The sequence below is a fragment of the Nelumbo lutea genome, chromosome 5, assembly GCF_056320005.1.
Source record: "Nelumbo lutea isolate HS-2025 chromosome 5, American lotus-T2T, whole genome shotgun sequence".
In the NCBI taxonomy this organism is placed as follows: domain Eukaryota; kingdom Viridiplantae; phylum Streptophyta; class Magnoliopsida; order Proteales; family Nelumbonaceae; genus Nelumbo; species Nelumbo lutea.
The window spans coordinates 28,522,133-28,583,080 of NC_142688.1; the positions used below are offsets into that span (position 1 = coordinate 28,522,133).

The 60,948-nt window shown below is 36.0% G+C and overlaps 2 protein-coding genes, 1 long non-coding RNA gene and 4 pseudogenes across 5 annotated transcripts; 3 read left to right on the forward strand and 4 right to left on the reverse strand.

Moving 5' to 3' along the window:
• Window positions 1–16,238: 16,238 nt before the first annotated feature.
• LOC148851287 (chaperone protein dnaJ 11, chloroplastic pseudogene) lies at window positions 16,239–17,360 on the reverse strand (annotated as a pseudogene). The gene has a single exon (XR_016099643.1). The product of XR_016099643.1 is annotated as a chaperone protein dnaJ 11, chloroplastic pseudogene (transcript).
• Window positions 17,361–23,929: 6,569 nt separating this feature from the next.
• Window positions 23,930–24,846, reverse strand: LOC148851288 (phenylalanine ammonia-lyase-like; annotated as a pseudogene).
• Window positions 24,847–25,938: 1,092 nt separating this feature from the next.
• Window positions 25,939–27,778, reverse strand: LOC148851289 (phenylalanine ammonia-lyase pseudogene; annotated as a pseudogene).
• Window positions 27,779–40,061: 12,283 nt separating this feature from the next.
• SKS18 (SKU5 similar 18) lies at window positions 40,062–44,573 on the forward strand. Its single transcript, XM_088945096.1, has 8 exons — window positions 40,062–40,803; window positions 40,983–41,092; window positions 41,256–41,526; window positions 41,673–41,775; window positions 42,163–42,514; window positions 43,528–43,893; window positions 44,003–44,081; window positions 44,202–44,573. The coding sequence occupies exons 1-8, from the start codon at window positions 40,660–40,662 to the stop codon at window positions 44,415–44,417; spliced, it is 1,641 nt and encodes a 546-aa protein (XP_088801222.1). The 5' UTR covers window positions 40,062–40,659; the 3' UTR covers window positions 44,418–44,573.
• Window positions 44,574–45,457: 884 nt separating this feature from the next.
• On the reverse strand, window positions 45,458–46,923 carry LOC148851291 (uncharacterized). The gene has a single exon (XM_088945097.1). It carries the CDS (start codon window positions 46,707–46,709, stop codon window positions 45,753–45,755), a length of 957 nt encoding a protein of 318 aa, XP_088801223.1. The 5' UTR covers window positions 46,710–46,923; the 3' UTR covers window positions 45,458–45,752.
• A 6,522-nt stretch (window positions 46,924–53,445) lies between these two features.
• LOC148851292 (nuclear transport factor 2-like) lies at window positions 53,446–55,161 on the forward strand (annotated as a pseudogene). Its single transcript, XR_016099316.1, has 2 exons — window positions 53,446–54,818; window positions 54,942–55,161. The product of XR_016099316.1 is annotated as a nuclear transport factor 2-like (transcript).
• A 571-nt stretch (window positions 55,162–55,732) lies between these two features.
• On the forward strand, window positions 55,733–60,111 carry LOC148851293 (uncharacterized). Its single transcript, XR_016099317.1, has 2 exons — window positions 55,733–56,883; window positions 59,873–60,111. It is a non-coding gene; the product is annotated as an uncharacterized LOC148851293 (long non-coding RNA).
• Window positions 60,112–60,948: the final 837 nt, after the last annotated feature.

The window sequence follows — 60,948 nt, forward strand, 5'->3', positions numbered from 1 at the left end:
ATAATTCATGAATCTCATTGGTAATCTTGAATCACCAAGGTGACATGGCACATTGAAATTTGCAAAACCTGGCTTTTTTTGTGAGATGTCATATATGAGATGTCATATAGTTATCATTATAAATATATTATAATAATAAGCCAAATCACTTTAAATGCTTAATCAGCCTGTATCTCGATTTTTTTCTTTTTGTTTGTTTCAAAAAATAGATAAAATGAAACACTTGTGAATCAGGGCCCACTTGTGAAACAAAACGCAAGTGAAGTGCTATAGTGGGCACTATAATGTTTTACAAGCATTTCATTTCATCTATACTTTCTTTTGAAAAACACACAAGAAAAAATTAAGGCTTTGACTTATTATTATAATATACTTATAATGACAATTGTATGACATCTCAAAAAAGGTGTTAGCTTTTTCAAATTTCAATGTCCTACATCACCTTACTGATTCAAGATCACTAAGGTGATTCTAGAATTGCAAATTTCAACATTCAAGAAACAACTCTTTCCTGTATCGTGAATCAAATCATTGTACCCAAGGATTAAAATATCAATACAATAATTCTAGGAGTATTGTATCTATATCCATGGCCATGGTTACAAGATATGTTACTTATGACTAGACTAGATACATATCCCATGAATTATGTGTATCAGCATGATATACCTCCGTATAGTCGTATCACATCATATTGATGGATAGGGTCTGATACGCAGATACAAAAGTGTATCAATGCCTAGTTCAATGAAACTATGTATTGATCGCTTTTGGATTATTGTTGAATTTTAATAAATATTGAAATTTATAGTTATAAAAACTGAAATAGTTAATCTAAGATTTAATTTTCCCCAAAAATTTAATAAAAACTGAAAGTAATACAAATAATTTATTTTATCTACCTTAAATTATTTATATGTTTATTTTACATGTAAATTATATGTTAAAAGTAAAAATATATTTATTATTTGAAATGGTAGAGTTATTATTTATATAAAAATACTATGTAAATAAAATTTTCTAACAAAACTAATAAATTTTGAAATTTATAATAACAAAACTGAAAAAAATAATTTAAAATTTAATTTTCCCAAAAAAATAATAACAATTGAAAATTATAAAAAAAATATTTTATCTACCTTAATTGATATGTGTTTTATTCTTCAATTATATTAAATGAAAACATATTTTTATTATTTGAAAATTTTTTATTTATATAAAAATACTAAATAAGTAAATTTTCCCAAAAATTATTAAAATTTTAAAATTAGAAAAAATATTTATTGTATGTTGTTGTGTACATGTTTTAGAGCCCAGGTATTATTGTTCGTAACGTTTCCTCTTTATATAACCTATTAAAGTGTACATTTCTCATGTCTTTGTATCTTATTAATAGATAATTCAGCTTTTGAATTTAGTATTATTAATGTATTTATGTGATTTGTATGCATTTCCTAGTATATCCAAACATTCCAATATCTTTCATTCATATCCATGTGTTTTTAAAGTGTATCGGACACTTTGGTCCTTTGATCCTTGATTGTGGTAACAGTTTTTGAGAAACAACATGCTTTCTACTTTTTTTTCTTTTTTTTGATGTGGAAAACTTGTAAAATGGAACACTTGTGAAGCTCTCCAGTGTCAAACACCTAGCGCCGGTTCGGTATCGATGTCGTTGCTCCAAAAAGCAGTGACACATCAGTGCCACATAAAAAAAAAATGGTGCTCCAGGAAACGCCTGCTTGTTTGGAACCGTTTTTCCATAAAAAAATGGTGCTTCAAGTCATGCTTTGGAAATCGGGAAGGCATGACTTAGAACAATTCTGAATTTGGTGTGTCCTGGAGCTGCAGCTCGTTGCTGCCAACAAGGACATGATGTGGCACTAGATAATATGTACCAGTGCTGAAAACATTTCCTGGAGCATTGGTACCAAACAGAAAATATTACTGTTGCACCAGGAAACGGTGTTGTATCTGCAGTATCGATGCCAAACATATACTTATTTAGTCATCCCTGCCACTTTAAAGTGGTTCTTTGATCCAATGAAAATGTGAAATGTGAATTATTGGCTTTTAATCAGTAATGATAATATTAATATTAAACCCAACTACACTACTTTTAATAAAACAGAACAATATTTATTATTAATCTTTAGTATAAATAGCAATGTTTTTGGTGATGATTTTCTTTCCTACTTGCATTGGCATATTTGCTAATTTGTGTCAAAAAAAAAAAAAAAAAAGAAGAGAGTGGCCTACGAAACATGGCCTAGCATAATTAATGGAAAATCAATGTGAGACAAGATGAGAAACGAGTTCTTATATACTTCAAAAATGAGTTTTCAACATAATGACTATTCCTTGGGGTGAGTATTATTCGGTTAAAACCGAAGTACCGAATCAAAAATTTTGGTTTCGGTTTTTGAGAAATTCGGTTCGATTCATTCGTTTTTTTATAATTTTGGTTTTCAGATTTAAAAATTCGGTTAACCGAAAAAACCAAATTAGCTAAAATTCATTATATAATATATAATATGCTATATATCTATATATTAATATATTATATAAAATCTATTAAATGAAATTAAATTTTATAATATATTATAACAATATATATATTATAGGTTATAATATATAATATTATATATAATAATAACTAAGTTCAGTTTTTAACCGAAAACCAAACCAAAAATTTTGGTTCAGTTATTTCGGTTTTATTGAAAATTGGTTTCAGTTTCAGTTTTTATTTTAATATTTCGATTTTAAAAAATTCAGTTTATTTGATTTTATTTTTAAGCGAATAAATCGAATGCTCACCCCTAACTATTCCATAGATCAATGATTCATCCCCACAACCCTCAATTCTCTATGTTACATAGTGGAAAGAGGAAGGCCCAGAGTCCTTTCAGCTCAATGATTTGCTTGCACCTCCTTTTTTTCTCCTTTTTTATTTCATATTTATTTATTTTTAAATTAAAAATCACCTAACTACTTCAAGTCTTAATTATATCTAATAAAATCTTTCTCGTCTAATAGTAGTGAATGATTGTAACCTCTGCCCTCCATCAAATCCTTCTCTCTTATTTTGATCTCTTTATATTCCTCTTCCTTTCTAGTAAAGTAAGGATATAAATTGGATGAATTGGTAGAGTTAAAGATCAATCCAAATCCATTATCTTGACATTGACCTGCTCAAACCCCACAAAACCTAAACCTAACCAACTAATGATGGCTTGGGTGAGTTTGGTTGGGATTCAGTAGATTGTTCTAAAAGTATTTTCAATGAGGATGATCATTTCTATCCCAACCTGGCATTGAACATTTTTTTTTTTGGTAGTAGCATTAAACATTTTTCAATATAATGCATTCAAGGTTATAGGAAGTCCAACTAAGGACCTTGTAATGTTGGGCCTGGGCCTACATTTCTAGCTCACCTCACGGGTTAGAAGTCTCAAATACTTTTTCATGGTGTGAAGGGCTGGGTTGGGCTTTTGCCCAAATTTGAATGGACATGTCTGAACTCTGAAGGCCTTGAATCTGAATCACTGTAAAAATGTTAACTAGGGCCAACCTGCACCCCTAATATAAAATCCTTTTTCTATAGCCTCTCATCGAATTTCTATTCTTAAAATAAAATTCAATATAAAAATAAAAAATTGAAAACCATGGTTGTTTTTATAGCATAAATGCTAATTAATGACTAAATTTTCTTTTATAGTACCTTAAATCGTAACGAGAGAAAGAAACACTTTTGTTAAACATAAATCAAGAACATGCATAAAAGGTGCTAACTTTGACTAGTTATTAGTTACAGCATTGAACTAGCTAGTATTCAAGGTGGAAAGAGGCTCTATTATTGACTAAAAATATTATTTAAAGTAGTTGTTACCATGTTTTTCTTCTCGGAAGTTTCTTTATGAAGAAGAAGGTATTGCATTTGTTCTTTTAACTTACATTCAAAACAAAAAAAAAAAAAAAAAAAAAAAAACCAGAACCAAGCCTACTGAAAACGAAAATCAGATATCCTTACAGATATTGGTAATTAAAGAGAGGTGATCGATATTATACAACACGGCATGACTGGCCCGGCCCAGCCCAGCTCAGATTTTGACCGACCACCACCAGCTGAAGTTGACACGTACCATCTCTTTTGTGAAAATGTAACCGAATGCCAACCAAATTATTGGCCTTTCTCCTATGTAGCAGGAGTCAGGTCTATAATAATATTCCATCATAGTTGCAGTGCGAATTTTCTTTTGTTTCTTTAATTTTTTGGCTAAACATATATAGGACTACGTGGAGATGACACATGAAACAAGAATAGAAGGTCGCCATGTTCAGCTTAAAAGAAGGTTCTGTATGTTGAACCTTGAAATCAAAGAGTGATTTTTAATTCATCGTTAATTTATTTGAATTCAATAAATCCTTGGTAATCGATTGGGCAGATTTAGTTGAACAAATAAAGTGGAGCTAATTCAACCAAAGATTCAAAAGTTTGAATTCAAGATTTGTAAGAAAGCCAAATATAAAATATAATTAATCGACTAATTGCGGACCTCCTTCATCCTTGTTATAATAAACGTCGATCGTCCAAGCCATTCTAATGAAAATGTATGGAACCATCCATGATAGACGAGACCTTTCCAAGGAACACTGGAGATTCTAAAATCAAAGATTGACGAGTTTTTATACTCTACTGGAATCAAGGATTTCTTTTTGTCGTAGCTAGGTGAGTCTACATTGAGAGTTGAGATGGAGACATGGAGGTCCACCAAGCCCCAAAGTCAGCATTCATTCTCTAGAAACAATAATAGATCAACGTGATGTTATGAAGTGATTCCTTGGTGAATACGCCTAGTTTGTAGCCAACGAGTCTGTTGTCGCTCCTTAAATCGATAAACGACAGGTTGAACGTCAGTTGGTGGGGGAAAAAGAAATCCTTCAGCTTCTTGTTCTCTTTTAATGTGACAGAAAACCAGACTTTCGATTGTTGCTAGTAGGAAATTTATTATTATGGTTGGAATGAATTTCTTATGCTTTTCTACCAAAACAAAGCATGAGCCCAAACACTCAACTTCACGCACCAGTACATAGCTGAAACCTGACCCGGCCAGCCCTTTCTTAGCGCTGAATCAAAGTATGATGGTGCACCGGTTGGATCACCAAAAGCCACTCTCAATCAAAAATGAGTTGATACCCAACAATGATAGACATTGACATGCAGCGGAATTTATTAATTAAATGGGAACACATGGAGTTGGACCCTTCAACTAGTTCATCTGCTTCTGCTTCTGCTTGCTTGGTGTTTCAGGCCAATGGATTCCCATTGTGTCACTGTCGATGGCAACAGTCAGGGAATCTTTCTTTTTTTCTTGGTAATAAAGGGATAAAAAAATATTAAAAAAAGGCCAACACACAGAGGGGTGGGGGTAAGCCTAAACCCTTCCCCAAGCATGAGGAAAACACAAATAATCGAGATGCTGGTCCAATAAGACTGGTGAGGCAACATCAAAAGTATGACCCCGATTTGCCAACCATTCAGCATTCAGCAACAAAAGTTGGTTTATGCGCATGCACGTAAGTTACAGTTAAGAGAGTACTCTTGACAAACAAATGAGCTTTCTAGCTTCTAAGATACTCTTAATATTCCAAGGTGGGTCTTTAATTCCCTTCAAACAGTTAATTACTAATTTCAAACCTCCCTCAGTTATGCTACACTTCAGCTTGACCCTCCTTTCAACATGCTTACAAGTTGCAATGTTGCCCAAGCCTCCACAATGTTAATAGAGCACAAGCCAAACATTCTTGCACACAGTGAACAGAACCTTGCCTGTGTCATCTCTTGTTACCACTGCACAGCTACCACTCTCTCTCTCTCTCTCTCTCTCTCTCTTTTCTCTCTCTTGATACATCAAAGTTGATCTTGACCTCATCTCCATCAGGGGGTTTTCATTTGACAGAAATGAATCGAATCGATGAATAATCCTAATTGTCTGTTTCAAGAACACAAGGACTGATATGCATCAGGATGGTTTAGCCTTACTTTATTTGATATCTTTCCTTAACAATAAAAGCATGAAATATTTTATCTTGGGTGGACAGATTAGTTTCCAAATCTCATTGTGAACAAGGTCATTAATAATGTTGAAATTATCTTTTTCCTGAATATCTTTCCTTGGTAAAAAAATGTAACCTTCGATTCAGGGAACCAAATCATCTCATCTTCTCTCTCTCTTGGGTAGGAAACAGGATAGTTCTTATCTTCTTCCAAATTTCAACCGGTGCAACAGGCAGGGAGTCTAGTTCTATGGATCACCACCATCCAACACCTTTGTTGTTTGACAAATGATAATGAAATACCTTTCGAGCTTGACTAACGAGCCCTTAGTTGTTTGAATTGGTTATGGATGAATTAACCAAACACATTTAAGAGGAGGTCTTGATATGGCACTAACTAATCGAATGTGAATTTAATAATAAGTGGGATTATTAATAGATGTGAAAATTACTGTATACTTCAGGGCAGATATCAAGAGATTTTTCCATATGACATTTATGGTTAGCGTAAAATTAGAGCAGGATGGAGAAAATGGAGGAAGGAGTGTGTTTGATGTCCTATGTGACAAGAGGGCACCACTTATGAAACAGAAAATTTCAAGAATTATCATATATGAAGCAGAGTGTTGGGCAATCAAAAAATGCTAATGTTGATCAACTTCTTGGATGAGCAAGAAAGAGATGAAAGATAAGATCATAGATGAGGAAGGAAAGGTTTTCTAAGCGAGGAAGATTAGAATGATTCCTATACTGAGTGATTACCACTAGAATGGTTCCTTTAAACATTATTCGTGGCAAATTTTTGGGCCCCAAAGCCCAAACCATTAGAGTGATTCCTGTACCTCCCAATTTTGGGCCCCAGACCCTTTTGAGTGGTTACCACTTTACCAGAAAAGAAAAAAACACCCTATTGACTCAAGTTTCATAACATTAATTTTGAGCCTAATCAAAGAAAGCAATGCTTTCACCACCATTTAGAGGCATCGGAAAGTTCACCACCATTTAGAGGCATCGAAAAGTATAAAAATTTAACTTTTCTGTGTATGGTTTTATTGGGATGGGATGGGAAAGTATAAAAATTTAACTTCACGACAGAGGCACAAGCTTCAGGAACTTCACGAACAGAGGCACGGCTTCAGGAACTTCACGAACAAAGGCGACTCTCGCTAGGAGCTTCGCCGGCATTGAAGACTATTCGCCAGGAGCTTCACCAGTAACTTCATGAACAGAGGCGACTCTTGCCAGGAGATTCGTCAGGAACTTCATGAACAGAAGCGACTCTCGCCAAGAACTTCACGAACAGAGGTGACTCTCGTTGAGCCCGTCATAGTATGAAGAGGAAGAAGAGAGAAGACGGAGGGAAAGAAGAGGAGGGAGAAGAGAGAAGAGGAAGACGGAGTCACACTGAGAAAGGGAGACAGGGACAGAGATAGGGGACAGAGAGAAGAGGAAGACGAACCCAAGGACAGAGACGGGACTACCGTCTGTTTGTCGTCGCTGAGAAAGGGAGAGAGACGGAGTCACAATGTTTCGCTCCTCTGTTCATCGTAATGGTAAGTGGTAACAGTGATTTTTCAATTTTTTCACCGGAATCTGACATCCCACGTCTTTCCCAACCGATCCCTCTTTCTCTCAAATCAAATAAAAAAATATATATATTTTTTTAGAATATTCCCTTTTTTTTCATCCCTATCCCACGGACCAAACGGAGACCTGAAGGTTTGTCGTTTGTATTTGTATTTATTTACTAATAAAGAAAACGACGAATTAACTTAGAAACGGCATCCCTTCATCATCCTCTCCTAGTGCTTCGGATTATGAAAGAGCTCTGCAAATCAGCTAAATCTTTCGACCAATGAAACGAACGCAGACGCAGTGCATGTAATCAATACGTAATAAAGCTTTTGAAGAAGCCATTGGATTGGCCGCAAGTCTGAGAACCAAGTTTTCTCAGCAACCTCCTTGTCTCTTTCGAGTTGCGTGTACCAGACAAGTTTAATTCAAGATTTTAATTTAGAAATTTTTTATTGGACATTGGAAGAGTTAGTCAGGCTGAATTTGCCACGTAATGAGTATATTTGGAAGGGGTGTGACACTGTGATGTGTACATTACATCAACAACCGTAATCTACCCGTAATTCTAGGGAGATGCATGAGGGAATAAAATGGAAAAAAAGAAAGTCCAGTGGATGGATTATTGGATTGTCTATCGGACTAAGTAGAAGGTCTTTGACTATCTAAAAAATAAATAAGGTTGAAGCTAGAAGGTCTATAGAGGTTATGAAGATGAGTTCTTCCCATGAGAACTAGACAACAGGGCACAATGAGAACGTGACGTGGTTAATGTAAACTCTTTTGTCGTTTCTAAGCTGGTCTGATCTTATGAATGAGAAATTGGGACTAACTCTATGCTGATGAGCCACTTATCATTTACAGAGATTGGATGATCTGCACTTGGTATGTGTGTGTGGCATTTAGATTTGCTCCACGTAGAGTGCGTCTCACACCAATTTCAACATCTTTCGTCTGCAGGAATAGGGGTTTAGAATCACACCAATTTCAAAATGTTTGGTCTGCATGAATAGGGGTTTAGAATTAGAATGGGAGTGGGTTATTCTAATTCCAACTATTTGGTAGGGTGGAATTAGAATTTCATTCTCATTCTTGATGGAATAATATTTTCTTATTTGAGGGAATTGTCATTCCCCCTTCTTTCATTGGAAATGAAACCCCATTTTAATTCCTATTTTGGTTCTTATTTGAACCAAACAGACTAGAATAGACTATCCCAATTTTGATTCCAAAGGATTTAAAATTACACATTGAGAATATCTCTCGTACTTTTATGTTATTATTTATGGGAGATATTCATCTCAATACACGGCCAAGGTTTAAAGTATCGAAAAGGCAATTTTAAGAGATGTATCGAGATACGCTTTGGATACACGTGTATTGGAGAAAAATTAAGATATACATAGATATGCATGGAGACATTATGATGAGGGGTGATTTGGCTCAACCTACTAATGAGCAGACACGTGGACGCAACCAACTAACTAGACATTGACTTAGCGCTTTTTGTCACCTCAGGTCCCTCGGGCACCTCGGCCAAGACCGAGGTCCATGTAGCTTGTAATGCCCCAACCTGTCGAATTAACACATAGCCTACTTCTAGAAGTTGTCCAACTGTCCCTGAGCTCTCCTAGATCACGTCGCACGTCTGTAGGACTTATCCATATCCCACCCGAATCGGATGAACTCGATAAGCCTTTCCGACTATTACGAAGTTCACCTCCTGGTGAGGAACGGACTCCTAATAGCACGGGCCAAGGATCTCGGTGGTGTTTCGTGAGACCTACGCCAGCTCACCTATATAAGGGCATCTACTCCAGTAACACAATGTATGCACAATTATTTGCTCTCTAGCTCATTAGCATACAAGCATTGAGCTCACACTACGATACTGAGTTAAGCATCAGAGCGACCACACCGAGTAAGCCACCCCGAGTCCTCTGAGCATCCCTTCTCTTGCAATTTGACCGGCCAGCAAGGCAAGCCAACGTCCGAGTTGCCCTCTAGTAGGAACTTCCAGATTGCGCACCATCAATTATAAATACTTCAATAAATCATAAAAATGCATCAATAGCATTAAATATAAGGCCTCAATGAGGTGTAAATACATTACATTAGTGTATTTTAATGGTTTTATGAAGAAATACAGCGTATTCAATTATAATTTCATTAAAAACCCCTATGCTTAACTACAATTTATAAATTATAATTCTTAAGTTTTAAGCGACGGGAAAACCCAACTATCCTATCCAACCATAAAACATCCATTTGCACAATTTCTAAGTGCAAATATAATTAATAATTATTTCTTATTAAATAATTATTATTTATTTTTTATTTCCAAAAATTATAAAAATAAAAAATAAATAAACATTATATAATATATTCAAAATATAATTATTGAAGAAGAATTTTCAATTGTTCTATAAATATGATAGGTCATATAATCAATCCTTGTGATTAGATCATAAAATGTAATTAACTATTAATTATTTTTAATTCTAAAATTACAAAAATAAAAAAATAATAATTAAAGAAGAAATTTCAATTTCTCTATGGATATGATAATAATATTTTTTGTGTTTTTTTTTTTTTTGCATATCTAGCACTTTATTGTAAATGAGATTTGGAGTTTTAGAGTCATTTGAAGGTGAAAGAATGCTTGTTTCAAGGGAAAGAAGCTTTTTTCCCCCTTTTTTTCATGTTTTGCCCATATCTTTTTCGTACCATATTGACTGATACGTCCGATACACCTCTAATACAATCCAATATGGTAGAAAAAAATTGATGTCATTGATTTTCCACCATATTGTATTAGAATTTAAAAGATACAATATGATACACCCTGTATCGAATGTATTGTGTCGAAATTTGAAACCCTATGCATAGCAATAACATGCTGTGAGAGATATTGGTATGAGGAGCAAATCCAAATTTAAATGTGTATGTGTATGTGATGATGTGTGATCTACCAGTTCCCTGCAAGAAGGCGACTTGGATGCCGAGCTGTCTAGTTCGTCGGGTCGACCTACAAAGAAACAGTATTAGATTGCTTGGGTTGCTTTACTTGGGGTGGACACTCCGATGCTTAAGTCAGTGAACTGGAGATTTTAGAGAGAGATAGAAAGCGAAAGATTTAGAGAGCTACGAGAGCTAAATTGTTCATACCTTGTGAAGTTGGAAATGAGACCTTTATATAGGTATTGTTTGGCATGAGCTCCAGGCACCACATCCAAGATCTCTAAGAAGACATGGCTGACTGGTATGAAGTCCTCAGAGCTAGTTTCACATGAAAACTAGGCTTTTATGCCTTCCTCTAGAACATTCGATATGGGAGCTAACTTCTAGAAGACCCGAGAATGATGGAATGCCTACAGAGGAGGTCGACAAGCACATTTCGCAAGTCACCACCTAGACCGCAGTCAGGTTGGCACGTTCTCGAGGGAGGTTGCACCCCACACCGAGATTACTTTGACCAGAACTGACGAGGTACTATAGGTCGGCAACTCCTCACGTCGAGGTCCCTTGAACCGGTGACGACAGTGTACCACATGTTGGCCTTGGATGAGGTGCTTCTAGTCGCCCTGCTGAGGTGCCCGATCTGCATATGAGGTGTCCTAGATTGATTTTGGAGTGCGTTTCCTTGACTTGGCAAGATACAAGTCTATCCACATGGCATTGAGGTGTCAAGCAGCAAAGACAGATGCCACATGTCGCTAGGTCAATGGAGGGCCAAATTTGCCCTCATCAATTTCCCCCCACACTCGAGTCAAGGTCAATTCGATGAAAGGTGTAGCTTTTTTTGAAGATGAGGCTCAAGGTGACCTACTTGTTGGCGCAAAGTCGTGCCCTTAAAACTGAGTGTCACTCTTCAAAATTCAAATTAGGGTGTGCTTTCAAATGGCCCACGTCCTTCGAAATTTGAAACAGGGCATGATTTCAAAATTCAAAACAGGGAGCACTTTCGAAATTGTTCTACACGTGCCTTCCAAAATTTCAAACGCAAGTTTCTTCCTAGAACATTGGATTGGGTGAATTTGGACCATTGGTAATCCGCACTACTATCTATAAATTGGGATAGTTTCCAGCAAATCGCTTTTTTCTTCTTATCATCAGTAAGTCTCTACATAGTTATGTCTAGCAGGTTGATGAGTACCTAAACGCCCGAGCAGAGGTGAGGACCTCGGCTCAAGAGAGAAAAGGTTCCCATGGAGGAGCTCCTCCTTGACCTCTCAACAAGCCTCATCTAGAACAGGTTTCGGGCCCTTTGAATTGTCCGGCAAGGAGATGGTGGATCTGATTAACACCTTTAAGATCACTATTAGCTTAAAATGTATCCAACCCGAGGATGGACAATATCCATGGAGCCATGGAAAAACCAAGGTTTGTGTCTTCAAGGAGGCCCTCATTGTTGGGCTCCGCTTTCCCCTTCATTTGTTCATCTATGAAGTCCTCTGTCACTATGATTTGGCACTAGATCAACTGCATCCAAACTCAATTAGGACCATTGTAGGCACCATTTCTCTTAGCTATCACCTCGATTTCCCCTTAGAGATAGAGATCTTCAGTGGGATATATCACATAAAGAGAGTGCCAAACAAAAATTGTTGCTTCTACATCAGCTACCAACATGGGTTTAGGCTTATGGGCAATTTTTCATCCAACATCACGAATTAGAAGGTGAAGTTCTTTTTGAGCTGCAAGGAGGGTTGCCCTATGCCGATGACTTGGAGGGTCGAGGCAAATAGGTATGAGGTCGAGTTTGATGAGGAGTTACTGAATGACCTTAGACTCCTTGTTTAATTGCACTCCTTGGTAGATGAGTTTCCTGGTTGAGCCGATGCTCAACTAGGCTAGCCTTAGCTCCCTAGGTAGGTTCCACTATATTTATTACCTCCAATTTTTATTTCTTGCCCTTAGCATCTTGATTGATTTTCTTTTCTATTTGACCGCAGGGATTACTAGTTTTTCCTTGATCATAAATGCAGCACGGAGGCTATCGAAGAAGAATAGAAGGGCGGTTGGTGAGTCTAGTCGTGAGGCCGAAGAGTTCGGTGGAAGGTTATCGTGCTACGATTGACTTGGAGGAGGGCAGCAACCTGATTTAGGCCAACCCTTATCACGTCACTCTAGTACAACCGGCGAGCACATCTCACTTCGAGGAAGCAATGACTCCTTACGACCTGGAGGCCTCTTTGTTCGTTCCCAACGTAAATTGCTTGATCACCTAATTCATGACCCGTATGTGGCGCTTCGTATGGGAAGGGGTATTCTCCTTCTCGAAGATGTCCACGTTTATCATGAGTTGGATCCTTCTAAACTTGATGCTCGTATTATTTGAAATTCCATGCAAGTAGGTATCCTCGAGACACTTGCTATGCTGCTTTATTTGTCTCTTACCGAGTTATTTTCATGTCTACCGATCAACTAGCTAGGTCAAGTCATGCTAGATCAGGCCACCGCCTTGAGGCGTGAGTCCCGCGAGATGAGAACCAACATAGAGATCCTCCAATCTTAGCTAGAGGCAATCAGTCTCAATGCTGAGGAGGACCACCAACGATTATGTTCCCATAGCACGAGTATGAACTGCAAGCTAGAAGAAGCTAGGGGGACGATTGTCAGTCTGAGCAGTGAGCTTTAGGAACAATTAGGAAAAACAGGCCAAGCAGTCTAACAACATTCACCGAGCCGAAGTTGCTATTGTTGAGCACTTTTGCCAATCACCGGAGTTTGAATAGGATAGGATTGAAGCGGTGGTCCCTTCTCTAAATAGGGGCTTCAAACTATGCCACCGCTTTCTTCTACACCAGTACCTGGACCTTGACTTAAGCTCTATCTCGCTTAGGTCGATCCCATATGATCTGACTCGAGAGGTTAAGGAAGAGGTAGATATAAGAATGATGACTAGTGGCGAACTCCCCTCCCCCCCCCCCCCCCCATTTTAACTTCTGCACACCGAGCCTACGAGCTCTACTTTGCTAGTTTTATGAAATCCTCTTGAATGGAAATTTTGAAGTCTTCCCTTCTCCATTTCTCTTTTTTATCAAGTTGGCAATGAGATACTGATGTCCTTTGAGACCGATTCGAGTGTGGTGGTGGCAATGTCAAAACGCTATCGAGGTAGATAGATGATGGGCTGACCTACTTAGATTGGTCTACCTGTTGCTGACATTTTTTGAGATTGGCTTGAGGGGGCATTAACCTGAAAGAGGTTTAATTCCCTGTAGAGTTTGGCTTGACTAGGTCGTCGAAGCAAATGGTCACTATGTAGTTGCTTTTCTGCTCAATGTAGATTTTATAATTCGATTTCAAATGGATATGTATAGGTCAAAATTACACTCACCCTACGAGCTAATCAATCATATTGTGGTGCGGGTGGACCTGCACGGCTGCATCTATGCCATCATGAGGGAGTGACCCTCTCGGGCTTGCATTCGCAAGTTAATGCTGCACATGTGTTGCACTTGCTCCTGGAACTGCTGGTCATCTACTCCTACTAGAGCCATGTGCGACTCACCTTGAGGGGGTGGTTCTACTGTTTGTGGGTCACCATCTTCAAGGGAACCATGTAAAGTTCGACTTCTGAGGTCGACTCCATAGTCAGCTAGCTACCAACTCTCACTGGAGCCATGGAGGGCCCAATCAACACTGAGGCTTTGTAGTTAGGGATTGGAGACTATTTGGGCCAGATCGCTGAATCTTGCCTGGGCTGCTCGTTCAGATTCTACCCTCCTTATGATAGTATCATTGATAAGTGCATTACTATCGATGTTGGATGGTAGATCGGTGCCACAGCTACACTGTGTCAACCCTCAGAGGCATTGATCGTCTAATTCTACGATAGCCACAAGGAGCTCAACCTACAAGGTGGCTCTACCAACTATAGGTCACCAACTCGCACGGGAACCTTGAAAGGCTTGACAAGCAAGGGCGTCTGCATAGTCCATAGGCTGCCAACTCCCATACAAGGCTTGTTCATACTTATTACCATTGAGTGCGATTTTGAAATGAGAGTTGAGAACCTGGTTTTTAAGTAGTGGTTCTCATAGGTGCCAATTGATTATGTATGATCTGGCAACTCCCTACTGGAAGGCAACTCGGATGCCGAGCTAGCTAGTTTTTCGGGGCGACTTACAAAGAGACAATATTAGAGTGTCTCGGTTGCTTTATCCATGGTGGGCACTTCAATGCTTAAGTCAGTGAACTGGAGATTTTAGAGAGAGTTAGAAAACGTAAGAGTTAGAGAGCTTTGAGAGCTAAATTGCGCATACCTCTTGAAGTTGGAAATGAGACCTTTATATAGGTATTGTTTGGTGATGAGATACCACAGACCGGCAAGCCCTTGTGGAAATCGCTCCTCACATCGAAATCCCTTGAATTGGTGATGACAAAGTACCATAGATCGGCCCTGAACAATGTTGCTAGCCGCCCAACCGAGGTGCTCAAACTGCATTTAAAGTGTTTTTGACTAATTGTAAGATGCATCTCCTTAACTTGGCGAGATACACGTACTTATATCCACGAGATACACGTACGTTTTTATCAAAAGATAAAAACGGATGCCATATGTCGTTAGGTGAGCGGACGTCGAAATCTGGCCTCGTATGGAAAGGAAACCTATGTTAATGAATATAGACATATTGTTGGCCAAAAATTATGTAAAGAGACAACACATCTAGAAGGTTAGAACCTGTCTCCATTACATGTGCATTGCAGAATTATTAACTTCGGTATACATATAACATATTATAACAATTCCACAATTTAATATTAAATGGGTATTTTTAGATTATCTCAAATCTTTAACCAAAATGGGGATTGCATCAACCACGTTGTGCTTACCCAAATATGCAAGTACTGAAAGAATCCACTCCTAGTGCCTATTACTTTTCTAGTGTAAGAAATACCTTACATGAATTAAATATTTGCAAATGTTCTAAAAATACCCATTCGAATCATAACATGAAATTTCTTTCAACAAAATCCATGTAGCGACCAATCCTCATCGCTAGACAAAACTAATAAATAGTAGTATAGCAACGATGTCGACTACCACTGCCACAACTGCCGACGCGGATTACACACCAGAATTGCGTAGGGTGGAGGCGGGCAACCCTTATCACTTCCCCCCAAAAATCATAGAATTTAAAGAGAGAAAAAGCTCGCCGGAATTAATGGAGTCTTTTCTTTCTTGTTTTTAGTGGACACCCAGCCACCGATTATGCTTTTTCCCTTCAAATTTCTATTTTTCCTAAGTTGACTTTGAATTTAAGATGTTTTGTGCTGCTCCACTACCATTACCAATCTCTCTCTTGATGTCTTGCTCGTATTCCCTTCATCGTCCTTCGTCCTCCGTCCGTCCCTCCATTTGTTTTTCAGAACTCAGTTTGTTTTCTTAAACGAGTAATCTCAACTCCTAAAAAGCATATAAGAGATAAAAGAATATTCTTTCGATAAATAAGGAATTACTCTCGAGTATATATTTGGTCTACTCTCCATTATCTATCTATATTACCATTATTCACAGGTTTTACATCTTAGCTCCAGATAAAACAAAGAATATTAAAAACAAAAAAGTAAAGAAGTGGGAAATCAAACAGACAAACAAATTAACAAACAATCCATATTTTTTTTTATTTGCAAAACGTAGTTATGACAATTCTATTCACAGTGATCCTTGCCTGGAACTCGAAAGCCCAGCCAGGAGATGTTTGTAAATATCCGTGCTAACTTGCGCCTGAAAAAGGGGCGCCATATAGCTAACAGTTTTCTTTTTCTATTTTTCGCACTTAATCAGACTGTCAGGAGTCGGGACGAAATTTACGGGTATGGTGTGTCCAAGTTCATGTTCATCTACATATACATAACCCGGAATCAGGAGATGAATATCAGAATATGATACACGATTGCGGTCAGACCGCACGGAGCGGAGGCCCCGTATTAGAGGAGACCTCCATTCCCAGCGCATGTTAGCCCCGGGTCCAATCACTATGACTCTGGCATCCAGAGCTCAATGTACAGAGACCTAGCACTCAAGATTGTTTTTTATTTTTTCCTCAAGTCTCCTTCTTCTCAAACTAATCTCGTCGATCAGTTTAGGCGAAGATGAAAATCATCGAGCGAGCCGATGCATTTCCCTACCAGCACTGATCGGTCTCCCAAGTACGGCGAGAGAAGCCGGAGAATCCTGACATAGAGGAAGCCCCAGCCGAGGCCGTGGATGCTGAGGTGGAAGACGGAGATCTAAATGGCCGTTGTTGCGTACTGAAAAAGAGTTTGCGATCGTAATCAGCACGTTTTTCGGGATCGGATAGAGTAGAATAGGCAGTGTGGATCTTAATGAACTCATCGGCGGAAGTATTCTTCCGATCGACGGCGACGACATCGGGATGACAAACACGCGCTAATCTCCGATAAGCGGTCTTGATCTCCTGATAAGTGGCGCCCATGGGTAAACCGAGCATCTCGTAAAACGACGCAGAGGAAGCCATCTTGGTAGAAGAGAGTCGCGGAGGCCTAGTCCTTTCTGCGGAAGAGGTGTAAGCAGCGGAGAAACGAGGTGACCGGAATCTAACGCAAGAGAAAGGAGGAGGAGGAGAGTCGAGAGTGATGGTGGTGCCAAGGAAGCTAGGCGATGAGGAGCACAAGAGCGAAGAGGAAGCAGCTATCATGATCTCTTTGGCTTGTTCGTGCAGTTAAAGGATGCAGAAGGGGGAGGACGGGGGAGGGGGGGGAAAGAGAGACTCTATTTATAGAGAGAGGTTGGGGTAGGAGTTAACCATGGTTAACTCTTAGTTGGTTGGGTTAATAGTGATTTGAGTTTGCTATGACAAAGCTTATCCGTTGGCTCTGTCCTTTGCTGACTCAGCAACTTGAGGCCTGCAATGTATGGATTATATTCATCCGACAGAAACAGATAGCTTCTCACAGAGTCACAGATCAGGGCTGTCACTGTTTCGAATCTCTCTTCTCTCCCGTCCTCCATAAAAACCGCAGCTATTAGTTTGTGATTTTCCTTTTTTTATTAATTTTAAAATAGGAGAAAAAAATCAAAAAATTCAAATGAACTATTCAATTTCAACAAGAAAATTTGTCTGATCACGCACATCCCAGAGGCCAATCAAAAGAATTCAAATGAACTATTCAGGATACGATACGAATAGGAATATAGAATAGAGCAAACATTTCGGAGACCCTCCATCACAGACAACCTAGACCCTACTAGATTGGTCAAGCATTGTTTCTTACTTTGTATTAAAATTGAACTAGAGCCGTTCACAAAGGTGAGATGGCACATTGACTCTTCCCGGAAGACCGGGAATATGAATGGTTATGGGTGATGATCCGGTGAGAGAGGAGTAAGGAGGTGGAGGTGTGACCCATCGCCCTGACTCTGGTGCCTCAACAAAGAAACCATGTGATCAGTGGAGATCGGCTTCAGTCACTGCAAGGCCCGAACAGCCTTTTCATCCTCGCATCGAGAATATATCTGTACTTTTATGCTTTATTTCAAATGACGAGATATTGCAAGATTTGCAGTGACTGAATCCCATCACCGATCAGTGAGCCCTAACGTTCTCACCACTCTTTCATCAATGAGCCCCAACGTTCTCACCACTCTTTCATCAATGTGCCACATCATCAAAGTACTTTTTACGCGTTGGACTACGTGTCAAACTGCCACTGTTAACTCACTTTTTTTTGTACGACGACGAAAAAGGAAGACAGCCGGCCAAGAGCACGAGAGTACATTTGCAGCTTCGTCGCGACCCGCCAATGAATAAATACGAACACGTAGTCATCACGTGATCCATTTTTCATTGGAATGTGGATCATAGTTGCAGCATTTATAACCCCCTTTTTAGAGGTTTGGGACGGTTTCGCCTTTTCGGTATGTACACTTGTACAGTTCTACCGACTGAAATAGAATTCTGTCCGGAGGGAGGGGGGAGGAAGGTCCTACTTCGCTTGGGAGTTGGGAGTTGGGATGCACCTTACAAGAAATGAACTTTTTCTACTGGTTGACAGTTGACTTTCAAACGAACTTGAGCAACACTTTTTTTTTTTCATGCATTACTTCGGAAGGCTAAAAAAGTTTGGATCTACAGCAGATCCGATAGAATGACATTGAATAAGAATCCAACGGATCTCTAGTATTAAGTAAAATTTAATTTCATAATTCTATTATTGGAAATCCAATTTAAATTGGATTACATTGAAATTTTCAATGGTTAAAAAAAAAATTCTAAAAACTTAAAACATAATTAAGAGAACTTCATCCATGTACCATCCTTACAAACAATACAACAAGATGAAAATCGAAGGAAACTAAAAATGCCTATGTAAGAGAAGAACAGTGTCTGGTGCAAGGTTTAAAATTTTATACGTATCGGCCAATGCATATTATATCAAGGGCTTCCCAATACACTCCCTTATAGGGGGTTTAACCTGGTTCAGAGGGTAAACATGCCTTAAATCGATCCCTCTGAACCAGGTTTAAAAAACTAAAACAAAAAAAAAATAAAAAAAAAATGAATTTCGATACAGGCCTTAAATTGATTCCTATTGGCGTATCGATCATGTCAATATTTTAAACCTTGATCTAGTGTAAATGGTGTTATGCTTTCTAGTAGGGTGGGGCTAGGATTTTTTTCTGAGGGCTGGAAACCAAAAGTTAGTAAATATGAATAACAGGGGCCAAAAGCTAGTAAAACATAGTTAGGAGGACCAAAATATAGGTAAGAATTAAATGGGTATTGTGAAGATTTTCAAGGCCTGGGGGACCATGGCCCTTCTCCTCCAGTCCCCACCCCCTATCTCCGCCCCTTTTCTCCTACCTCTCTCAACGACAGCTAGTTCAATGATGCCAATAATTAGAAGGTTGAAAGAGTGAAAAAAAGAGTGTTTAGGGTTTCTCTATTTATTGTTAAGGCAACTGAAAATTTGGGTACAACAATAAAAATTATACAACAAGCAAACAAAATTAATAAAACAAAACAAGGGTATAAAAGCCATAACAATGTATCGCATGTTATATATAGAATTATATTTAAATACAATAACTGGTGGATTGGATTGGATTGTATTGTATCTTAATAGATCAAATTAGTTAATATTCGAATTCAGTATAATTACTTACTTCGACGGGTCCAGCCTGAGTCTGAATTGGCATAACCCGGAATTTTACATGGCCTGAGTTTGGATTTTCGATCTTTGGGCTGGGCTTGGGCCCAAGAAGTCGGGTTTTTTTTGGATGGGTTTGTGCCTAGTCCTTAAGAGCCCAAACCTGACTTGAGCTCGGCCCAATTATATACATTTATACATATAAATGTGTATATATGTAAATGTTGCATACATATTTACATGTATATATATATATATATATATATATATAGATATAGATATTTTGCATACATACATAAATCTATGAATATATATTTGCATAAATACATTTATATATTTGTAATTTTAGAATGGATTCATTGACCAACCCAAGCCCGGCTCAGGCCCAAGCCCACCCCGAGTGTATCAAATTACAGGGTGGGTTGGGAAAATTGGGCTTGACCTCGGGCTCGGGCCTTAAGCCCAAATTTTAGGACTGGGCCTGAGTTGACTATAAACCTGGCCCAACCCACCCAACTTGCACCATTACTTAATGAACCAGGCTTCACGATCCAATTTGATTCATAGAGAATAAATGAATACCAAAACCGACAATAAATGGATCAGATTCAAATTTGGGTCAGATCAAATCTGATTCATCAACAGCCTTAATTTTTATGTTAGGTTGTGTATGGTTTGAAGGAAAAAGGTGGGGGAAGGAAGGAAAATTAAACATAGATAGGGAAACAAAAATTTATTAACGACATTAATTTTGGTAGTTTTCATTAATGATTTACAACCATAATCTGTTTCCAAGGAACATATTTAAGTGATGTAAGAACTATTTAGTAAAATAAACACAAAGCTTAGGAGAGCTAGTTAAATGTAGGGGTGTTAATGGAATAGTTTTGGGTTGGACTCCATCCAAATAAAAATCAATTTGTACAGATTGAGCGGACCAATTAGATGTTGAATTGGACCAGTCCAGACTTAATGGTCCAAAGTATTTATTGGATTGGATTGGATTTGATCTATCCATAATGAATTTATATTGGATTGGACTGGATTGAGCCAATACCTGGTCCATTGATATAAGAATACAGGTGTAAATTGATCAGGTTTGAGTTGGAACCAACCTAAATTAAAACGAATTTGAACAGATTGGACAGTACAGACATTGAATTGGACCGATCCAAAATATTCATTAGAGTGGATTGGATCAGGTCCATTTCTAATGGACTCACATTGGACTAGATCGAATTGGACCAAATCCAATCCAATTGACACCCCTAGTTAAATGAACTTTCTTCTTTAAGAAAAATAAACTATTTAAGAGTTTTAGACGAATTAAAAACATTTATTTCTTGTAACTTACAATTGTAGGGATGAGTTGTATGGGATCAAACAAGTGACTAAGGATATACCTACTGGTGACTAGTGAAGTGACAAATTACTTAGACTCTTAGGCTTAGTTTGGAAGGAGTGCAAATGCAAATATGTAGAGTGCAAAACCTTATATTTTGTATTATTTCATATGTATTTGCATTGTACATATTTGGATTCTACATGTTTGCATTTGTACTCCTTCCAAACTAAGCCTTAAGTGGTGGTGTAATCAAGTGTAATCAAGTCGAGCCAATTATCAATCTACTCAAGCTTGATTAAAAAATATAGGGAAATTGTCTAAAACTCACCATAGTTTTTAGCATTTCTCTTAAACCAATCACAACTTTTCAAAATGTCTAAAACTCACCATGTCATTAAGTTTTCTTAACAGAGGTGTCCACGTCAGTATAAATAGCAATTTTTATGACCAAATCACCCTTGAATGGAGAGTTAGAGGAAAAGGGACATTTTCATTTTTCAATTTTCTTTTTTCTTTACATTTTAGTGTTTTGTTATAATTTCTAATGTTTTTTATAATTTCTGTTTTTTACATTTTTCTATTTTTTCTATTCTTCTATTTTCTACAATCTATAATTTTTTTTGTATTTTTTGTTATCTATTTGCAATTTCTGTGTTTTTCTATAATTTTTGGTGTTTTTTCTACAATTTTTATTTTCATTTTGTTTTTCAATTTCTATTGTTTCTATAATTTGAAAATAATTTTTTATTTCGTGTACAATTTCTATAATTTTTTATATTTTTTCAATTTCTATGTTTTTATGTATTTTATATTCGAAAATATTATTTGAACTTTTCCTTTTTTTCATATCTAAATATTAAAATATATGTATATATTTTATATATGTTTATATTTTATATTTTTCTGTGAAGGTTAAAATGGTAATATATTAATAGCCGTTAGTCTCTTTAACGTCAAGTTAGTGACATGGTGAGTTTTAGACATTTTGAAAAGTTGTGGTGAGTTTAAGGAAATGCTAAAAACTCATGGTGAGTTTTTGACAATTTCTCAAAAATATAGAGCTTGAAAATGAAATTGAGCTCAATCGAGCTTAATGTATTTGGCTTGATATTGACTCAAGTCGATACTTGTGAGCTACTTGAGCTCAATTCAACTCAAATCAATTATACATAAAATAAGATTAAAAACTATAAATAAATTAATATTATATTAAAAATATTTAAGAAAAAAATATATTAAATATTTAAAGATAAATTAATATTATAAATACTATAAATAAAAATATATTATGAAAATCAGTTATAAATAAGTTAATGTAAAAAAATAATATTTATTTCTATTAAAAATACAAGTATTTTAAAAATAGTATTTTATTCTGAGACCGATCAGGCTCACAAGCCACTAAAGCCAGGTATTGTGAAGCTCAAACTTGGCTTAAGCAACTACTTGACTCAAGTTGAGATTGACTCAAATTCAATTACTTCAAGCTAAGTTCGAGCATTTAGCTAGTTGAGACTGTGTTCACGAGTAGGCAATTGGATTTTAGAGTTACAAGTTGATGGAATCTCTAAGTTAGAGTTCTAATATGAGAATGATTAATTGGGCTAGTATCATCATACATATGGTTATTTATTTTTAAATTAAATCATTTAAAATATAAGAAGTCAAAATAAAAACCCTCATGGTCTTAATTGCTTTGATAAATTCCATCAATTCTCTCTCTCTCTCTCTCTCTCTCTCTCTCTCTCTCTATATATATATATATAGCTCTTTCTAATAAAATAGGGGTATAAATTAGATAAATTGGATTAAGAAGTTAGGGGCCAATCCAATACCAACCCAAAATATGACTGCACTAGCTTAGACCCTAACAAATATCAAAACCAAATTTGTCAACCCAAACCTAACCAACAAACTGTTTAACCCAAGCATTGCATGGATTTAAATGCTAGTTATAGTATAAAATAGGGTCATTAAGAATAAGGGAGCATTTGACAAGTCTTTTTGACTGGTCTTTCAAGCTTTTCAAAGCTTGGAAGATTAAGTTTGGTCTTTCTCCATTTGGTAATAAAAGACAGGAAACTGAAAAAACATATGCCATAAAAAGATCATGAAAGCCCAAACTGGCCAAAAATCTAGAAGCTTCAAAAGTTCCCTGTCTTTCTTTGCCCAAAATCTTTCATTTGGCCATGGTAGACTAAGATACTTATCTTTAAGGACAAGACCCCAAAAGTTTAATGTGTTTTTTGGCCATCCGGGCTGTGAGAAGATCTTCCTAATAATATAACGACATCTAAATTAAAATCAATTTCTTTAATTAATGACCTCATATTCTAATGGATGCTAAATTTTATTCATCAAAAATACAATGGGAAACGTTAATGATTCATCTTGGCCAACAAGCTTCCTCTTTCAGTACCAAAAAGAAAAAAGAAAAAAAAAAAATTAGGCCAACAGGCATGAAAAGACAACTTCAAGTTTGAAAGTGTTAGATGGTGTAAAATATATATGTTAGAGGTTAGTTCTATATCTAATCTATCTCTACGAAGACTCCATATATTGGGTAATAGCTCTCTACTGATGTTTTAGCTCTTAAAATCCCAGCACCAAAATCAGCCGTATAAGATGCTTTTTCTTTCCTAATAGGAAATACCGTACACTGTCTTTTCATGAACGCTCAACAATTTTTCTAACACTCTCAACCACATTTTGTAAAGGATAAATAAGGTTTTAGATAAATAAGTAATATCAGTACCTTATACTTTGGCAATTTTAAAATGTAATGGTATTCAAACTTTGAATATGTTTGAATACCCACCTCATTTTTTATAATCATGTTTGAGTCACTTTTGAAATGACAAAAATGACCTCCACTATAATAACCTTTGTTTGCGTGTGGAAACCACTGTTCAGTATGTGCTCTCCCGGGCTCACCTTCTTTGCACCACTCAGAAGCTCGGTTCGCACTTCTGTCCTCACGAACCTATATATCAGATAAGTCCTGCATTTGTTAATTCTGTTGGGTATTGGGAAATCACCATTATCGAATCTCTACCTAGCCTTGGCTATCTCCTCGCCTTATCTCGCCTTGAGTTCCTCCTAAAACTAGTATCTGTTTAAATATGGAGTACCCTCTTTCAGTACTCTCTTCTTCTACTTTAGGAGATTAATGGAGCACCTTCTGCAAGACGACCTCCTGTAATTGGAGGAGTAGAGCATAGGATGGATTGGTGGGATCTTGAGGTAGGAACACAGGCTGGTGTTCAATAACCTACAAGAGCTCCTTCTCACAAGAACGAGTTTTGAGCAATGATCTGTCCTAAGCTGTGTATAGGGTCTTCCTCACAACTTGGTTGAGGATGTGTTTTACTACCTACCTCATGTCCTCCTCCAAATGTCGGAGATTAATTGCTTGGAAAAGTACCACCATGTGTGTTGCAGACATGAGCTTTAAGATTTCTATTGCTTCTGCGCTCTTCCTGGCCGAGATCAAGCCAAGCGAGTTCACGTCTTGGTTATGTTGTTCAGCACTTCGAACATGAGTGGTGACTGGGTTTGCTAGGTATTGAAGCTCTGAACCCGTACTACAGGCTTGGGTTGGGTCTGCCGCTCAGATTAGAAAGCAATCTATTGTTGTAAAAATCACAGACGAGGCTCAACTTCCCGTGCATGACTTCACAAAACAAGGCCGAGAGGATTTCCACAAACGGATCCAAGATGTTGGCATCGAAACAAAATGTGGCAACCATAGTAGAGCCGACTGTAGTTTCATTGTTGTAAAAAGAATAAGGAAGGCAGAACGGAACTTATCGGTAATCGGTTTTCAAATTGAGAAATTGTAGAACTGTGAATTTGAGAAATTGTAGAGAAAATGAGGGTTGAGTCGTGCCACTTGGTCACTCTCCTTAAAATCGCATTTTCCCTCTATGGTGCAATTGGTTGAATGTAAATCGGTCGCCAAAATAAAACAACCCACAGGCCACTAGTAGGCATGCACTTGTTTATCAAACCTCCACAAATCACAAAGAATGATGTTCAAAGAAGAACGATTGACAAAGAAGAAAAAGACTGTGATGAGTGCACTAGTGTGTTTTTTTGGGTCGACCAACACTCTCTTTATAGAGAGTTCTCAGTCACCCGAATGGACACAAAAGTAGGGGTGTTAATTGGACTGGATTTGGTCCAATCCAATCCAGTTCAATGTGAATCCATTATAAATAGACTATGTCTAATTTAGTCCAATGAATATTTTGGACCATTTTGGACTGGTCCAATTCAATGTCTGGACCATCCAATCTATTCAAATTTGTTTTGATTTAGATTGATTTCAACCCAAATCCGATCCATTGGCACATATATTCTTATCTTATATCAATGGACTAGATATTGGCTTAATCTAACCCAATCCAATACAAATTTATTACCAAGGGACCAGGTTCAATCCAATCTAATAAATATTTTGGACTGAATTAGTCTAATCCAATATGTCTTGTTGGTCCGTCCAAATTAATTTTAGACTAGACAGAGTCCAATCCAAAATCGGTCCATTGACACCCTTACATAGAAGTGTTCTTCCAGAGAGATGTCTCTTCAAAACAATGTACTTGTTAAAAGAGACATAGAAAAGAAGACACAAAAAGAAGAAGAAAACATTTAAAAACTGAACCTTGAATTTTCAAAAGTCTAATTGTTTAAACCGGTCAAAGCCAAAAAGATTCAACATAGTGCATGCATACACATACACAGCCCAGCCCGACTCAATGTGCCTTTGTGTGAAAAGCACTCCCAACCCCCTCTCATGCATGTGAATATCTATAGTACTTTCCTCCTATAAGTCCTATTCATATAGAGAGGAAAAAGTCTATAGATGTATTCAAACCCAACTCCTTTCCCAAAACAATAAACAAAAGAAGGGAGGAGAAATTCTTAAAATTTTGAATCTCCCTCAAACATCCATGGACGAGAGCTGGACCTTCCTTGGCCTATAGCTCGAAAGGAGCAAAAATCCTAGGTTCACTCCAATGCCTCTTTGGACATAATTTATTCGCCTTCTGGGGTGACTACTTTGGAGTTATGTCGGCCAGTCAACAAGCCCGCAATGTATGATAAGGGAACTAGATCACCGGACGCAGTGATGGTCCCTCTCAAAGGCAACTTAGGAATCAAGTTTTTGTTCATGAGCTTGGACATGGCTTCCAATATCTCCCACCTTATACCAAAGTAACCTTGCATCAGTGTTTGTACGAACAAGCATAGCCGCTTTGGCATAATTGGTGGGAGATTATTTTTTCCGATTACACCGGCGTTGAGGAACCGAATGAGCTCCGTCTGGAGATCGGTTGTCTTGTTGGTGTGCCGATGGGAGATGGCACCAAAACCAGTGGTGATGCCATATGTATCTGTTCCATGAGTAATGTTCTTTGCAACCCAGTTGGCACTTTTTGCCACACGGTCCCAGGCCACATCCTCTTCGAGAGTAACGGTCACGCTAGACCAACGAGCAACCGTGGCCGCCTGAGCGACGGTGAGAGTGGTGCCCTGGAGATTAACTGTTTGGGACTGTTGGAACTGTGACACCATGTGACATATTTCGTCATAGTGGGTGCAGTGTAGAGCCTTGGCCGCCTTTTTCGAGTGTGGTGGATTGGAAACATAAGAATCACCCGCTACGAAGATGGGATTCCGTTGGTTGCCATTGCCGGAGTTTGATCAGAAATATTGGAAGGACCAGAGGATGGGGTGGCACCGTGGCAGGAAGATGCTCTGTATATTAATCACAGAACACTGAAATAGAATTAATGAATAAATGAATGTGTTGTGGACGGGGAGAAGGTGGTTCTAAACCATTAGCTTCGTTTAAATCAACCGCTACAATGAGTTGCAGCGGCGGGAGAGATGCACCACGGAGAGGTTAGGGACAACGGCAAAAGGAAAATGGTAAAATGGTCCAAATATTATTATAAAGGTTAATTTTGATATTATGAAATTATTTAAACTGCCCCTGCTCTGGGATTACCTCATCAAAAGTCAATGGCCATGGGGAAATCTAAACTATAAGTACAGAAGATGTTCCGAATGTGTGACTGCAAAATGCTGTAAGGATTATGTGAGAAAGAAATCTAAACTCAATGGCCATGGGGAAAAACAAACAGCTCAATGATGGTTGTCAGCTCTCCTGTTGATCCATTTGGAATCAGAAGGGTTAAAATATTTGACTGTACAAATATTTATCTTGGCTTTGGCTATGGAAAAATGCTCCATCCTCTGTTAAGTACAAATGCTCCATCCTATTCTATAATTTTCATTTTACCAAAACACTCTTATAGTTTACAACCAAAACACTCTTTAAAGACTCGTAGGATCCAAATGGCTGCCCCATCAAGAATTTAATTCAATAAATCTTTAAAGACTCGCAGCAAGAATTTGTATTAATTGAGGGCGGTGTACCAGCAGGAACCAACTACTGTTCAAAGGTTCCGTTTGATTCGATAAGATATTAAAATTCTTTTTAAAGTATGAAGATTTACGGTTAGGAAGGGTTGATGAAAAGCTAAGTAGCTAAGGAATATCTGAAGGAAAGCCTTTTGGATAAGATAGAGCAGACAAGGAGTATATTGCGGTGGGTCAGTTTTAATTTGAGGTCCAATTAATACCTGGAACCTTTATGGCTAACGCTGTCATATAACCTGCCCCGTCCATTAAATAATCAATTCAATACTCACTCCTAAGCCATTCGTTTCAAGTTTTAATTTAAAATGTATTTATATTATATATATTTGCATTTATACTTCTTACAAAGTGAGCGACAAAATGTGGAGCTTGATAATGCTGGTGGGTTGAAGAAGTAAGGGCAGATGAATACTCACCAAGTTACGACGGCCATTTGGAAAATGATTCTCTCTCTCTCTCTCTTGCACCTTTGCATGCTCTATTTGTATTACTGGTACAAAACAATATCACTGTCACGCATGTCATGCAGAGTACGTTTTCAAAACGTATTAGATTATGTGCATAGTAAATTAATTAAGAAAACAAAAAGGTAATAGATTATTAAGCTAGTGGAAAAGTCAATTGCGTGATGACTTAATGAAAAAGATGCGTGCTCTGTTTGCAACCGTATATTGATGAACTTTGGATTTGTAGAGAGTTGGAATCCACAATTTGGTGGGATGAGTCGTCTCTCTTCTCTTCATAATCAAACATCTCACTCACGTGGTTGATGCATGCAATTGAATCATCCATCCACTATTAAATTAACATATTCATTGACAAAAGTATATGTTTTTCTTTCTATCTGATGTTACACATGATACATCTTTACCAAAGGATTAAGCGATGGAGGACAGAGTAGGATGCACTATATATGTTCAGAGGGAGGCTGAGTGACCATCTCTATTGCCTTTTTCACTTTTATGAGTTGGCATTTATTTCTTTTGCACTTTGGAGATCAATTTTTCTTTTTCTTTTTTGACTAATAATTCATAAGCAGAGTTACAATTAACCAGTAACGTCGTTTTCCAAATTAACTATCCAATCAATCAGCGCTATGAATTTGGCTAAGTATGAAGAAGAGTCCGGATCGATCTGGTGGTAACTGGTAATTAATTAAGCACAATTAATCGGTGTAATACAGTTGTCCATAAATGTGGTGAAGTGAGAGAGAGAGTCACGCTAAATTGCAGGATATGTGTGATACACTGATCAGTGTGTGTATTTAAACTATTTTTATTCAACCCACCTTATCAACGTCATCATCCAGTGTGCACTTTACTTTAGTTTTGGATCAGTGATGGGATTTGGGTAGTCAAACTTGACCATATAACTGTAGAAGCAGCCACACCTCGCTCCCACTCCCACTTCTACTTTCTCATACCAACCATTGAGATGATCCCACGTCAAAGGGTGGTCTACCTCAGATTGACAATGAAATTATGGACGGTAAATAAGAAACAAAGTTAAAGTTGCCATCAATTAATGTTGATGGAATCCATCCATGTCTGCCCTCTCTTCTTATGTAGTATAGGGATTTTTAATTAATTTGTTTATTGTTCAGATATAAATTCCCTTCATAATCTCAAACATCACATATATAAGAGCCAAACAAATCTTCTCCTCATCTTTCTCTTTACATAGGACAAAATTGCATTCATATGACAGGTTAATTAAAGTTTCCAGCTTTCTAATGTATAAGCTTAATTATTTGAATTTTGGACGGAGGAGACAAAAGTCACACAACGTGTTGGACCTATATATATATGCATGACCCTCCGGCCTCCTCCTCTACTGGCCCCTTTCTCTCTTTCTCTCTCTCTCTCTCTAATTAACTACCAAAAGGAACAATGAATTGAATTGAAGGTTCTATATATGATGGCCAGCTTTCTAAGGAACCAAGGGTCACACGCGCATGACTAGGAGCGCTAAAAAACCTGCTCTCTGATATCGATCGATGGGTCTCTTAATAATCTTTTATTGAGGTCATAGTTCAATTCAAACACACTTCAACAGCTAGTGCGCGTTCATCCCACACCACATACGTATTTATCATGTACTATTCTAATATAAACTTGAATTACATATGGCTATAGCTATGTAATTAAGGACTCTATCAATCGATCAAGTAGTGCGTTCGCCTTGATGTCTATGTATAGTTAAAATAAAAAGGAAATTCATTCATTCATTCCATGAACGACGCAACCATTCTTCCACCCTAGTCATGGAATATAATCAGCTTTATTAATTTCAAATTAAGCTGGAATTTTTTTATTTTATTTTATCCTTCATGGAATTAATGAGCCAACATAAACTCTATATAAGTAATATTTTACCCAAGTTCAAAGATCACGTCCAATGTCACGTTAGTACGAGCCGAGCATCACATAGCAGTTGCTGTCTTGCAAACTTGAAGCCTGTAGATATAATATACACAGTGTTAAACAAGATCTATGTTGCTACATTACCTTTTATTTTTATTTTATTCCACCTTTCAGTTTCATCAGTTTTCACTCCTCACCTGACAGCATAACTAAAATGAAAGGGTTGGGCTAGGTAGGGTTCCTTGACCCATTCTATAGATAATAATTAAAACAAACAGCTGGTTGAAAAGTAATAACCAACCCTCGAATCGGAAAATTTTAAAAGCTGGGGGTGGCGGGCTGATCCATCCAGGAAATGAAATGGGTCCCTATCAGCGGGAAAAAAAAAAAAATCAAAGATCCAATCCATGTCTTTGTCGTAGTGGCCCTTGCTTAAGGCAAGTTGAAAGGACTCATACCCGCCAATTAAACTTAAGGGTGTTATATCTTCTATTGGCCACAACTTTCAGCGGAAAAAAGAAAAAAAAGAAAAAAAAAAAAAAAAAAAAACCGATGTTGTATGAATGTATCGCTCAGAATTCAAATTCATTTTGATTTGACTACAGGATGAATTTACATCTCCACCTCATAATTTCTCACAGCATATCCCTATCTATTGAAAACATCTTCCCCATGATAATATCATTCCCGATGACAATATTTTTAATAGACAGCGAGAATGTATTATGGGGCGGCCCTTGTGAGGCAGAGCTGTAAACTCCTGCAGGATGAATTAGATTAGACAATTCAACGCTACTTAAGATAATTCTGTGCCAGCAAGCCAGGTGTCTTATTCAAAAGCAAAGTTGGGAACATGAGCTACTGACATCTGGGACAGTATTCCAGGATGTTCACGGAAATATACTAATTTGGATAAAGTCGGAGAGCGGCAACTTGGACGGTTATCAGTTAATTCCTTCATATTGATGTAACAAATATCTTTAGTCGGCATTCAAGATCCAAATTCATTGAATGTTTACTTTTATTTGTGAAGGTAAAGATACGGTTGGTCATTATTTAGCTAACCGGCAGGTAAGGTTCAAAGTGTTGGAAATAAGTATATCGAAAAGATAACTTTAGGAAACATATCAGATATATATCTTTTTAGTGTGTATGTATATCAGAGAAAAATTAAGATATATGTAAAAGTACTATAAATATTTTAATAAATTTAAAAAATACATTAATAATATTAAATATAAGGTATTATTAAGGTATATATATATATATATATATATATATTATTTTTAATAGTTTTATGAAGAAATACATCATAGTCAATTATAATTTTATTACAAAATCCTACATTTAACTATAATTTATAAATTATAATTCTTAAGTTTTAAGGGATGGAAATAATCCACTTACCCTATCCAATCATAAAACATGCATTGGCACAACTTCCAAGCAAAAATATAATTAGTAATTATTTCTTATTTAAATAATTATTATTTATTTATTTTCAAAATAAATAAACAGTACACAACATATTCAAAAAATAATAATTATTAAAGAAAAATTTTCAATTGCTTTGTACATATGATAGATCATCCATAGATTTAAAATATATTCAATCCTCATGATTAGATCATAAAATATAATTAACTATTATTTACTTTTTAATTCTAAAAATATTAAAAAAATTATAATATTAAAAAATAAAGTTCAATTACTCCATGGGCATGATAGATAATCCATAAATCTAAAACATATTAAGGGCCTATTCATTTCCTCTTAACTCTTATCTCTTAAGAGAAATCTTTTAGCTTTAAGAGAAAAATGTTTGTTCGTTTCCTCTGATCTCGTATCTCTTAAAGTGCAATCATACAACCTTTTATTTTTCAATGATACTCCCAAAAAGACAAACAAAAACTCCCATATATGGGTCAAAATGAATATTTGATCATTTTCAGAATTCAAAACAACATTCTATGCATTCAAAGTTCGGAGGAAATAAAAGTTCACCAATACCAATATACCTCTTAATGTAATTATTGCACTTTCATATGTCATACTTTAGAGCAAACGAACAGGGCCTAAGTCATTATAGGCAAATAAAAGAAATACATTTTCAATTTTTCCAAAATCTCTTCATAAAATTTTCATAGATCTACTCATAATACAAAAATAAAGAGATTTTGAACATAATAAATGTAGATCAACATGAATTTGAACATTTTCAAGCGTTCAAGCAAAAAAAAAACAATAAAAGAAATTATAATATAATATGAAAATTTGAAAAACTTACTTATTTTTGTAATATTTTTCAAAACTTGAAAAGTCTTTAAAAACATTGATGATTCACACTTGTTTCTTGGGGGTGAAAGAAAGCTTATTATGTCTCATTTTTTAGTTGTTTTTCTGTATCTTTTTTGTAATTTATCGACCAATATGCTCAATACGCCACTAATACGCCCTTGATACCTGCTCGATATGGATATGATATGGTAAAGAAAGACAATACCATTGATTGTCCACCATATTTCATATTGAACTTTAAAGATGCATTACAATACGCCTCGTATCGGATGTATCGTATTGAAATTTAAAACATTGCTAGCAAAGAGATCTTCATTCCTATCTCCATCGTTCATATGCCTTTATTTTTTTTCTTTGGCTACAACCGAATAATTCTTAACCAATAGGTTATGCATTATTTGCAACAATTCGATAAATTAATGGAAATAATAAAATGATTATTGACAACAATCAACAACTGTTATTAAAAATACTGAATTATTTTTTATTGACATTTAGCAACAATCAGCAACAGTCCACAGCGGTTGTTGCTTAAAATAGTTATAAGAAAAAAAAAATACTCAAATTAATATGATTGTTTCAAATGGACTATTAGACAATATGTAATAAAGTGTTCCTAAAAAGTCCTATGGGCAATAATGTTAGTTAATTCTTGTTGAAATAAAGCTTTTGCCAACAACCAGGACTAGCTGTTGCAAAAAATTATTTTTCCCATTGCTTTGTTGTTAAAGAAACTATTTTGCTAAATATTTTTAACCACGACTTTGTTAGCATCAGTAAATCAATTGGCAACTGTTTCTTTACCTTTTGGCAACGATTTTTTATTGTTGCTAAAAGTCATTTATTTTTGTAGTGTCAGTCGCTCAGTCCAAAGGTATGATATGCTAATCCCAATATATTGCTCATCACGTGCACCCAACAACACATTGAGAATATTTCTTATATTTTATATCTCCTATATTCTTGATTTGTGATTAGATAAACATTAAACAACAATGTATTGTGGTCAGCAGATCCATATCCTTCAGTATATATAGACTCCAAACAACCACGGTAGTGGTGAACTAGGAAGTGAGAACAAGATGATTTACAACTATACTAGTTGCCTAGTATGGAGAGAAATGATGCCTTGCCACTTCTCCACAATCAACTTTTTTGTAGTGTATCAATTGATACCCCACCATACATGCCCGATACAGTTACGATATGGTAGAAAAAAGTCCTCTAATTTTCTAATAAAGCTATAAACTTGCAAGATTTGGGAGTTGCCACAAAGCCTATAACCTAAAGATATGCTGTCCTCTCATCCCTCGTATCATTTATGTATTTTTCTATTTTTCTATAATATTTGTATTGTTTATATTGTGAACCTCTACAATGCAATTGACTTATTATAACATTTCCATAATTGTAAACCAAAAAATAAAAATTATATAACTTGCCCTGGCCAGGTTAAGACGGGTTGAGGTCAACCCTAATCCAACCCAAGTTGTTGAATCCCCAACCCTAAAAGTTTAGTTGGTTTTAAGATCAGGTTGGTTTTAAGATAAGTTTAGTTGTTGAATCCCTAACCCTAAACTTCCATGGGTTTCATGTTAGCATTATTATGTTTTAGTGAAAAAGTTGTCTTTAAACTAAAAACTCTTGACATAAAATATACACTCATATATACATATATAGATAGATAAATATGTATATACATAAATGCATAGATAGCTACATATTCACAATGAAAAAAAAAAACATAATTGTATATGCATTCATGAATGGTGAAATACATATACAAAATGCTTAAATACACAAATACATAGCTATAATATTTATACATGCAAATTGGGTTCTGCTTGGAGGTTGGTCAATTCCTCGACCCAAACTTAACCCTAAGTTAAATTGGATTTATACTTTCAATCCTAACCCTAACTCAAACTTCAATCCAATCCTATTTTTTTTTTTTGACTGGGTTCAGGTTGGATTAGAGCTAACCCAGCCCAAGTTAATTGCAGCCCTATTGGGTCCTAATGGTCATTTTCCCTAATTGCAGCCCTATTGTGTACAGGCTTTTTGGGCATTGGTGAGGTCTGGAGCCAAATTAAGCAAATCAGATTTCCTAGCACTGCACTTTACCCATTTTGAATTGCAGCCACATATCGACATTTTCTGTTGTGAAATTTTTGCTGCAATGTACTGTGGATAGAGTGCGGGTAGAGAGTGAGTAGAAAATCTGGGTTCCAAATTAAACCCAAGGTGATAGCACCAAATTAAAGTCATTGGAACAACATAAAATGGTGTTCGGGTTGTTCAAAATTCACAAGATGCACTAACACATCTTTCGTCTTATAATTATATGACATAAGTTTAGTAATCGTTTCTTACTTTACTTACTTCTCTCCGACTTATTTGCAACTAAACCCTAGATTTTTTTTTTTTTTTAGAAAGTAAACCCTAGATTTTGATTTTAATAAATTATGTTCTATCGTATTTAGTGATTAAGGGGGTGTTCACCAATGTGTTTTCAAGAAAAACTACTGCCTGGTCAGTAAAACGATACTTTTTGCTAATGTGGCTGGTTTTTGTTTTTTTTTTTTTTTTTTCTTAGAAACCATACAAATTGGCCCCCTTAAATATTATAATGGTATTGAGCTGTTCGGTACAAGGGCCCAACCCGAAAACCCGGGCCCAATGCAGTGCAAAATTCTAAAATCGGGCACCCGTAAGTCCTAAGTTTTCACAAATCCTTATTTTTCGTAAACATTTTACACTAAAATATCGTCATTGTTACAAAGATTAGTTTATAATTAAGGGAGGTATTGTAAATCCATGTATCCTCGTATTTCCCTCTATTTTTCTATTAGCTAATCGGCTACAAATGTAAGTAATATCCAAATCAGCATCTCCCCATCTCTCCATCTCTTAAAATAAATCAGAAAGCTATGGTTTCTTAAATAATCTATTAAAAAACTATCTTCTTATCTTTGGCCTGAACTGGATGAAACCGCATATACGTGGTCTTTGTATCTCCGGCCTGGAAGGTTGCAGTCGGTTTAGAACTTACACCTAGTCAATGAATTGTTAATCAGCTTCTCCCAGGCTTGGTTGGTAGAATGCCTGATTTTGCTCTGGAATGGTTCGGACTTCGGAAAGAAAAGCAAACAGAATAATAACATTTCAGAATTGACTTTATGGTTGGAAAGATTAGAAAGGTTACTATGCATATGTTATAACGTTGATCTACTCTGGAGTTTGGTCAACAAACAGAGCAATGCAGGAATTCAAGGAGATGATGATGAAGCCATCACAAAATCAGTCCCATTTTGAGCAGGGTTTAAATTCTTTTGGCGCCAATAAAAGGAAGTGGGTTAAGATCGATGCTGATATCTCGTTTTTGAAAAGGTTTGGAAGATTATAGTGTAATGGCTGGGCACTGCAAAGGACAGTATGACAGAGTTGGTTTTGGTGGAAGCAGAGCTAACACCCCGCAACAAGCAGAAGCTCAAGCAATTTTGGAAGCTATTAAGTTCGCAAAAACTTCAAATTTTAACCATATCATTACTGAAAGCGACAGTGAAAGTGAAGTGGTGATTCTAGAGCAGGCGATGACAGCTCTGTGGATATAAATTCTTTGGTTTTCAGGACATCTTGAAGCTGAAGTTTGGGTCTCAGCTTTATGAAGTAGTATATAATCAAATGGCACATTTAGCGGCTATGCAGGGACTCGTGTAAGATAATGCTGTTTTAAACGTTGTTCCTTCGTGGCTGGTGGGAGCTCTATTAAGTGATACAAAACCTACGAATACCAATGGAGCTGTAATTTTTATTTCTCGTCTTTAGTACGTTGAGTCCATAGGTTAGGTTAGGGTAGTTTTGTTGCTGTTGGTTTGTGTTTGGTCTGTCCCTTGGATGTTGTTTCGCTGTTGTGTCTGTGACTCTGTTCTGCATTAGCTTTTCGCTTTGTTTACTTCTAATGAATCATCTTATTACCAAAAGAAGTTGGAGAGTTGGCAATGCAAGGGAAAACCCTCATTGAGGAAAGAATCTTGTAATTGCTAATTGGTTCCCAGTGAAGCAAAACCAGGTTTAAAAGAAACAGAAATCAAGCCCAAAAATAATAATAAAAGTTATGGGTAAAGAGACATTTCCGCATCTTGGATATGCTTCTTGTTGTCGAAAATGGTGAGTGTATTAAATTAGGAAAATGGAATCCGTAGGGGGAGTTGGGAAAAGTAAACATCACATGGTTGGGTGCAGGATACTGGACAATTTATATCACAAGAATCATAGATAGAAGACGTTGTTATCAGTGCGTTGTAACATTCTTTCCAGTACAGGTTCCTTTCTTCTTTTTAGATCTCTGTCTGGAGCCACACTTTACCAACAGAGTATCACATTCCTAGAATGTTGAACAAGAAAAGTAAGCAATTTAACAATTTTACAGTCTTTATAAGCTTGGATTACACTTCCAGGTTATATAGACAGAGGAAGTTCCGGCTCAGCCGGTCTAACTGATAATTCCCTCAAAAAAAAACAAAAAATCAGTGACTGATAATCCAGCCATGATTTGAAGGCTTACCTTTGTTCTTCTGTAATTCCTTTTGTTTGCAGTTGTAGGTTTATTTTTCTCTTGTTAATTCAAGTCATCCGTCCATACTATGTTCATTTGTAAATTATGCATATTTAGATTTTAGATTGAGTAGGGTTTCAGGAACATGAAAGATCATAACAAAGATTATTATTCTATATTTTACTTGGGTACTGTGGGAACCGTGCAATGCACGGGATTTGTTAAATTAAAGATAAATAATAGAAATATGTAAAAGTATACAATTGTTTCATATAATAATTATTAGTCATTTATATTTTATACACTATTTTTAATAATTTTTTTTACAATACAAAAATAACAATAATTAATTTTTAGATAGGGTTGCTTATCAAATATTCAAACTAATGAAACTGACAAGTTCAAATCTTTTGAACCGACCAACCGAACCACAATTTGACCCAAATCGATATAACCTGAGTGACCAACCCCCCAACCTGACCAAGTCAATTTGGTTGACCAAATAACTTACAACTGAATTGAACCAACCCGTGAACAATAGTTTAATCTCCAATAGTTATTAAAAATTTATAGCAAAAATACATAATAAATTAAATTTAAAAAGCTAAACAACAGTAGTTTAAACTCCAATAATTATTGAAAATTTTCTATTAAATAACAAAACAAAAATAGATTTACACATAATTGTCGATAATACATTTATCATAAAAAACAATAAATAATTACTGAAATACAACAAAATTTAATTTTTGTATAGATAAATATATAATAAATAAAGAATAAGTTTTTAAAATTATTATTAATAAACAATAATTTTTTAAAAAGATATTTTCTAGAACTATTAATTGGTATAAATGAAACTAGTTATTTACATTATTATTTATTTATTAAAACAATATCATTATTTAAATTTTAAAATATTAATTACTTATTGAATTTAATAAATCCATAAAATTATAGTACTATTAAATACATAATTTTGTCATTTTAATTATTTAAAATCTAGTTTTTTTAAACATTTTTTTATTTAAAATATTTAGTTATTTAAGTAAATATTTAAAATTTTAATCTATTTATTATTTTTAAAAATATTCGGTGACTATTTAAATTATATTATGAATTGATTTAAAATGTTAATTTTAATATTTGTTATTTAAGATATTTAGTTATTGAAATATTTAAATAATATTTCATTTTTAATGTTAGATTTTTATTATTTGAATAACATTTAGATTGAATAATCCAAAATTCATAATTTATATTGTTTGTACCTAATTTCATGATGAATTTTGCAAAAATATAATTATTAATAATATGAATACTATTAAATCAATTATAATTATTTTTTGTATTTTTAATAAATATTTTAAAGTTATTATATAATTTTGTTAGAATATTTAAATCGTTCTTAATTTTTTTAATTCAAACTTTCTTTAGATAGATGTAGATAAAAGTGGGGGAGAAGATAAATAAGAATTAAAGATAATTTATGAGAGAAACTCTCTACTAAATTAAAGATAACTTAGAGAAAGTTGAGGATAGTGGGGGAGGTTGTTTAGGAGAAATTTTAGAATATTAGATTATTTAGGTCATTGGAACGTGTGTGTGTGGGGAGAGAGAGAGAGAGAGAGAGAGAGAGATTTTAGGAAGATTTTTTGGGGAAAGTAGAGCTTCTAATTGATAGTTTCAAAATGACATGGATTAAAAAATTTTAAAATTCGTAAAAAGGAAAATTTTTCCAGACTTCCTTGTTTTAATATATACTAGTGAGGACCTTTGTATTGCATGGGATTTATTAAACGAAAGCTAAATAATAGAAAGGGTCATTTACTAAAACACCCCATATAAAAAGGGTGATTTGGCCCGATCAACTCGACTTGAGTTGGTCAATATTCCAGTATTTTAAGTTAGCTTTGGTTCAAAAGTGTTTCAATTCGACCAAGTTGGATCAGTTTTACTTTGGCCATTTGTAAACCAACCAAAATCGAACGACCTAACCATGGACATATATTAATATTCTATATTTTTAAATATAATTTTTAATATGGAAAAGTGGGAATTTTTCTATATTTCTTAGTTTAAAATGTTTTATATCATAAATCTAATTTTTTAATAACTGCACTTTAATTTTTAAAATTTAATTTAATTTTTAACTGTAAATCTTTTGAACCAACTAACCAAACCAAAAAATTGACCCAAACCGATACAACTTGAGTGGGTCGGTTTTCACAAAAGGTTAGTCGGTTTCAGTTAACCAACTCCCCAACCTGACCATGTCAATTTGGTTGGCGGAAAAGCATATGACTAAACCGAACCAACTAATGAACACTCATAATTTCAGCTAAATTAGTAGTCTCATCTCTGATAAATAACAATAGTTTAATCTTCATTAATTATTGAAAATTTATAGTGAAAATACACAATTATTGAAAATATATTGATAATAAAAAATATAATAATTACAAAAATATAATAATTACAAAAATATAATAATTACTAAAAATATATTAACTTAATCAATAAATAGTATAATCTCAAATAATAGTTTAATCTCTAATAAATATTAATCAATAAGTTATAACAAAAATACAATAAATTAAATTTAAAAATTTCAATAATAGTAGTTTAATCACCAATAATTATTGAAAGTTTGTTTTTAAATAACAAATGAACAAATTTATACATAATCATTAAAAATACATTTATCATAAAAAACAATTAATAATTACTAAAATACAATAAATAGTAATTTTAGTATATATAATTATATAATAAATACAGATTAAGAGTTTAAAATTATTATTAATAAACATTAATCTTTTTAAGAGTTATTTTCTCAAATTATTACTTGATATAAGTGAAATTAGTTATTTACAATATTATGTAAAAACATTACATTATTATTAATTTCAATATTGTATTATAATTATTTTTCTACTTTTCAAAATATATTTGAAATTTATCACCCGTACAAAATACTAATCTGCAATTTATTTAAAAAATTACAATTACAAGAATAATTGAAAAGAAAAATTATTTAAAAAAAATTACAATGACCAATTGACAAGGAAATATAACCCGTGAGGAGCACGGGTCGCAAGTGTTGTAACTTGTAACAACCACGTTCGCCATTATATAAATGGTGATTATAATGGGAGATGATCTGCTTTCTTGCGACATCCGATCCCAATTGTATTCAGAGGCACGTGCGACCACGTATCCAGCGCCAGCGAGACGGTGGGTTTACCTTTCAATCAGAGGCGGATGAATAGTTTAGTTTAGCCGACTTCTTTGCTTTTTTTCGTCGCCAATTTTTTTTGACTAAAAATAAAGAAAAAGAAAAAGGTAACTGCTTGAGCTTTTTAGATTTTAGGTTTTACAAATTGGATGGTGTATGTATCCAGTATCCTGCCTGCGGATGAAGAAGGCGTTTGATCATCTTTATTTCAAGGGACGTAGAGTTTACACACGCGTAAGCCATGACGATCACCCTCAATCTCAGCCGTTTGATTCCTATTCGTACCTTCCCATGATCCATATGTGAACAACCTAACTCCCCTTCAGACATCAGACAGACAGACAACAGCCAAATTAAAGAAACAAACAAATCTTGTAACTGAAGCTTCTTCCTCCTCCTCGTTAACCGCTACGAACTCATTCTTCTTTATTCGCTCTCTTCTTTGTGATTTGCGAATGCTGAGTTGTGAGTTCTGACTCCCTTCACTTTCTTCGCCTTCTTGGATCTTAAAAAAAGAGAGAGACGCGCTTCCCTTCCTCACTACTCACTAATCACTATACTACCACAAAAGAGTTTCTCTTCTCCTCCGCATTCGAATCAGGGTAGGGTTTCTAACTGCATTAATTCCTCCTCTACGTTCCATTTGGTTGATAAAATGGAACCGATCAGACGCTTGAGGTTCTTCCTATCGTGGACACTTCCTCTACTACTTGGGTTCGTCGAATCTGACACTCCACATCTTTTCTTCGACTGGACTGTTTCTTACTCCCAAGTGTCTCCTCTTGGGGTACCCAAACAGGTGGTCTTTAATTTTTTAATTTCCCCCACAAAATCTAATTCTCCGTTATTTAATCCTTTCAATTACTAATTTGCTGCCAAAGAGTTTTTATGAATATTATTTGTTATTAATTATTTTCCATAAAAATGTATTAATCGTCCGTGACCGTGAGGGAATTGAGATTAATTATTATTTATTAGGTGATCGTGATCAATGATCAATTCCCGGGTCCGGTGTTGAACGTGACAACCAATGATGTCGTGAACGTTAATGTTCTTAACAAGTTGAAGGAGCCTCTCCTTTTCACATGGTACTTCAAATTATATAACGTCATTGTATTCACAAATTTTAAGAGTTTTCTGTGCATGTTTTTCTTTATTTATAACGATGGAGATGAAACACTCGTTTGGGTTTTCTTTTCCCCTTGTTCTTCTTGATTTTTTTTGTTCCTCAAACTTGAAAAAAAAAAAAAGGAACGGAGTGCAACAAAGGAGGAATTCATGGCAAGACGGTGTACAAGGAACGAACTGCCCGATACCGCCGGGACAAAACTGGACGTACAGTTTCCAGGTGAAGGATCAGATCGGAAGCTTCTTCTATTTCCCCTCGGTTCTGTTTCAGAAGGCAGCCGGTGGTTACGGTGCCATCCGGGTGAATAATCGTGTTGTGATTCCTCTTCCTTTTCCTCGTCCCCTCCAAGAGTTCGACGTCTTAATAGGAGACTGGTATAATGCAGATTACAGGGTACGTTCATTCATTAATTTCTTACATTATTGTTTGTGCTTATTTGGTAGTTATGTCAAACAATTAAGTAAGATGCGGAGCATTCATCATAAGTTGAGAGTAACAGAAGAAACTATTTGTTTGTTTATTTGTCTCTGTTAATGAAGGACTTGAGGGTTTCACTCGATAAAGGGATCCCCTTGCCTCAACCAGATGGAATTCTCATAAATGGACTTGCCCCTTATCAAGCGAATTTTGCATTTCACACAGGTAATTATTTAGTTTTCCCTTTTCATTCCACTTCCACCCAATACCCGCTTAGCCTTTGTGTATTATTGAAGCATCTTCTTCTTTTGCTTTTGGAATGGACCAGAGAATTGGTTTTCGTTTTTATTTTCTTTTTCTGCTTATATATCTTTTCTTGTCTAACACCACTATGATTTCTTGGGCTAATTGGTTGGATCTGGACTCTGGACTCAAGGGTCGCAATTATATTGGAGCTGCATGTCCGCCGCATTGACTTTCACCCTTTGAATTTTTTGAATTTTCAATATGGGAAGAAACTTGATGGAATTGACTACTTGATAACTCAGCTTAACCTTACGGAACGATGCATACAATTATGCAATCCAATCCCAATCTTTTGTTTGTCTACAGGGGCCACTTACCGGCTAAGAATCTCAAATGTTGGGCTTAAAACGTGTCTGAACTTCAGAATTGAAGGTCATCTGATGATGTTGGTGGAGACAGAGGGGTCGTACACCCTGCAACAATACTACCAGACTCTGGACATCCATGTGGGTCAATCCTACTCAGTCCTAGTAACTGCTAATCAGAAATCTGGAATGTCATATCACATGGTTGCCGTCTCCCGATTTTCTGTACCCGAACTCGCAGGTGCTGCAGTGATACACTATCCAGGTTCTCAAGGCAATTCGAAGGGGCCGCTCCCCACAGGACCCGACCCTTTTGATTATAGATACTCGATGGAGCAAGCCCGTTCCATAAGGTACGTAGTGAGCAAATCCATAATGAAAAAGAATCCAGATTAGCTGCATTAAATGGCAGTGTTATGGCCTTATGGGTTGTTTAACCAATAAATAACGCCCCACGTCAACCATAACTTTAAGTGAGAGATAGGAGCGGTGCGTTATTTACTTATTATTGGTTAAACCACCCCTAATACAGCCATAACTTTTAAGTGCAGCTAATCCTTTATTCGATGAAAACGGGCCTATGTTTTTTCTCAACCTTAAGTGTCAATCTCCATACGACACGTCATTTTTGCTTTTTGATGCATGCCTATTCACCAATCTGGACCTTTAAATTCAGTGGGTGTGGGTTGTAGACTCATAATGGGCCAGAAGGCCCACAACCCTGGGAGAATACTGTTTGGATGGTCCGATGAGGGAGTTAGTCCATGGACAGCCAGATTGATGTGTAGGTGCGTGGCTCACATCAATTTATAAGGATAGGTGTGGACTGTGGAGTGAATTCAATTTATAAGGGCCTGTTTGGTAAGTCTTTTTAAGAAAATCTTCTTATAATTCTGATAGTCGAAAGATGTATTGAGCTTTTGACATAAGATCTGGGCAGCTTGAAGACCGTTTGACAGATGTATGTCTTTTTGTGCGTCGTTTCAAGTTTTTCAGTGCGGGATTAAAATACGAAAGATGTGGGAAGCTTCATTTGGAGTTTCCCGAAATCAGCCCAAAATAGGTTTTGCACGTCTTTTCGGCGCCCCGTCTTTTGGCAACTAGATCTTCCACATACCAAACAGAAATAGATCAATTTTCAGTCTTTCACACTTGTAAACAACCAAAAAACCATGTGAAAAGACAGGTCAAACGAACCCTGTATAAAGACTGGTATAAATGAAGAAATAAAAATCTATGAACCCCTGGCCGGTGAATTTGCTAAAATAACCACCTGATTAGTTACCACTTACGAGTGAAGTGGAGAGAGGAAGGGAATAATTATATATTGTCATTTGCTGGTATCATCATTCCAATTTCCAAACAGGTGGGATTTAGCAGTAGGAGCGGCTCGGCCAAATCCACAGGGTTCCTTCCGTTACGGCCTCATCAATGTATGTCGCACCATCATCCTCGAGAACGACATGACGGTCATTGGCAGCCGTCAGCGATACACAGTAAACGGCATCTCCTTTGTGCACTCAGACACGCCATTGAAGCTGGCCGACTATTTCCAGCTAGGTGATGTCTTTGCAATCAATGCCATTCCCGACAAACCGGATGGCCGTAACCCGGCATTGGGCACATCAGTGATGGATCTCAGGTATCGGGATTTCATTCATATTGTCTTCCAGAACCCCTTGCCAACAATGCAAACTTGGCACTTTGATGGCTACAACTTCTTCGTTGTTGGGTGAGACCTCGCAACAAGCACTTGTAATTCTATTTGGGAAGCTTTGTTTTGTGATGTATTGATTTGCAGCGGTCGTGGATCATCATCAATTCTATTTCAATTTTGATAGGATGGATGAAGGGAAGTGGGATGAGAGTAAGCGATTAGCGTATAACATGCTCGATGCCGTTTCTCGTTCTACTGTCCAGGTTTGTCTGCTGCGCGCGCGCAGAGTGCGGACTTCTCAATTCAATTATACAGTAGCTAGCTAGGCTTAACACATCTGATGATCTAAAGACTAAAACTTTGATAAATTGATAATCGAGCAGGTTTATCCAAACGCATGGACTGCAATAATGGTGGAGTTGGACAACCAAGGGATGTGGAATTTCAGGTCTCAGGATGCAGAGAAGTGGTACCTAGGTCAAGAGTTGTATGTGAGAGTCAAAGGCGAGGGGCAGGATGACCCATCAACAGTACCCGCGAGGGATGAGCTTCCTATTCCTACTAATGTTATCAGATGTGGAAGAGCCGGTTCTATCTAATCTAACAAGTAATAACAACCCTCTTTTGTCACTTTTTCTAAGCCTAACCACTCTTTTAATTAGCTAGTAATGACTCTTTCTGTTTCTGGTTTTGCCCTTTCTTCATACATTAGGTTGGATAAGATGCAACATGTTCATTATCTTTTTCGTTCCCAATCTCTCATTTTCACACACCAACACCATAATGGCCCCCTTTGAATCGTGGTACGTCTGTTAGATGAAAGTTATGGTCTATGAGATTCATGACATACGGCATATGCATGTCACCATCTTCTCCATGATAAAAGCCCTAAAAGCAGTAAATACATTTCTTTATTAGATAATAAGTTGAAAAATAATGTGAAGAGTCCATAGTCCCAACTCAGCAGCTAGGTAAAATATCAATTGTACCATTATTTAAGAGTTTGTCATCCACCAAACCCAAAAAAAAAAAAAAGGTTTGTCAAAATTTTGTGTCCCGGGGCCCCGCCCAACATGTGCTGTGGTGCACCACAAATGTATAATGCACGGTCATTGGCCTAATTAATATTTGAGCCTATGTACCCAAAGCGAAGTCATAGACAAATTAATCTTGTTTTATCTACATTCTAGTAGTCCTGCCGACAACGCATTGATGGTTTATTTCTACAAACAATGGGCCACCGTGGGGCGTGGGCTAACCATTTTATGTCTGAACTTTGAACCTTCTCGTATTATCCATATCCTCTTCACTAATCTTGGGCAGAGATCCAAGAAGGCAAGAACCGATAACACCTTCTTCCCCATTAGAAAGACACTTGTAGCCCTCGCTTAGACCAATGTTGTCAGACCTGGATTGGGATTGGGTATAAAACCATTTTGTCACCAGATCACAGATTGAACAATTCAGTTGTCCCTTTTCAACCAATCAGCTTGTTTAAATAAAAAAACCAATTAAGTAAACATTTGTGAGAATTCGGCCGCCTTTAGCTCCAGTCCAGACGGCCCGACCATCCAGACTGATTCGAGTCTGACAACACACTAAACTTCTTTCCAGAATCCAGATGTTGGAGAAAGAGAGAGAAGAAAAAATGGGTAGCATTACTGACATGATACGATTTATTCATACAAAAAAGGAACCAAATTTAACACACATCCTTCTGCCTTTACACCACTCGCGTGCATACACATACAGTAACATTATCAATAAATCAAAGATCTTCTATGCACAATCAAATAGCTGAATTCTTTCTTAGCAATGAATAAATTTAAATCACGACTGGAGCCTGGAAACAAGAATTACCGGTAGAAAAGGAACAGAACATTCAAGATCAGATAGCACCTCGATTGATGCCCCAAGAATTAATGCTCTAACTTTCAGGCCTTTCCTTCTATTCTAGCATGTGTGTAGCCCACACATGCATCGACGAAATCCTCATCGATGAAATCAGTGGAGAATATCTGTAACCGATCCGCACAACCCCGAGAGATGCACTGTGCAATGAAAAGCCTCGCATATACATGGATCCTCCCAGTCACTGGCTTTACACACAAGACAGGGTTATCGGCCTGTGGTGTCACTGTGTTCTCCACCCTGTAAAAGAATTTCCTATTTGACACGGGTGCCTGCTCGCTCAAATGCTTTAGGTTGCTCTCGAACTTGGTCGACGGCAAGTCTGTATCGATCCAATTGTCCTTCAAATATCCGGCACTCCACAGCGGACCGCCCGCCTTGGGTGGAGGTGTCTTCCTTGGCTTCCACACACATATAACTCGCTTTGGCAACAACTCGGCAATCGTCTTCCCAAACACATGGTCATCCTGGTGGATTAAGAACTCACCTAGTTGTTTCTCCAAGTACTTGTCAAAGTCAGGTGGGTCTTGGTGTCCAAACTCAGTTCGTATCTCTAGAATTATGATCTCCGACTGGGTCTCGGCTAGAAACTTCTTAATGTCATCGATGACAACATCAATGGAGTAAGTCATGAGGATCCCATGGCAGACCCGGCGGTTCTCTTGAACTCGGATGTCGAGGACCCGGGCACCTCTTCCAAGCTGCCGGTAGATTGACAAAGACTGGCATTGAGCAAATGGGCGGGAGATGAACCGGACTCCAATTTTGTTGGTCGCCGAATCATGAGTACCTGGCCAAACGATTTGGTTAATGTGAATTTTCTGTGGATCGAGACCTGACATCCAATTCTTCCGATCAGGAGAACGGTAGTCAGATCCAGGAAATTCGTCTCCCGACTTGCCATGAAGATCCGTAAGAGTCTTCTTCTCCACAGAGATCGCTTTTCTACGCTGCATCTGTTTGGAGACTTGGGTACCCATCGTAAGGACCGGAGAAGAATTATTCTCTTCTTCTTTTTTGCTGCTGTTGTTGGTCTTCACTGTGAAGAAGAAAAGTTGGATTTTTCTGGGTTTTATCACACGGCATTATGAGGTAAGAGAAAAAAACCAGAGCCAGAGGAGGAAATATAATTTTAATTAATTTAAAAAGGCAAAAATATCTGGTGTTATGGTTGTAGGTGTGGATGTGGAGTGTGGGACTGGTTGTCATGGTTTACCTTGTCTTGTTTTCGCCCGTCGCCTGTCGGTGGGTGGGCCGGCTAATGTGTGTAATTGGTGGAGGTTAGAACTTTTCTTTTAGGTATAACAAAACAAGTAGGGGTTGTGCATTGGTCCATGTGTCTGGTTCGTTATGCATTATAATTATCTCTCCATTGAGTCTCTCTCCAGCGTCAATCACGGCCTTGTAAAACCATTTGCAATGTTTTTTAACCGTCGTTGATCCGGACGGTCGGACCGTTTGGCTCAGAAATCCTCTTAGCAACCGGTTCTGTTTCACCCCTAATTCGTTCTTGGGTAAAAATTATTGACTTTGTTAGAAAATTACTGAATCGGGCGGTCAAATCGTTTGACCCAAATACCAATTCGCAATATAAAATTGCAAGAGAGAAGGAAGAAGAAGAAGATCACAAATGTTGCAAAGAATCTCAGATCTGAGATGGAGAATTCAAATATCAATTCTGAGAACTCAGATCCGTGTCTGTTGCTGCCACCTTGCCATCGCCGGTGAGCGTCGAACCATCATCTTCCTCTTCCTTCTTCCCTCCTTCCCTCCTTCCTTTTCCTTTCTCTTCTTTTCTTTTTTTCCCTTCTTCTTCCTTCCTTCCTTCCTTTCTTTCTTTCTTTCATTCTTTTCTTCTTTCTTTTTATCTTTCTCAACCAACAACATCTCTTCTCCAGTTCTCCTTTCTCAAATCTCATATAAAATATTTGCCCTAATATGCAAACCATCCGAACCGTTCAACCCGGACTATTGAACCGCTGACCCAAAAACCGGTAGCTAGAACAATTCCATTTCTTGGTCAGCTTTTAAAAAAACCTCACTGTTTTGATTCAATTTATAATTAGTAGTATCGGGGATCCGTGCAATTAATGGAAAAATATGAAAGATTGAATAATTTTATTTATTATTAATTAATTGATATATTAATAATTAAAATTTGTTGTTAATTAACTATAGATATTCAAATTTATTGTTAATATTTAAAATTTTAATAATTGTATTATCATTTAGTGTTGATTATCAAAAAATAATTGTTGTTAATTTAATATGAATAAATATTTTTAATAAATTTAATTTTATTAATCATTTGTAGTAATTTTAATAATTGTTATTATTTTGTTATTTTTAATGAATTTTTGATTGACTTTAAATAAATAAAAATAATTACAAAAGCTAACATTTTTATTAATTTCACTACTAATTAACAGTTGTATAGGAATGGCAACGGGGTGGTGGGTTTGGGGTGGGGCACTCATCCCTGTCCCCATTGTCAAGCGGGTTCAGGGCAAGGTACCCACTCCCCGTTAGGGACGGGGAATCCTCAAATTTCCTCGCCTTGTCTTCAATGTCGAGTGAGTTCAGGGCAAGGCACCCATTCCTCCTCAAGGATTGGAAATCCTCAAATTTTCCCTACCCCATTCCTAGTGTCGGACACGTTCAAGGCAAGACACCCACTCCTCGTCAACCCAATATTCAATTTGATGACAAAAATTATGAAAATGATATATGAGTATCAACCACATGGTAAATTTCTAAAAGTACACTAAATTGTCTTTAATTTTCAAAAATGTAATTTTATGAAAAAATTATTACATTTGTGTAATTATGAAATTTTATTTTTAATTTATTATTAAATAATTTATTTTTAAATGGTTTACCTATAGAATTACACTAATTTATCTTATATTTTCTAAAATAACTAATCGATGATTTCCCTTTTCCCAATATTATACTAATTTACCTTAATAATTTGTGTACTTATTGGTTCAAATTATAATTTCCCCTTTACCATACTCATTTATCTTTAATAATTTTCAGAAATTTATAATGAAAATTACTAAATTTTTTAATAGTTTTCCAGAATCTATCAAATGTAATAAATGTTCCTAAAATTTCCAAAATATTCCAATAATTATTTAATACATTTTAAATAAACTTTCAAAAGTACAATGTTATATCTTTTTTCCAAAATTTTATTTTACGAAAATGTAGTTTTATGAAAATTTTTGAAATAATTATTACACTTGTGTAATTATGAAGATTTATTGAAAATTGTTTTTATTTTTTTATTAAATATTTATTTTTATTAAGTAGTTTACTAACAAAATTACACTAATTTATCATTTATTTTTCAATATAAATTAATTAATAATTTCATTTTCCAACATTATAATATTTTATTCCCACATCTACATTCGGTTATTAACTATAATAATAGAAATAACTAAAATTTTATACTTTTTTATTATTGTTAATTATAATTCTCAATTTTATAAAAATTAGTTAAAGAGTTTTCAATTTCTATAAAATCATAAATTATTTTGGAAGGAGAGGCATGGTGATGTGGACTATATTGCTATATATATAGATGTATACTAGTGGTATCCCGTGCAATGCATGGGAAAATCCAAAAGTTGATTAATTTTATTAATTGATAATGAACAAAAAAGTTGAGTATCAGATATTTAAATTAGTAAAATAAAAATTCTATTATTAATTTTAAAATCATAAAATTCTAAAAAATTACTGTTATGGGTTAAGGGGATAATGGTAGGGGTGATCATGGGCCAGGCTTTGCCTTCATAACAACGAGCCTAGATTGGGGCTGGGCTGGGCTAGGCCTAATTATTGTATTTCATTTCCAAAATTAAACAACTGTACTTTTTTCACTTATTGTCATGGAGACTATCGTAACCTATAAGAAACTTTAAACTTAATATTAAGATAAAAGCTTCTAACATAAAAGAAATTAAATAAGTATACCTTGTAATTTATAAGTTTCAATTGGTCATTAGTATGCTAAAAATGATAATTTTAATAAACCAATTCTTCTATCAACAAAAAATCAACCTAGAACTTATAATATCTATCAAAAAATAATCATCCATCCATTGTCATGTAATATCCACTAAACAACTTTAAACATCTCTATAAGGGGCTCTATCTTCCATTCAACTCCTACAAATAAAAAGTGAAATAAAAAAGATATTAGCAAACTAAGAAAAAATAGTTCAAATTAATGTAAATAAATAAGTAATAAAATATTGAAAATGGTTTCAGTTTTACCCAAAACTTGCAACCACTCTAAACTTCAGATTTATCTTCATCATTAACGGAGCCTTCATCACTAGAAGATTCGTCTTTTGATAAGAGAGAGAGATTGGGCGCGGTGATGGTTTTGTGAAATTGGTGAGAGAGAGAGAGAGAGAGAGAGAGAAGCCGATAAGATTAGGGTTTAGTAATTTCTATATTTCATTAAATACTATATTAGAATTTGGTAAGATCTAAGACTGTAGGATTAAAATCTTTAATCTCCTATAAATTTCTATTTAATATATAAAACATAAATTATTAAATATTTTTAAATAACATATATATATATATATATATATATATATCCGGGCCGGACCTAAAAAATTAGGCTCAAGCCCGGCCCTAAATCTTATGGGCTTGATGTGGGCCTGGGCCCAAGCCGAACCTTCACAAAATCCTAGGCCCAAGCCCGAATTTTCCAGGCTGGGCTGAACTACCCCCATTGTGTAAGTCCACTAAGCAAATAATAAATAAATAAATGTTAGTAGTAATTAAGGCTGTTTAGGGTTGGGTATTAGCCAGATATTTGGATTTAGTTCATTCGTGCCAATTTATAATTCATTATTGTCATGGAAGTACAACTAAATGGATCGACCAAGGCCATATGACAAATGATGTGTTAAATGGGTCCACTATGCGGGTCCGATAAAAACCTTTTAAGTCTTCTACCTTGCCCGTTGTAGTCTAAATGAAACCCAAAATAAGTAACTCAACTCATGAAGACATCCAATTCATTGTTTCAACCACCTTAATGAAAACATCTAAGACACCCAATGAAAATTCTTGGTTCAACAATGCTGAACCATTTTTGTCAATATGGAATTCTCAACTTTTTGTTGATAGTTAAGGTCTTCTAATGATGCATAAGAACTACAGATATGGACTATACAAGTAATAAATGAATTGCAAAACTTAAAAAAGGTAATAAATTGTAGAAAGAAAATGAAATTTACAACAAAAAAAAATCTGAACCAAATACATTAGACTATACAACCAAAAGCTTCGAATCAAATGCAAATAGCATACAACTACTTAAAAAATGAACTGTTAGTGCCACTATCGAGTTGGAGCCACTTACCTCTTTACAGTGGCATACACCAGCCTGATATGCACCAAAAAGAGTTTAAAAAACTGAATCAAGACAGATAGAATAAAAATAGTAGAGAGTTTTAGCCACTTACATGACCTAATTTGCAGCAGGAACAATCTCTACAAAAGGAAGACTCGCGCTTTTTAAATAAATAAAAAAAAATGGCTTAACAACGAATACCATTTCTACAATTGAAGGAGACAACAACAAAATAGTTGTTCTGAATGAAGAAGAACCAGAGAAGTTAAAGCAAAAGTGGACCATTGAATAGAAGAAAGGAAAAGCTCCTACCTAGCTTGATAAATAAGCTTGCGTCTTATATGAGATGCGATTAGATATATTTGAAAAGCAACCACAATGGCATGATGAACAACTGCAAATGAAGGGAAAATCAAAAAAAACATACACCTAGCATCGAGAATAGCAACAGACTGCTCAATATTCTAAATAATCCATGCGTTGCCAATGGAGAAGGCTCAACACCTCCTTCAACAATGTTCTTCACCGCTTGATCTGCATTAAGAGTGCCATTGCAAAAGACAAACAAATCTATAGACGACCACTTAAAACACTATGTTTATAATCATTGGTTAGCATTATCAACTTAGCATACATTAATAGATATTTTAAAGAAAATATAAATATGTCAATGCAAACAACTCATATGACTTCATTGAAGGAGTGTCAAGTGCACTATGAAGATCTTATTTCCTAAAATAAATACCAAATTGAAAAACCCTCTTATTCGGCAGCCTTACAAAATTGTTTTCTAATTTCTAGGGATAAGTTAATTCATAAAGTTGAAAAGATTTGGAGAAAGGAATTGGGAGGGTTGAGAGGTGTAATCTCTCTTTGGTATGAGAATATTAACTTCCTTAAGAGGCATAATGGTGAGGGACTCTAGTAAAGAGGAAAGGAGAGAGTTATTGAGGAAGCAGGTTGGGAGTGGGAAGAGAGAGGGGTGATGACATGGCAGATTAGGAGTGGTGGGAAGGGGAGAGGAGAGAGAGAGTCAAGGAGAATACAGGGTGGGGGTAATGGATAAAGGAGAGGCATGGTGATGTGGACTATCTTGCTATACACACACACACACTAGCAACTAAACAATCCGATCAAACTCAATCCAAGTTGGTTGGCTTTTTAGTATTTTTGATCGACTTTGGTTCAACAATTTTCCTGTAAATCGACCAAAATTGAACATACCTAACTATATATATATATATATTAATATTTTGTATTTTAAATATAATTTTTTATACGAAAAAGTGAAAATTTTTTCATATTCTTAGTCTAATATATTTTATATCATAAATTTAATTAGTTAATTTATTTTTTAATAATACCATTTTAATTTATTAAATTTAAATTTAATTTTTAAGTATAAATGTTTTGGATAAACAAACCAAACCAAAACTAGACCCAAACCAATATAACCCAAGTTGGTGGGTTTTCATAAATGGCCAGTCGGTTACAGGTGACAAACTCCCAACCTGACCAGGTCGATTTAATTGGTTGACGAAACAACTTACAATCGAATTGAACCAATCCTTGAGTTTTCAACTAAATTAATTGTCCAACCTCTATTAAATAACAATAGCCTAATCTCCATGCAACACTTACAGGCAGCTCGCCACAGGCAGTTCACCATCATGTAGCATAACACAACTCACCACCAAGTAGCTCACCACTAGGCAGCTTGCCACTAGGCAGCTCGCCACTTACGAGCAACTCGGCACCTCACAATCAAACCGACCACTGCATGACAATCCCGATGAGCTCACCACCGCACCCTGCATTTTACAGGATTGTGACTTGTACGGCTATATTAACTCACCCACTCTCTGATTTAGGCAGAAATTAGCAACCTTACCGGTTGATGACTTTATACCTAACACGAAAACAGTCATATCACATCGAGAATTCAGAAATTGCTCCACCAAACCCACGAGGACTCTAATATATAAATATTCCGACCCTCCGAGGGCAAAGGTAACCATAATCTCTGCTCACTAGACTTAATTAGTGAATTAAGCATCGGAGCAACCTCTAGGCAGCCCCCGGGTTCTTTGATTCCTCTTTGCATGTTACTCAAGTCCGTCGTCAGCTATACAGTAGCCGTCCCATCTCTCCCCTACCAACCTCTATTTGTTCTTTTTCTTCCTCTATAGAGTACCGTCCCACCTCTCTCTCTCTCTCTTGCTTGCGCCTCTCTCAGATCCAAAAGGAAAAACCTGGAAAGCGCAAGAGAAGAAAACCAGGTATGTCTTCCTATTTGTTTTGATCCCCCCGTTTTTTAGTCCATGTCCATTGACCTCTGCGTTTAGTTCTTTAGATGTTTCTATACCTTCAACTGCCGGTAGAGTTTCCTGATGTTTAGGGTTCAAAGCGTTCTTCTGTTGCTTCCACTGATGATAGCGGTTGTTACGTTTATTAGAGTATTGCTTTTGGAGCTCGATCACTAATGGCGTAGCAACAACCTTCCGGATCTTGCCCAACTGCCCATGTGGTCGGGAATGCTTTCGTTAACCAGTGCTACCATATCATCATGCATCAATCTCCAGAGCTTGTGTATCGGTTCTACCAGGATATAAGCATGCTCGGCCGCCCCGAAGCCGATGGCTTCATGAGTGCTGTAACAACCATGCAAGCTATCAATGAGAAGACACCGTCTCTCGACTATAGCAAATATAGGGCAGAAATAAAGACAGTGGATGCGCAGGATGCGTTCAACGGTGGAGTTCTTGTCCTTGTGACTGGGTATTTGACTAGGAAGGACAATGTGAGGAGGAATTTTACTCAGTCGTTCTCTGCTCCCCAGGACAAAGGCTACTTTGTTTTGAATGACATGTTCAGGTACATGGAAGAGTTGGAACCTCATGAAATCATGATGGGAACCAAGGGTTGCCTAATGTCGAGGTCGCACCACTTGCTCCAGGGCAGCATCTTGCTCCAGCACAGGAAAATCAGGCTTTGGAGCAACCAGTTCCAGAAGAAGTCAATGTAGAGGAAGTTTATAATCATTCTGACAATGAGGGCGGTTCAGTTGTGGAAGAGGAAGCACCTGTGTCTGAGGTTGTTGATGAAATTCAGATTGAACCTTAGATGGTTACTGAGTCTAGCTCTGCTGTCTAAGAAAAAGTGCCTAAGAAGTCGTATGCTTCAATTGTGAAGGTTATGAAAGAGAATGTAACACCTGTCGGCTCCAGCACCTTCTCTTGTGAGGCCAGGACCAGCAAATCAAGTGCGACAGATGGCCCCAACTCAGTCACCATCTCAGCAAATGAGACACCAGTGTCCAGCTCAAATGCTGCTGAAAATGGTAGTCACCAAGAAGGAGAAGGTGATGGCCACTCAATTTATATAAGGAACCTGCCACTGAATGCTACACCCGCACAGCTTGAGGAAGAGTTCAAGAGGTTTGGACCTATCAAGGTTAACGGTGTTCAAGTTAGGAGCAATAAGCAACAAGCATTTTGTTTTGGCTTTGTTGATTTTGAGGTGGCGAGTGCTGGGCAGAGTGCAATAGAGGCATCACCCATTATGGTTGGAGGTCGACAAGCTTTTGTTGAGGAAAAGTGGGCATCAAGTTCTCGAGTGAATAACAGAGGTCGGTTTCCTGCTGGGCGGGGAACTGGGTTCAGGAATGATGGGACAAGAGGTCGTGGAAACTATGGAGGTGGTAGAGGTTCTGACCGGAATTACTTCAACAGAGCAACTCTCAACTCTCAATTCTTGCTTTACTTATCCAGCTATCCTTTCTTCTTCTTTTTTTAATCTTTCTATCTTACACTTAATTGTTCTTGTGCAGTGCAAACGCCACAAGCCCATGGCTGCTGAGGTCCATTTCTATCATTCCTCTGTTCTTTGTCTCCCCTACTCCAATTCCCAATGACCCCACACACATGACATAACCATCATCACTTATACTGATTCTTTCCATTTAATTCTTTTGTGGGTTTTATTTTCTTTTATGTTGTTTGTTTGGTGTGGATAGGAAGTAAAATAAATTGTGAAGAAAAAAAAGTAAATTTTGAAGCACAAATGAATGAAAATTTGTAATTCTAATTTGCACCCATGCATTTATATTGATTTAAATGAAATTGCACTACAAATATGTCCCTGCTTGCCTTGGTTTAATTGGTAATGCTTTTGGCTCTTTGTCCAAAGAATCTTATAAATGTAAAAATAGGTTTGGAATGGTTGGGATTTGGCGGAGGTGACTAGGGTGTTTCTGTTTTGTCCTTGGAAAGCCATTGATGTCATCAATATTGTTTCATCAAGCATATCAAGTGTAGAAAAAGGTCTAGAGAACACAGCCATAATTCTCCATGGCTATTCCTAGAAACACTACCAATCCTTTAGGGGCCTGGGTTTCCCAAGCTGCTTACATCAGAGTTCAATTTAATGTAGTTAGAGTCACTAATTGATCTAATTGAAATTAAATTTCTTCATTCAATAAAGAGAATTTGCATCTTTTTCTACTTATGATATGTCTATGAGTTGGTTTGTGGTGGTATCAGCTTAAATAAGAAGATTAATATAATTGATATACCATGGAGCCATCCACCACAAGGAAGAGAATGGTTAAGATATGACCTTCCTAATTGCCTTATTCATTATTTGGATTTGAAGTTTCTCTATTTGCTTCATTGTTGACCTCCTTGGGCTTTGATGACATTAGAAGAAATTGGTGGGCATCTGTTTATTTGTCACCTCTTTGGTCAACTTTTTCTAATGAGGTATTGCATGCCAATTATTTTTATAACATACAATGATTCTACAGAGCTAAAATTTATTTGATTTGGAAATCTGACCTATTAGTCAAAGTTGACTTAGTGTTGCAAAATGCAAATATTGAATAGGATATCTTATCCAAATAGAAATATGAAACACCTGGCCTATCCAAACTATCCACTAATCCTTTGGATAGTCACTTATTTAATTGTCCACTCTATCTCAGTCTAAAAAATACCTGTCCATTTTATAGGAGAACCAAAATCAGCCTTCCTCCTTAACTCCCTGGTTAGACAGAAAGGAAGAGAAAACTATTGGTTGTGTTTTGCAATGAATAACTGCTGGGACCAACATTGAGTAATGGCTTTTTGTATTTGAAATCACAACCAGAAACCTACTTTCTTGATATGAGGTTTGACAGAAATAACTGCTGTGAGCCTTCTGCATTAGTATGTATGATGTATTTTCTGAAATCTAGTATGCTAATATGAACTTTGACATCAAAAAGTTGTTTTAGTGGATTCAACCAAAATAATGAATGACCTTTAAAGTTACCTCTTGGACAATTTTTTGAAGAATTTTCTCTATTTATCTATATGATTGCTATGGCATTGCAGCATATGTCTCAAATAGGTCAATAGTATTTTCGAGAGAGGGGTTCAGAATGGTATAATTAGCTCAATCTTTGCCTTCATGGGGCTACACAATGGGGGTAGCCATTCCTCTCCCTTCAACCCCCAACCCTTGTGGCAATGGGAGTTGATCCCAGGTCTTAACTCCAATGAATTAGAGATCCTATCAATTGAGCCATCATCAATTGGCTTTTGGCTTTGCTAGTTTGATGACAAATTAGTGGTTGTTTTAATGATTTGCATATATTTTCTGACCATATACTATCATGTTCTGAACAGAGACAATGGAAATGGTTTAGAATGTGCTTGTGAAGTTTGGAGATGGGGAAAGAATGTGGAGAAGCATCAAAGGCAGCGACAAGGATTTTGTAGGAAGTGTTTCTTGTAAGTTTATTTTCTATTATATTTTTCTAAATTTGGAAACTAATAGAGGTGAAATTTGTTTTTATATTTTTGATTTTGTAGGAAACTATTATATTTTCTCATGAAAGTAAAAGTACATGTTCTAGGCTAGGTAATCAGACCTTCCTATTGGGACTTTTGATTTGTGATCCTAGGCTGGACGATGTGGCAAAACCTCATGGAGAGTTGCAATCTTCAAAAATTTTGCTTCCATTAAGATAATCTGAACTTTGAAGTTCATGCATTCTGTTCTTTCTTTAATCAAGATAATCTAGAGCAGAATTTCTGTCAGACTAGACTTGAATGTGAGTTGTTTCAAAACTAAACGTCAAGTTAGTGTAGCATGAAACCAATCTAGATGGGATCATGTTGAGATTCCTTGGATGATGTTCAGGACTGAGTTGATTTAACTTGAATGTATTCTATAGCACGAATTTAGAATGTAGTTTGTGAGAATGATCCCCCTGAGTTGCAATGGATTGTGCCACACGTGACAATGATCTCTAATTCTCTATTTACCTCTTCTGAGCTGTGTGTTTCAAAAAGATGACCTGTTGGGTTTGTGGGACTATATCTCCATTACTGATCTGAATGTGGAAAGTTTGTATATGTAATTATGTATATATGTAGAAGGAAAGTTTATCCAACCCCCTAAAGCTTAAAAGAAAAAACTCTGTTATAGCCCAACCCAACCCCTTGAAATCCTTATAAAGAGGAAACCATGAACAATTGACAATGGGAAGCAAGCTCCCTGTTTTGAGCCAGCATATATAGCAATGGAAATTAATCCAAGAAACTTTGCTGCCCAGACTATTTGTCCAACCACAATCAGATTTTATTTCCCTCAACCTGAATTCTTCTTACATTTTCAATAAATCTTCTTCTCTTCAGGAAAAAGAATTCCCCAGAACCTTAATATTCTTCCATCCAATTGTATAATTCAAAAATTTAAGCACATCAACATTTGCTTCAAATAAAACAGGTTAGAATCATAATCAGCACATTGGATACAGTATCTAATCCTCCTAATACAAAATAACATATATTTGTATGGACTATGGAAGTGGCCAGGTCCCTTGTCTTACAAGATGTTATTCACTTTCATTATTCTTGAGTTAGTATTTCCAATGTCAAAATCTTCATGTATCAAGACAAATTTCAACTACTCAGTAGCATACAAAGAATTAAGGGAATTGCATAATGGCAAGCAAATACCAGATTTGGGAACTAACACGATTCTAGAAATCACCTATAAGAAATCAATGAACCCATTCTCCAAAAACCAGGAAAAAAAAGTAACGCAATAAACGGATTACATTCTAGAAATCACCTATAAGAAATAAACTTGAATGCTCTGTTTACTAATCTCTCAGATAAAGATACAAGAGAAAAGATGAAGATTCAAAATCCATATACTTCATGATAGAAGCTATAAATATATCCAAATCAAAATCTGTTTACTTTCAGAAAAAAAATCAAGATCTCCATGATGGAATTGATGGAATGCTTTGCTCATCTCTGAAGAAATTTCTTGGATCAACCATGCTTTTCACATGAACCAATCTCTTGAAGTTACTCTTGAAATACTTCTCACATGAAGAAATTTCGTGAGTACTGCTTGAACCTAGTTACTCCTGAAATACTCTTGAAATTTCCTGTGAATAGTACTAAAAGCATGACCATCTAGAAATTCCATGGATTTGGCATATTATCAGTTGACCTTGGGAACTAAAATACATTTTTCAACACTAAAATCACATCCCGACTCATTCTCTTTGTGACCATTGGATACTATTAGGTAAGCAGACTGTCTAGGTTATAGTGACACTGAACCTACTAATTTTCCGATAACAATGACTGTAGTTGGATGCATATTTTCAACATTTCACCACAATTACATGGAAGACCTCTTAGAAAAATCATTTGATAGGAATTAAAATGAAGTCCTAATAATTTTCTCTATCTATAAGCTTTATGTAAAACCTTTGTGGCTGCTTTTGGTTCTTCATGAGAAAAGATCACTGACATTCCTGGTGGATTCTTTATCATTGCTTCATCTATCTGGCTAAATCAAGTAGTGAAAAGCAGGGGACAATAGCAGAAATCTCAGACCTCATTTCTGGATTGTTGATAATTCCTTGAACATTTGAGCTGGGTTGTTTGGCTGGATGACAATATTAGTAGGGAACTAGTAATCCATCCAAAAGACACTCAGGAGGAATTCATAATGTGAACCATGTGCATGAACACTGTTTGTGAATGCCCTTTTGGAGGAAAACCTTGTGCAGTAGAACTGAAACAAATTCATAATTAATGGATTACTAGGGAATTAATGTCAATTTTATTCAGATGCTTTCAGCTATGCTTCCATTCCTAATGAAATAGAACTAATTCTAAATCAGTTATTATTTTTATTATTTCTTTACCAATATAATCTTTTTATATCCATAAAAACTTTTAAAAAATCATTCTTCCCATTTATCATTTTTTAGTTTATATTTTACATTGAAATCTAAGAAGGGATAACTTCTAGTAACAACCATTATGGTTTTCATTACCATGGTATAGGAGTTATCGAAAGAGAGTGATTGCGTGCTGCCTTGATTTTAGAGTGAAAAACAAACAAACAATGAATTGGGGGAAGGGGTAATTCCAAGCAATAATGAGGCTTCTTTGAGAAAGGAAAACACCTCCAACTACAAATTAACTCCAAGAGTTTTAAACAAACAAAAATTTCACAGAATTACTGATTCTTTAACTTTTTGTGTGCACCCATGAGTTTTGATACAAATTATTCTATAGAAAATTGTGACACCACATAAAGTATAGAAAATTATGTGCACTCATGATTCTTTAACTTTTCTTTGCATGTTGTAGAGGAAGAAAGGATTGGATGAAGATTACAAAGAGCTTTTTTTTTTTTTAAGATGTTAAAAGGAATTTCTTTGACTACTCTATATTTGATTTGTAGGTTGTTAAAAAAAGAAAAGAAGACACCTACTCAAGGAAGAATGAATATAATGAGGGCTGAAAGTTGTGTTTTTTTTTTTTTTCTTTCTTAGAATGATGGTGGAAGTCAATTGGAATTTTATGGATAACGTGTATCTTTTTGGATTATATATATATTTTTATATAGGTTTTATGTTTTGATTGAATATATTTTCATACATGTGTATTAATTGGAAATTTTATATAGCAATATTCACAATATATTGCACTTTTTTTTCTTTTTTAATTTGGAACCTTTTTAGAGGCGGCCAAAAGTGCCTCTAAATGTTAAAGCATACAAATTTTTCCTTTTCTTAGATTTCTTTTAGAGGCACATGAAATTGCCACAATCATTTAGAGGTGTTCAAATGTGCCTCTAAATTGAACTTTTAGAGTCACTTTTAATTGCCTCTATACAGGACTTATAGCGTCGGTGCAATAGAGGCAGTCGTATGTGCCTCTAAAAGTCTAATTTAGAGGTGGATTAATGCTCAACCAAACGTCTCTAAAACATTTAGTGAGGGCTTTTAGAGGCACTTACCTAGTTGCCTCCTATAACCTTGAAAGGCATTTTTTAAGCTTTTAGAGATAGTTATGACCGCCTCTATAGATGAATTTTCCAATAGTGTTACTTTTAGAAAAATGAACAAACATTTTATTTAATTATTTCTTCATTGTCGTGTCTTTTTTTTTTGATAAATTATACTTTTCATTTACTAATGCTCAAAACATTCACAAGCTAAAATTAAAATAGGCATATCTAATACAGTCCAAAGTATTTCTAAGGTTGAATCAGCTCCTCAATGCTAAAATTATTGGGTGCCCAAAGAACAGGGTGATTAGCAGTAGTGTGGCAGCATGAGAAGGGTTACAATTGCAGAAGAGTTAGGCAAAATTTACTAGCATGAGAAGAGGCTTGGCAGTTGGCACCTTGTGGTCACTTAGATTGCCTAGCCTTTTTTATTACATTTCAGACGATAAGGAGCAGAATGAAGTTTCTTATACGTACAACTGGATCCCTTATCGGGGCCGTAATTCATTCTCTTTTGACTCCAATCA

Coding starts and splice junctions, on each gene's coding strand:
- SKS18 (XM_088945096.1), top strand. CDS start 40,660: ATGGAACCGATCAGACGCTTGAGGTTCTTCCTATCGTGGACACTTCCT. Junction 41,093..41,255: donor GAGCCTCTCCTTTTCACATG/GTACTTCAAATT, acceptor AAAAAAAAAAAG/GAACGGAGTGCAACAAAGGA. Junction 41,776..42,162: donor GAATTTTGCATTTCACACAG/GTAATTATTTAG, acceptor GTTTGTCTACAG/GGGCCACTTACCGGCTAAGA.
- LOC148851291 (XM_088945097.1), bottom strand. CDS start 46,709: ATGGGTACCCAAGTCTCCAAACAGATGCAGCGTAGAAAAGCGATCTCT.